Genomic DNA, 72,089 nt, shown 5'->3' with positions numbered 1-72,089 from the left:
CAGTTTAATATTGTTTGCGATTTGATTAATAACAATAGAGTAGTTATTCTCTGTTGTAACTGTCGTTTCACATATCCCACAATCTTTTCATGAAACCAGTAATACAATGATAAAGTATGGTAAGTATTTCGAGATTGTCATAACCACACAACGAAGAGTATGAAGATTCGTTAGAATAAAGGTAAAACAAATATATGAAAAAAATGGGAAACAGCAGTCAACACAATGTTATAATCTTAATCACTTTTAAAACAAACAACTATGTCAACAAAGAAAACATATTGCATATAGACACTCTATCGACAAAGCACATAAGCAAAAAAAGAAAATTAAATTAAAGCAAATCTCAAATCTCAAATTTGTTTTTTTATGTCAAAAATAATAATATGTTGTACTTGTGAAATAAGGAAGAAATTCAACAAAAGTAGAGGAAATGAAAGTAAACGTCATATCCAAGACCTGGTACATTATGTTAACGGACACAAGTGTTTCTCATGAAAATTGTATTTGTGCTTTTTTTTATGACAGTGTTATTTGAAAGGGTTTGTCGAAAGCGGTTTGACTTGATTTTACTTTAAATTTTTCATTATCATATTTTGTAATAGTATATTTTCACTGTGCTTTAACATCTGTGGGTAACTTAAGTTACACACAGCCCAAGATGGAGCCGCCCAGCGTCGGTAAGAAACTTCTCTCCTATATGATAACAATACCATAAATACAACACAAACGTTCAGTAATTAAACAGTTGTATCAATCTTTTAGGGAAACTCCTAAACGTAAAAGGGAATTGAATACTACAAAATAAACGATCACAGCACGATTTGCGAAAACACTTAGGATGTCCGTAACTTGAAAACAACTTGTCCGTAACTTTTTTCATAATACCAATAGGGATGTCCGTAACTTTTGTCATTATACCAATAGGGATGTCCGTAACTTTAACATAATGTCCATAACCTGGGATAGTATAATAGTCCCAGCCGTAACTTTCAAATAATCGATATTCATGTATGTAATGTTTAAACATATTATAGAGATTGCATCGAATATATTATCAGAAATAAAGTAGATTTCTAGTATAATTATATTTATTGTGTGAATATTATGATTGCTGGTATTTTACCCAGCTAATAAAGTCGACTCTTTTTTCAGATTACATGTGTTATTATTCTCCCTACCATTTTACATCTAGCGACATAAATACAATTCTTTATCACTCAATCTACCAACACAATGGAACTTCAATGTTTAGCGTATTAAGGAAACGAATTTTGGACGAAAAATCAGGACATGCAGCTTATAAATCTCACCACTTCCCACTGCAGATATCACAAATTTCATATCAAATTACTAAAGGCTTTAAACCATACATTAAAAGTGAACATATGAAAATCACCTTATGAGAACAAGTTCAGATGTCAATCCTGAGTGAAAATACATGGACAAAGTTGTCCAGACCCCTGAAGAAGATATTTACGCTTTGATACCAGTTGTTATTGAATCCCCATGGTCACTAAAACGTTTAGAAGATTTTAAATCTACCTTAATTGCTGCAATAAACGGACACCTGTTCAATAATATAGCCTTCCATTTGCTCTTACATCTAGATGTTGACAATTTGTTTCACAGTCCACAATGCACGACACCAGGTATAGCGAAGAGACCATATTTTTTGGCTAACAATTCAGAAATTATTTAAAGGAAAGGGTATCACTTTTTACCGCGGCTACAAAGGCCAAAGACTCCAAAGTGAACAATCTATAAAGCCAGAAGAATGAAAGATAAATTTCGTCGTACCATCAGATCCCATTTTATGTAAACGCTCTGCAAAGTACACTTTGGATGCTGCTAACCAGGTTTACTGGATTTATCTATCAACATAGTATCCGAAAATCGGAAATGATTGGTAAATCCATAAAACTCGGGTTTGGTTTTTTAAAGCTATGTTCTCTTTTCTCTTGGTTATTTTGACGCATATCGTATTTTCATAAAACTAGGTGATTAATTTTAATTGTTGAAATTATCAATCTTACAATTTTGAAAACAAAAGTTACCCACATCCGAAAATAAAGTTACGGATAGTCTGGTTAGTTTTGACCAAAAAGTTACGGACATCTTATGCATTTTTAAAAGTTGGCCTTGCGCTAAAGTGAACTCAAGTTTAACAAATTTATGGTAATGGTAAGTGATTTCTCTATTCAAGAATCTTATAAATATTTTCATAGTGCATGAAAAACGTCGCAAAAAGTAAATTTTGTATTAGTTATATATCAACGAGTTCAGAGTCCGCCATCTTGGGCTGTCCCACAGCCATTTAAGGACGGTGACTTTTTAATGTTTGTGTTTGCCCTTTTGTCTTGGTAATGATGCTGTCTGTTTTTGTCGATTGTTTTAATTTCCTCTTGGCAATTATGATTTGCATCAAAAACCTCACACATTTAACTATTCTGAAAAAGTATTATCGTCTTCTTGTTCCCGTTCTTCTCATGCATCATATGACATAATCCACGACTTTTTGGAAACACATCGCTTCGAGAGAGTTATTGATAAAGTAAGACAATTAAAATGCATCATGGATGAAAGATTTAGCACAAGGTTTTAATTTACATTGTTGTTTAAAGTACAAACCATAAATATTGATGTAGTAGTGAAGTATTTTTTTATTGTCTCAACTAGACAACAACGAATATGAAAATTTGTTAGACTAAAAGGAATAATCAAAGCACTGTAAGCGATGAAGGCAGTTAACCAGAATCCAAGGCAAACGTAATTATGAAAACTGTGGCAGTGTTGCTTCAATTTTTTTTAAAGATTTTAAAGAACAAACGTTAAACATTCGTATATTGTACATTTATGTTCATTAAATGAATTGATTATTAAAGCAAATTAATTAATATTTCATCAAGGTTTTCAAAAGCAACTCATATATCAATGTAAATGACCCCCATCTTCACTACCACGTGCATGATGTTACTCCATACCAAGTTTGGAATAAAATGACAGGTGATTATAAAACAGTTGGTCAAACATTCTCAGACTTTACACTGCTTGAAAGATTTATAGGTTTTCTTTAAAATGAGCCATAAATGAAATTATTATAGGCCCAAAAATAATTTAATAAATAATTAAAGTAAATTCAATTAACGTAGACTTATTTTTTTGCATCAATAAAACTTTATAATAAACAAGAAATGATTGTAACAGGATGCCGTTACGAAGTCTCTCAAACAAAGCCCCCATATGGCCATAATATGTCATTCCAATGGTCTCCTGACATTGGGCAAAGTCCAGTTCATATTGGTTTGGCCTAGTAAAGTGATATGCATATGTGACACCTAGGAGATTGACCATGTATGTCATTCAAATCTTTTTGAAATGATGAACAGGAATAAATATGGTTTAGGTGTGGGTATATTGACCGTTTACAAGTTCTCAAACAGGAGGGGGTGGGGTGGCCCCAGGGACTCCCCTATATTTTATTTGTTTTGTTATATTGTCCCATACATGAATACATATGGTTTAGGGGTGTGGATCTCGACTATTTCCAAGTTCTCAAACAGGAGGGGGTGGGGTGACCCCAGGGACCCCCCCAAATATTTCATTTGATTTGTTATTTTGTCCCATACATGAATATATATGGCTTAGGGGTGGGGATCTTGACTGTTTACAAGTTCTCAAACAAGAGGGGGTGGGGTGACCCCATGGACTCTCCCTATATTTCATTTGATATATTTTATTGTCCCCTACATGAATATATATGGTTTAGGGGTGGGGATCTTGACCATTTCCAAGTTCTCAAACAGGAGGGGGTGGGGTGACCCGAGGAACTCCCCATATATTTCATTTGATTTGTTATATTGTCCCATACATGAATATATATGGTTTAGGGGTGAGGATCTCGACCGTTTACAAGTTCTCAAACAGGAGGGGGTGGGGTGACCCCAGGGACTCCCCCTATATTTCATTTGATTTGTTTTATTGTCCCATACATGAATATATATGGTTTAGGGGTGGGGATCTCGACCATTTCCAAGTTCTCAAACAGGAGGGGGTGGGACGACACCGCTGATTCCCTCAAATTATTTTCATTTGATTTCTTTTATTGTCCCATATAAGTATTTATATTGTTTAGGGGTGGGGATCGCGACGGTTTACAAGATAAAAGTACATTTTCAAATTGAAGGGGGTTGGGATGACCACCAGGGACTCACCCTATATTTTGGTTGATTTTTTTTTATTGTCCTGTTTTCATTACTGAAGACTGCATGTGTCTATCATTTACTGTTTTCGAGAAACAGTCATTTGAAAATTTTAAAAAATAAAATCCCATAGGGTTCTATAGTTAACCCCTCCCTTCTTCAGGCCCCTCAAAATACCCCTAAATAGACCCCAATGCACAAACAAAAGATTAATGGCTCCGCTAGACATGTTAGTCTAATATTTTATGAAACCCTAGGTAAATCTGACAAACGGTTAAAGTTGTCTTCTTAGACGGTTTGAGTGGATTCGGTCTGACTTGTCTCGGGGACGAGTTGTCCACATTACATAAAACATCCCATCAATCGATTTCCGCATCTGTTTCATGACATCGTTTCATTCATAAAATAACAACAACCTTATTTGGCAAGACAAGTTAAAAATTACCGCCTACTTATATAACTTTATTTCCTCTATCATAGAGATTTGTTGTACATGAACAATATTCCTGCGCATTTTGCAATTTGGGAAATATTAACGACTTGTAATTACCGATTTTCGGCGATGAAATATTTCATACAATTGTTCTTTGACATCGTAGCCAAAAGCACAGGGGATAATAAACTACGTACGGATTTCTATTGAGCACTACTTCCTATGTGCAACTTCAAAAGTTTTGGGTAGTACGACGATCATTTAAGGTTTTTCTGTTCATATTTTTTGTATTCCAGAAATAGAAGTATTAAAAAAATGTCCAATTAGTTATAAATAACATAATAGCCAGCTAGATAATAACAATGGCACGTATTTCAGCATTTATTGGGTAGAACACAAATCTAGGGTGCTCGCATAACGCAGCTTAACTGCCTAAAAATATAGACTAGTATCTCAGTTGTTTCTAAAACAATTGAAAGGTCTTTCCCTTTAAGGTCTGATATTTGTAATGCACTCTTTACGACCTATCATTTGATATGCTACGTGCCTACCCCTTAAACTTTTCACTTTTCGTACTTAATGACCCTATCTAACTAAATTTTCGAGATAGGAAATATGATATTTGTAAAGTAGACTTGATGAACTTTCATTTGATATGCGACAACACAATCTTCTAGAAAGTTTGATTTTTGCACTTAATAACCCCATCCAACTCATTTTTGGAAAACAGGAATTTGTTATTTGAAATGTACTCATTACCACCTTCTTTTGATATACAACAACCTTACTTTAGAAGACAATTCTTTTTTTCTTCTCAATGACCCCACCCAACCCATTTTTGGGGGACGTTAATTTGATATTTGAAATGTACGTTTTATGGACTTTCATTTGATATGCGACAACCTAACCATGTTATAAGTTTTAATTTTTGCACTAAATGACCCTACACTTCTCACTGGGATGAAAAGGGGTTTAAAATTTTCATTTTTGAGTATTGTTAATTAAGACGATCAATTTGATATACCAAATAATCCCATTTAGCAAAGTCCCAAAAATGATGCCATACCAATTGTATAGATAGAACGTATGAAACTTACAAAGTCAATGCAAAACATGAAATTCTAATTTGCTTTTTCTTTTTCATTGAATGTTTTTGGTAATTAGTCAAACATATAACCAAGTTAAACTCTTCAATTTCTGAAAATTTCACGTGGCTAGCTGTTGTTGATTGAGAAATTGCCCCCCCCTCAAAAAATTTCAAACTCCAATATCTCAAAAACGACAACAGATATCTCAAATCTGCTTAGTGAAAAAATTTCTGCAGATGAACATTGGACTTAAAATTCATTAAGGTCACAATCAATAATCAAATATATGATGCAATAACAAACATGAGAACCGGAAGTCGTAGAGACATGGGACTTTCACCATTCAACTCAGGACCACTTGACCTTTCAAATGTCACAAGGTCAAGGTCATAGTACACTTTGAAGGTCAAGGTAAAATTTCATCATGACCTTGACATTGACCTCAAATCAAAGGTCTTGAAATACTGATCATTTTTGCAATTTATAGTAGGTTGATATCTATTACCTTATCAAAGATACACACAAAATACTATACTTTTAAGAATTATCTCGTCGTAACTTTTGAACGGATGGTCGGACAGTTTGAGCCTAATGTATAAAATGTAGAGCTCTTCGAAAGGAACAATTTATACACTGTATGTATGCAGCAATCTCTTATCGTTTCCTTAATATGTAAGCTTGAAATTTCAGCGTAAAAACTGTTTTGCACTCGGTGACCTTTGACTTAATTGCAAATCAAAAGTCACATGAGCTAAAGATTATTGGTAAAGATTATAGTGTCTCCACGACTTCCGGTTCTCGAAATAAATATTTTTAAAAAGTTGTGTATAATAATTCAAGGGAAATGACCCATATAAGGGTTGATAACAAAATAATTGTTTATGTTTATTAACATTGCCATCTGTTCCTGTACATGTTGCCATTTTCAAATCGATTCTATCTGTAATACAATGTAATTTTAAAGAAAAATGCAAATAAAAGAAATTGCTTCAAGGGGATATAACTCTCAAAGGAGATGATGAAATCCTACGCAGCCTCATCTGGTAATACTTCATGATGAGATCTACCTATTATCCAAATAAGGTCATGATACCTTCAAAAACAAAGAGGGGCAGGGATGTAAAAAAAAACAATAAAAGAGATATAACTTCTAAAGGGGATGATGAAATCCTACACAGGGTCATCTGGTAATACTTCATGATGAGGTCTATATATAGATGGTCCATATTTGGTCATGATAACTTCAATAGAAACGGTGGGGGGGGGGGGGGGGGGGGGGGGGGGGAGGGGGGGGGGAGGCCATGCCAAAAAAATGTTGGAAGAAAAAAAAAGAAAAAAAATTAGAAACACAAGGTCTTTCCTCACGTAGGGGAAAGACCTTAATAATTGCAAGCCATAAAAGATTTAAATGTGAAGGATCATAATCTATTGTACTTGTTAAATATGGAATAACTTCCAAATGCATACAAAATGGAGGAACTCATATCCCTAATATGGTATAAAGTTCAAAGGTCAACATTTTTTCACTCCACAATAACATATTCTGTATATATTGAACAATGTGTTCTTTTAAATGTTTTTTAATAAAAGGAATCTTGTTGCTTTTCTGTTTTTTTTTCAGTTTTGTATTTTGTTGTTTATGTATGTAGGACTCTGTACCGTGATGGTACTCAGAACCGCGATGGCCACGCTGAGGTGCGATGGTTTGACGCTGAAGTGTGTTTTTGATCACACTGAAGTGCGACGGTGGCATTGTGACGCTATCTAGTTGATAGCTACGCCAAAGTGCGATGGTGGTAACGCTGAAGTGCGATGGTACATACACAAAACTACATGCTTTTCATGTCGATGTAGAAGTCACTTTGTATGTTAAAAGCAGTTTTCCAGGTTTTTAAGTTGATAAAGGGCTTATAAACTTTAAATACTACGAGAAACTGGGAGGATCGGTAGATAGGGAAAGTTAACCTTCTGTAGCGATGTTTTTTTTTCGAAATCTACAAAAGATTCCTTTTTACGTTCGACGGAGCGTGACATTCCCTAAATACATACCGGTCCGCAGACACTCTCCATATTATAATATTACGGAAAACGAGAAACTCACAAGAGGAACAAAGTAAAGATAAAATATTAATGCAGAATTATGTCCACACGTAGAAAATCGTAGGACGATCTCTCATTTAGTATGCAACTGTAATTAAGGAGAGACATGAATGTAAATTTATAAACTAACTATTAAACAAGTCTACATGTACTACTCTTAAAAATTGCACATCTGTAGATTTTAAACTAGCCATCATGCGTCAAATAGACCATCGCACATCAGCGAACGGACCATCGAACATCGGCGTAGACCATCACACTTCAGCGTGACCATCGCACTTCAGCGTCCCCATCGCACCTTCGAGTCCTACATGTATAAGTGGTTTTTTTTTGCTATTGTCTTCTTCATCCTTAGTGGTCAAACACTGCATGGTTTTCATTTCTAAATTTCATATTTGGTCCTGTATAGGGGTAAGATAATTCACTTGTAGAAATTGTATATGAATTTGATAATGGCTTATGGTTAGACAATAGACAATCCGTAATTGTACGATAGTTGACGTATCAACCCATGCTATTTACTACTTGTTACATATTAAAAATCCGTCAAAAAAACAAAAGTTTTGATATCCCAAGGCCTATTTAACAAGCTGTCAGTAACTGCGACTACTCTCAAATCTGTACTTAGTGTCTTTTTTGTTGTGGGGATGTATAAGTACTCTGCCACGTCCGGTCTGTGTTTTTATTAGTTGAATTTCTGCTTTGTATCGATTTGATGAGTTAAGCCCTTTTCAACTCATTTTTATAGTTTGTTCTTATGTTGTACTGTTACACCACTGTCCCAGATTAGAGGGAGGGTTGGCGCTTTCAAACTAGTTTCACCCCGCCACATTCTGTATGTGCCTGTCCCAAGTCAGGAGCCTGTAATTCAGCGGATGTCGTTTGTTGCTGTATATCATATTTGTTTTTTGTTCATTATTTTGTACATAAATCAGACCGTTAGTTTTCTCGTGTGAGTTGTTTAACATTTGTCATTTAGGAGGTTTTATAGCTGAGTATGCGGTATAGGTTTTGCCCATTGTGGAAGACCGTATGATGACCTATAGCTGTTAACTTCTATGTCTTTTTGTCTCTGGTGGAGAGTTGTCTCACTGGCAATTTTACCACATCTTCTTATCTTTATATTATATAACCTTTGCCAGATTTAGCACAACTTTTTGGATTTATTGATTTGTATTGCTCTTCAACTACGTGTTTGATTTTTCCTTTCAAATGTTTTGATCCGAGCGTTAATTATGAACTTTGTATAAACGAAATTAATGTCGTGCATACTCAATCTTAAGCCGAGTATCTATCATTATTATATACAACCACTGGTTCAATATCAGTGATAGTACTAGACATTTCGTCTGCAAGGCTATCACAAGCGTCTGCAGACATGAAGATCATTAATTTGGTATTTTTTTTCAGTATATAAACTGTTAAAGAAATGTAAAAAATCATTTGAAACATTTAAAGTCTTTCTACCGTGAGGCATAGATAACCTTAGGCATGCTTTTGAAATTTTGGAAAGTTGATTTTAAAGGTCTCAAACTTTGTAATTGATTTGGCCTTCTATATTTTTTATTCGAGAGTCACTTGTGAGTTTTGTGTAGAAAATAGGTGCGTAATGGTTTTATGTTGTTTGTCTCTTTTACAACCTCACAACCTCACCACCTCAGCACCGCAGGTGACTATCTGACGCGTCATTTGACCATATGAACGTTGACCTCATTCAACCCATCTGGCATGATGTAAGGAGTCCCAAGAGGTGTATCTGATGCAAACTTTGACCTTATGAACGGTGACCTCATACATCCCATCTGACATAATGTAACAATGATATGAAATACACCGTGAAGCCTCTAGTGAACTATTTAATTAAAAGAAAACACAAACAAATAAGGATTCTTTTTACAAATTTTATTATTATTTTTTTTTGAAATTGTTACATAATAAATTTCTGATTACAACTAATTCATACAAAGGTGAAAAAATATACAAAGTATGACATTTCAAAGATAATAAAATTACATGTAATGAGAATTAAGTATTTTTCGTATGACCGTAAGCCCTGGTTGTTATTCCATCTTCTAAAATCCATCTTTTATCTTCAAACGGAACTAACCCTTTTTTCTTTACTTTTTGAGCTTTCAACACATGATCAACACTCCTAATAACATTCATTTGACAAAACTTTATTTCATGATTAAATAAACAATTTTTATACATTTCGTGTTTTAATTCTCTTGAAGATGATTTTGTAATACCCTTCGCTGTATGCTTTTCACCTCCTTCATACGTGTAAGAATACATTTTTGATCTCAACCCTACAAATTCGCTTATCGCTTCTCCATTTGATTCATCTTTAAATTTACCTAAAACCTTCTTATTATGTTCACTATGTAAAAAATGTTGTTTAGGGAAATCGCTAGTATCAAATAAATGTTCGTACTCTTTCATATCTTCATACACATCTTCTGTTTCAATTAGATATAAAAAACTATCAGTATCGGAGAAACATACACGTAATTTACCACCGTACAAGCTTTTCATATGATTATAATGAAAATCGTACATTAAAAGTTTCGATAAATCTAAGATGGAAAATCCCGAATATATAGGTTAGTTCATAAAAATGTTTGTGCGTTTATTTTCCACTGCAACTAAATCTTCGGTTTTGCGGTATATTTGAACAATTTTTTTTCTGTATGACAAAGTTTAATATCTACATGTTTTCTCGTATTAATTGACGATCTTCCGAAAATGCTGTTGTTTAAAAGTTTGTATAAGGATTTCTCAAATTCGTTCTTAGCCATCTTTCGTTTTGCAGTGTTGAAGTCTATATATTCTTTAAGCCAACATCGTTGATGGAATTTTATTACCCGGTGTATTTTTTTCAACTTCATTCCAAGACGTAAGTACAATTGTAAGTTTCTGTAATGAATCACGCATCTTTCTTTATCTAATAAATTAGGTATCAGTTTTTCACATTTCGGAATAGTTTTTTTCCCTGTTAATTTTTCTAACAAACTAATACAATAGGGGGATAAATCATCTGCAGTTACTGTCATTTTTTCAGGTGCCAAAGGAAAGTCACTATGAGAATCGCTGGCATGATGTAACAAAAATCAACAACAAGGTAACCTCCTTTGACCCTATGAACTGTGACCTCATACAACCCATCTGACATGATGTAACAATGATATGAAATACACCGTGAAGCCTCTAGTGAACTATTTCATTAAAAGAAAACACAAACAAATAATTTCTGTTGACAAATCATTATATTATCTTCAATAAATATACATATATAATATGAAGATACATTAAAATAAATCACTTAATACATTGAAATACATTTTAATCATAGTAACTTAATTAAACTTGTATAAAACTGAAGTTATCTTAAAAGAGAATAATTTGAAAAGAACAAAGTATTTCATTAGGAACTAAGAAGAAAGGAATGTAATACATTGAAATAAATCTTAAAACTTAAATAAAACTGTAGTTATCTTAAAAGAGAATAATTTGAAAAGAACAAAGTATTTGATTAGGAACTATGAAGAAAGGAATGTAATACATTGAAATAAATCTTAAAACATAAATAAAACTGTAGTATACAAAAACATGGAGGAGTCCCGGTTTAAAACAGTGGACCATATTTTTTAATAAACAGAGACAAGTTTGTAAGTAACTCTGTATGACATAGTAAAAAAGCATACCACACAATTTAGCTTCACGGGGATTATTCAAATAATGTTGTGGAATAAATCTTTTTTGGAGATCCATTATCGTGTCATTTTGACAAATAAAAAGTTAGTGGAACTCGTCTCCAACTAAATCATCTGCGCATTTTTCACATATACGATTATTTTGGGGAATATTTTTCCAACAGTCAGTTTCGATAGCAAATTTGAGATTTAATAAACTTAATTGGTGATATGCGTTCTTTGATACGAGTTAAGTCGTAATAAATGTGGTTCTATAATAAAATATGTTTTGAATGACGAAAAGAAACGACCTCTAGAAGTGTTTGTCAAATCTGCATTCCACTTCTGAATAAACTGATCACGTAGTATCTGTTTTACATATAACTTTAACCAATCAGTGCTTACATGTTACTGGTCTGAGAAAAATAAAACTGAGCCTTATTTCGTCAAAAGTGGACTTGATAAAATATATCCACTTATTTCCATGTGTATCGTCCGAAAATAATCTAAATAATATAGTGACAAATTTTGACGATAGTTTGTTGGAGGATGAAAGACTATTCCAATATGTTAATATTCTACATTTTATATTAATTGTCAAAGGAAAACGACCCAATTCTCCATAAACTAAATAATTTGGTGTGGTGGTTCGTACTTTAAGTATTCTCTATAAAAATTGTAAGTGCACTTTTTCAATATTATCATTTTTTTCAAAACTAATAACTTCACAAGAATAAGGCAAAATAGGTGAGACAAGCGTGTCATATATCTTCAATGGTAAATCTATAGGAATATTTGTGTATCTTATCTTGTAATATACAGAATATAATGCCTTCTGTTCTTGCTCTACTAACGTTTTCTTTGAATTAACGAAATTGCTGTTGAAATTGAACAAAATCCTAAAATAATTATATGATTCACAAACATTTATGTAATTGCCGTTCAACATGAATTTAACATTCTGTGTATCTTTTTTTTGGAAAAAATAACCACCTTTGTTGTGTCTATATTAACTTGTAACTTCTAGATTTTCCATTCTTCAGAAAAAATGTCTAACATTCTTTGCATATACCTTCAGCAGTTTCAGATATTAAGACAGTATCGTCAGCATACAATAACATAAACATTCTCATGTATCTAAAACATCATTTGTAATATCATCAATCATATCAAGCGATTCAATATCGTTATTTTCAAAATATTCTTCAATGTCATTTATAAACAATAAAAAAAGAAAAGGTGATAGGTTTTCACCTTGTCTAACACCTTAGTTACAGGCCAATAAAAAAATCAAGCCTTTACACCGTTCTTTGTCACACAAGACTTTACATTTTGATTAAGATTATTTAGAGTAATGATAAAACATTTCCCATTTATTTTATTATTTAATAATTATTTCCATAACCCCACTCGCCAAACAGTATCGAACGCTCTACTGAAATCCACAAAGGTACAAAATAATTTTTCTTCTTTGAGAGATATAAATTAACAAGTGTATCATAGTAAAAAAAATATTATCAATAGTCGAGTGTGATTTTCTGAAGCCAGTTTGTGCCTTGGAAAATTTAAAAATCATTTTCCCCTGCAAATAGTGTCAGTCTATTATTCAAAATGCCTGTGAAAACTTTTCCTAAACAACTCATTAGTGTAATTTGCATTCCCTTAGTTTTTAAAAACAGGATTAATAATACCAACAGACCAAATTTCAGGGACAATACCTCTGTCAAAAATAAAATTAAACAATTTTACATACAATGGAATCATAATATGCATAGTATATCTAATATATTCATTTGTCAAATTGTCTATACCATTATCCTTTTCATTATGCAAATTCAAAATAACTTTTTCTATTTCAGTTTGAGATATAAGAGCATTTAATGTTTCGTTATAATCCTCAAGATTTACGTCGGTTTCGATATTTTCGTCCTCCACTTCATTCATCTCCTTGAATAAAATTGAGAATGGAAATGGGGAATATGTCAAAGACACAACAACCCGACCAAAGAGCAGACAACAGCCGAAGGCCACCAATGAAGTATTTATACAACTCCGCTTTCGACGCTTTAATAGTTTGACCACTTTTTTTCGGTACAACGATTCAAAATATTCCAAAATTTCTTCAGGTCTGATTTTAATTATGTTCTTAAATCGCTCGTAATTTTATCTTGATACTGTTTGAAACTAGTATCCATAGAAGATTTATAGTTGCGACTAGCAAGTGATAGACAAGTCCTATTAGCTTCATTTTTGAAACGATTATAGCTCTTTCGTGCTTTATGAAAAAGACGTCTTTTCTCTTCGCATGTTTTATCGAACCACGGTCTTTGAACATTACTATTATTGTATTTTTAATTTGGTCTTATGATACCAAAAGTGCTTTTTGCCGTTTTGTTAAAGAGCAAACAAATCTTATCAACAACTGAATTAATATTAGCCGTATCGATTTCTGTATTTGGACTGCTTTGACTTTGCAATTCTTCAATCGTAAATTTCAGTTCAGAAAACATGTCATTCTCAAGAAAATTATTAACAAACTCATCTCAATTTTCTGCATTCCATCCTCTGGAGCTATTATTGTCATTTTTCGCTAGTAAATTGACTTCATCAGTAGATTAAGACGCCTCCCGGCAGTTCAGCGTTAAGTGTAGCTGTCTATGAACGTCAGAGAATATTTGGGAATACTCCTTTATCTCAAACTCTGACACACTAGATATTAAATAAGAGAAACATAAACAATAATCAATAGTGGTTAAATCTTTACAAGTACGCTCGCCAAGTAATCGATCTTTACCAGCTCTTCCGTTAATTATATAAACATTGTTTTTTTTCTGCAAAAATCTAATAATTTGTGACCATATGCATTTTGTTTATTTGTACATGTACTTTTCCTATTCAATGGTAGTTTTAACCTAAGTAAATTTTCATAATCATACATATACTTTATTAAGTCAGGATCATCATATAAGTAAAAAAAATCAAGTATTGACTGACCAGGCTGCCCAAAATCTTGCAAAGTACCTGTTTTGGCATTGAAATCACCAAGAAGGCAAATACATGTATCAAATAAATAAGGAACCAGTTTTTCACATTTCGAAATATGTTTTTTTTTCCTGTTAATTTTTCTTACAAACTAAAACAATAGGGTGATAGATCATCTGCAGTAACTCCCATTTGTTAAGGTGCCAAAGGAAAGTCGCTATGAGAATCGTGAAGAGTTTCCGGATATTTCAAATCAACTTCTAATATGTAACCACCGTGAGCGTGCGTAGATAGAGACTCAATGTTTAAGTTGTAAATTTCTTGCTCACCTAACCAGTGAAAGTTTGCATACGGGAGGGGTTCACTCATCGCCCATCCATATAAATTGTTAACATCCAGATATGAAAGATATGTTGTTTTGCGGGATGGGTCATAACTTTCATGTAAATATGTGATGTTCGCTTCTGCATACCTATGAAAAAATGCTAGACACACCACCTCTTACTCCCTTCTCTAGAAAAAGTAACATGTCGACATCGTGTATTAAATCTAATACAATTCCAGCTTTCTAAGGCATAGCGAACCAACTGAATCTCGGAGATGTAAAATAATGACACGGGTAAAGCTCATAGTCTTGTAAGCATGTTGTTCTAAATCTCTCAAAAACGTCTGCTGATAAAGTAACATCTGTTTTTTAAATAAACATCGGAATACTCTCCTAAGTTTTTAATATTTAGTTTTTCCCATACGTCTTTTGCGAAATTATAGTCTTCATCTGATATGTTTGGTTGAGTCAATTGACTAAAAAATACTTTTTGGTGGTATCATTGTGTCTTCTAATTTATCCTCCGTATCTACATAATCGTACGGGAACACGCTCTTTCCTAAAAACAAAGAAAAAATATCGGGGTTTGAAAAACTTTTCGATAAATACTTAAAATGTTTTTCCGCTTCACTAGCTTAATTTTTGGTAAATGTTTCTAATGAGCTGTTGAGAAATGTAATGAATCTATAAACCGTAATTTGGATAAGGAAAAGGAGAGATATTTTTCCGAGTTTTGAGGAATAACTTTTATATAAAGGTCTTTGAATTTACCAATTTAACTCATTATCAAGGAAGCATCGAAACCTTTCAACTTGTGAAAAACAACGGGATTAAAATTTCGGTATCTTTATCTGTAAATTGCAGTTATTACAACTTATGCCTCTAACTTTATGTTTTTTTTTACTGAAAGGTTTTTGACAAACGTAACATGTTTTAGCCTCTTCGTATTCTAACTTAACAAAATCATTGACAATCATTGGCTCGATTTTAGATAGATACTTTTGATTTCCCTTTCGTCCACAAGTAGATCGTTAAAAAAAGTTTCAACAACATTGGGTCCACTATAAATAACACGAGGTTTGTCATACCGTTTATCAATAGACACCCAATGATATCCGAAGCTATATGCTTCCATCTGTTTATAATAGGTAGTCAATGAAACATTTGCTTTCTGTTCACATGTGTCTACTTAAGTTCTTAAACATTCAAATCTGCATATATAACGAAAGGAATTCTAGCTGTCTTAGCAACGTCTTTAAATTCTAAAACATTCCCCTCTTTTGGAAGTGATTTAATTTTTGAAAAGTGAAATGGTTACAGTCTTGTCGTGCTCTTCTATTTTCCTTTGCTCGTGAATGCATGATAAAAACCTATAGAAATTAGATGTACATACAGAATGAGCTTTGGTTTCAATAATACAATAAATTCACATGACGATAAGTTTATTTTCGTTTTATACAAGAGAAATATTTCCCCCTCTTCATAAACATATACATTTATAGAACTCATTTTTATTTTAACGTTCAAATCTACCTTGTTGTGATGTAGGTGCATTTAAAATAAAGAATTACATTATATTTGTTTATTAAATTAGAATAATGTCCTACCTTTTCTGGATCTTTTCTTTCTTTGTCGTAATGCAGACTCGACAAAACGGACCACATCAGACACCTATCATCAGTATTGTTCACATTCAACGAACTGTGTGATTTTGCTAGAGATACAGGTAGTACCATATAACTTCCTCATCCTAATAGTGGCTTATATTTAGTAATGGTCACATGTTAACTGTAAAACCTCCTCGAGTTGCCACTCACTTCGGTTTCTGATGAATTGTTCCATGGCGGAGAATATTTTCTGGAAACTTTCATTTAATTCATGTTCAAAGTTTTTACGTGTTGATAAAAGTGTTTTCATTCTGCTTCTGAAATGTGGAAGAGCTTGTTCGTACGTGCCATCCGCAAGATGCTTGATCATCCGTACTTGCACGTTGAAAAAAATATTTAATGTTATTCGTTCCATTTAAATCTAATAATTATAACTTGGTAATTCGATCTTTTTTCTTTCAATGAAGTGTATGCAATCATATCTCTTTTCGTTAGTGCCAGGAACAATTTCTATTTTCTCCACGTTTTCATTAATAATTGCTGTAGTCTTCTGCAATGGTTCCGATCGACATGTGTAATGTAAATATTGACATTATTGACATGTAATTTTGCATATGTGTTTACCTTATCGACATGCGTAATGTAAATAATTACAATATCGACATGTGTTTTGCATATGTTTTTACGTTGTCGACATGTGTTTTGCATTTTACATTGTACATGAATAATTAACGGATGACTCATTTTAAATGAGTGCATTATGACTCATATGAGTGATCTAATAATTAAATTATTTACCCACATACGGTATTCATTTAGTATTTCCTCAATATATACCAACATGAAATCTTCACAATGAAAGAAAAGGAAAAACAGGAAAATATCAGAATGGAAATTGACTTTTCAATGGAGGAACAATAAATTATTTATATATCAGAATATAAAAATAAAATTTGTAATTTGAAATGTTTGTTTATTTCTGCTGTAAATAATATCACGAGTGTGTGTAAAAGGTATACAATTTTCTTCCTAATGGTTATGCATAGGTATGAATACCAATGAGAGAGCAAATGATGAAGATGTTAGAAACTATTATTTTAAGTAAACTTGTGAGGTTATCAGTTAGGGTACTTATAGAGTACGGTCTTCATAGTGGAACTTTAGCTCACACCGCATGATAAACTATTTAAGGGAAGACAAGGTTTTATGATCACCAATGAGACGATTCATGTTGTTTATTATTTGTGTATATTTATGTTACAAATAGTTCACACGTGATTAGGACGAATCGTACATAGAACACGAACACACACACACATATATCAAAGCATGTTTTTCTCCTAAAGGTTTGCGTTATAACTGATGCATATAGGGATACTTATTTAATTGTAATAAAATTTACTCTAAAGTTTGTCCCCTTGATCATCCATGATTGTATTTTTTTACATTCGTCATTCACCTTCGACTATTGTAGAAAAACCAATATACATTTGAGAAAACCATTATTTTATGTGTGTGTGTATGTTCTATATTAGATTCATCCTAAAATACGTGAAATATTCACCACTGGACATTAACCAACCATCAATTAATAATTATTTTAGGAGAAAAACATGCTTTGATATATGTGTGTGTGTGTTCGTGTTCTATATACGATTCGTCCTAATCACGTGTGAACTATTTGTAACATAAATATACACAAATAATAAACAACATGAATCGTCTCATTGGTGATCATAAAACCTTGTCTTCCCTTAAATAGTTTATCATGCGGTGTGAGCTAAAGTTCCACTATGAAGACCGTACTCTATAAGTACCCTAACTGATAACCTCACAAGTTTACTAAAAATAATAGTTTCTAACATCTTCATCATTTGCTCTCTCATTGGTATTCATACCTATGCATAACCATTAGGAAGAAAATTGTATACCTTTTACACACACTCGTGATATTATTTACAGCAGAAATAAACAAACATTTCAAATTACAAATTTTATTTTTATATTCTGATATATAAATAATTTATTGTTCCTCCATTGAAAAGTCAATTTCCATTCTGATATTTTCCTGTTTTTCCTTTTCTTTCATTTTGAAGATTTCATGTTGGTATATATTGAGGAAATACTAAATGAATACCGTATGTGGGTAAATAATTTAATTATTAGATCACTCATATGAGTCATAATGCACTCATTTAAAATGAGTCATCCGTTAATTATTCATGTGCAATGTAAAATGCAAAACACATGTCGACAACGTAAAAACATATGCAAAACACATGTCGATATTGTAATTATTTACATTACGCATGTCGATAAGGTAAACACATATGCAAAATTACATGTCAATAATGTCAATATTTACATTACACATGTCGATCGGAACCATTGCAGAAGACTACAGCAATTATTAATAAAAACGTGGAGTAAATAGAAATTGTTCCTGGCACTAACGAAAAGAGATATGATTGCATACACTTCATTGAAAGAAAAAAGATCGAATTACCAAGTTATAATTATTAGATTTAAATGGAACGATAAATATTTTTTTCAACGTGCAAGTACGGATGATCAAGCATCTTGCGGATGGCACGTACGAACAAGCTCTTCCACATTTCAGAAGCAGAATGAAAACACTTTTATCAACACGTAAAAACTTTGAACATGAATTAAATGAAAGTTTCCAGAAAATATTCTCCGCCATGGAACAATTCATCAGAAACCGAAGTGAGTGGCAACTCGAGGAGGTTTTACAGTTAACATGTGACCATTACTAAATATAAGCCACTATTAGGATGAGGAAGTTATATGGTACTACCTGTATCTCTAGCAAAATCACACAGTTCGTTGAATGTGAACAATACTGATGATAGGTGTCTGATGTGGTCCGTTTTGTCGAGTCTGCATTACGACAAAGAAAGAAAAGATCCAGAAAAGGTAGGACATTATTCTAATTTAATAAACAAATATAATGTAATTCTTTATTTTAAACGCACCTACATCACAACAAGGTAGATTTGAACGTTAAAATAAAAATGAGTTCTATAAATGTATATGTTTATGAAGAGGGGGAAATATTTCTCTTGTATAAAACGAAAATAAACTTATCGTCATGTGAATTTATTGTATTATTGAAACCAAAGCTCATTCTGTATGTACATCTAATTTCTATAGGTTTTTATCATGCATTCACGAGCAAAGGAAAATAGAAGAGCACGACAAGACTGTAACCATTTCACTTTTCAAAAATTAAATCACTTCCAAAAGAGGGGAATGTTTTAGAATTTAAAGACGTTGCTAAGACAGCTAGAATTCCTTTCGTTATATATGCAGATTTGAATGTTTAAGAACTTAAGTAGACACATGTGAACAGAAAGCAAATGTTTCATTGACTACCTATTATAAACAGATGGAAGCATATAGCTTCGGATATCATTGGGTGTCTATTGATAAACGGTATGACAAACCTCGTGTTATTTATAGTGGACCCAATGTTGTTGAAACTTTTTTTAACGATCTACTTGTGGACGAAAGGGAAATCAAAAGTATCTATCTAAAATCGAGCCAATGATTGTCAATGATTTTGTTAAGTTAGAATACGAAGAGGCTAAAACATGTTACGTTTGTCAAAAACCTTTCAGTAAAAAAAAACATAAAGTTAGAGGCATAAGTTGTAATAACTGCAATTTACAGATAAAGATACCGAAATTTTAATCCCGTTGTTTTTCACAAGTTGAAAGGTTTCGATGCTTCCTTGATAATGAGTTAAATTGGTAAATTCAAAGACCTTTATATAAAAGTTATTCCTCAAAACTCGGAAAAATATCTCTCCTTTTCCTTATCCAAATTACGGTTTATAGATTCATTACATTTCTCAACAGCTCATTAGAAACATTTACCAAAAATTAAGCTAGTGAAGCGGAAAAACATTTTAAGTATTTATCGAAAAGTTTTTCAAACCCCGATATTTTTTCTTTGTTTTTAGGAAAGAGCGTGTTCCCGTACGATTATGTAGATACGGAGGATAAATTAGAAGACACAATGATACCACCAAAAAGTATTTTTTAGTCAATTGACTCAACCAAACATATCAGATGAAGACTATAATTTCGCAAAAGACGTATGGGAAAAACTAAATATTAAAAACTTAGGAGAGTATTCCGATGTTTATTTAAAAAACAGATGTTACTTTATCAGCAGACGTTTTTGAGAGATTTAGAACAACATGCTTACAAGACTATGAGCTTGACCCGTGTCATTATTTTACATCTCCGAGATTCAGTTGGTTCGCTATGCCTTAGAAAGCTGGAATTGTATTAGATTTAATACACGATGTCGACATGTTACTTTTTCTAGAAAAGGGAGTAAGAGGTGGTGTGTCTAGCATTTTTTCATAGGTATGCAGAAGCGAACATCACATATTTACATGAAAGTTATGACCCATCCCGCAAAACAACATATCTTTCATATCTGGATGTTAACAATTTATATGGATGGGCGATGAGTGAACCCCTCCCGTATGCAAACTTTCACTGGTTAGGTGAGCAAGAAATTGACAACTTAAACATTGAGTCTCTATCTACGCACGCTCACGGTGGTTACATATTAGAAGTTGATTTGAAATATCCGGAAACTCTTCACGATTCTCATAGCGACTTTCCTTTGGCACCTTAACAAATGGGAGTTACTGCAGATGATATATCACCCTATTGTTTTAGTTTGTAAGAAAAATTAACAGGAAAAAAAAACATATTTCGAAATGTGAAAAACTGGTTCCTTATTTATTTGATACATGTATTTGCCTTCTTGGTGATTTCAATGCCAAAACAGGTACTTTGCAAGATTTTGGGCAGCCTGGTCAGTCAATACTTGATTTTTTTTACTTATATGATGATCCTGACTTAATAAAGTATATGTATGATTATGAAAATTTACTTAGGTTAAAACTACCATTGAATAGGAAAAGTACATGTACAAATAAGCAAAATGCATATGGTCACAAATTATTAGATTTTTGCAGAAAAAAAAACAATGTTCATATAATTAACGGAAGAGCTGGTAAAGATCGATTACTTGGCGAGCGTACTTGTAAAGATTTAACCACTATCGATTATTGTTTATGTTCCTCTTATTTAATATCTTGTGTGTCAGAGTTTGAGATAAATCAGTATTCCCAAATATTCTCTGACGTTCATAGACAGCTACACCTAACGCTGAACTGCCGGGAGGCGTCTTAATCTACTGATGAAGTCAATTTACTAGCGAAAAATGACAATAATATGGAGGATGGAATGCAGAAAATTGAGATGAGTTTGTTAATAATTTCCTTGAGAATGACATGTTTTCTGAACTGAAATTTACGATTGAAGAATTGGAAAGTCAAAGCAGTCCAAATACAGAAATCGATACGGCTAATATTAATTCAGTTGTTGATAAGATTTGTTTGCTCTTTAACAAAACGGCAAAAAGCACTTTTGGTATCATAAGACCAAATAAAAAATACAATAATAGTAATGTTCAAAGACCGTGGTTCGATAAAACATGCGAAGAGAAAAGACGTCTTTTTCATAAAGCACGAAAGAGCTATAATCGTTTCAAAAATGAAGCTAATAGGACTTGTCTATCACTTGCTAGTCGCAACTATAAATCTTCTATGGATACTAGTTTCAAACAGTATCAAGATAAAATTACGAGCGATTTAAGAACATAATTAAAATCAGACCTGAAGAAATTTTGGAATATTTTGAATCGTTGTACCGAAAAAAAGTGGTCAAACTATTAAAGCGTCGAAAGCGGAGTTGTATAATTACTTAATTGGTGGCCTTCGGCTGTTGTCTGCTCTTTGGTCGGGTTGTTGTCTCTTTGACATATTTCCCATTTCCATTCTCAATTTTATTCAAGGAGATGAATGAAGTGGAGGACGAAAATATCGAAACCGATGTAAATCTTGAGGATTATAACGAAACATTAAATGCTCTTATATCTCAAACTGAAATAGAAAAAGTTATTTTGAATTTGCATAATGAAAAGGATAATGGTATAGACAATTTGACAAATGAATATATTAGATATACTATGCATATTATGATTCCATTGTATGTAAAATTGTTTAATTTTATTTTTGACAGAGGTATTGTCCCTGAAATTTGGTCCGTTGGTATTATTAATCCTGTTTTTACATCGCGATGACCTTGAGGTCATCCCGATGTATTGCTATCGCCTAGATTTCCATTATGTAAATTAGTTTTGGGTTTGTAACCGATCTATAAACATGATAAATACGCGCACATAAACGAGTGCAAAATAACATTCCTTATCGTTTGATATAAATACACCTCTTCAATGAATACTGATAAAAATATTTTTGTTTACAACATAAATTAATAATATGAAAATGTTTTGTAGTTAGATATATATATATAAGTAAAAAATCATTGATAATATCAATGCACACGTACCGAAAAATTGTGTTAAAGCATGCGGAAGAATATCTCAAAGAACGTTTTGTGAAAATACCGTCAAGGACCGGTAACTCTGTAATTGATTTTGCGGGAAAATATGAATGCCTACTCGTATCCAATCTTAGAAAAATCGAATTTTTACAGAAAAGTGTCCACCATGCACTTGCATTGCACTATTTTTAGACTAGTAGAATAGAATGATATACAAATGGATTCAAATCATATATATATGTAACTGTTATTTTAATATAATATAAACAACAACTCAGTGTATACTGATTTGTATCACTACAATATAATAGTTATTACGGTGAAGTTGAATTTCCTGTCATTTATTCATCATCCACGCACGAACTTGTCTCAGGAAAAAATATATCTCTGTACATTAACCTCAGTTTTAGGTAAAGAGATATGTTGTTTTTTTCTGAGACAAGTGCTTTTGACCATCCTCAAGAACTTGTGGTCATCCGATGTTCAGTACTTCAGTACTTTGATTAAAAACTAAGGGAATGCAAATTACACTAATGAGTTGTTTAGGAAAAGTTTTCACAGGCATTTTGAATAATAGACTGACACTATTTGCAGGGGAAAATGATTTTTAAATTTTCCAAGGCACAAACTGGCTTCAGAAAATCTCACTCGACTATTGATAATATTTTTTATACTATGATACACTTGTTAATTTATATCTCTCAAAGAAGAAAAATTATGTTGTACCTTTGTGGATTTCAGTAGAGCGTTCGATACTGTTTGGCGAGTGGGGTTATGGAAATAATTATTAAATAATAAAATAAATGGGAAATGTTTTATCATTACTCTAAATAATCTTAATCAAATAAATGTAAAGTCTTGTGTGACAAAGAACGGTGTAAAGGCTTGATTTTTTTATTGGCCTGTAACTAAGGTGTTAGACAAGTTGAAAACCTATCACCTTTTCTTTTTTTATTGTTTATAAATGACATTGAAGAATATTTTGAAAATAACGATATTGAATCGCTTGATATGATTGATGATATTACAAATGATGTTTTAGATACATGAGAATGTTTATGTTATTGTATGCTGACGATACTGTCTTAATATCTGAAACTGCTGAAGGTAGATGCAAAGAATGTTAGACATTTTTCTGAAGAATGGAAAATCTAGAAGTTACAAGTTAATATAGACACAACAAAGGTGGTTATTTTTTCCAAAAAAAAAGATACACAGAATGTTAAATTCATGTTGAACGGCAATTACATAAATGTTTGTGAATCATATAATTATTTTGGGATTTTGTTCAATTTCAACAGCAGTTTCGTTAATTCAAAGAAAACGTTAGTAGAGCAAGAACAGAAGGCATTATATTCTGTATATTACAAGATAATTTACACAAATATTCCTATAGATTTACCATTGAAGATATATGACACGCTTGTCTCACCTATTTTGCCTTATTCATGTGAAGTTATTAGTTTTGAAAAAAATGATAATATTGAAAAAGTGCACTTACAATTTTTATAGAGAATACTTAAAGTACGAACCACCACACCAAATTATTTAGTTTATGGAGAATTGGGTCGTTTTCCTTTGACAATTAATATAAAATGTAGAATATTAACATATTGGAATAGTCTTTCATCCTCCAACAAACTATCGTCAAAATTTGTCACTATATTATTTAGATTGTTTTCGGACGATACACATGGAAATAAGTGGATATATTTTATCAAGTCCACCTTTGAAGAAATAAGGCTCAGTTTTATTTTTCTCAGACCAGTAACATGTAAGCACTGATTGGTTAAAGTTATATGTAAAACAGATACTACGTGATCAGTTTATTCAGAAGTGGAATGCAGATTTGACAAACACTTCTAGAGGTCGTTTCTTTTCGTCATTCAAAACATATTCTATTATAGAACCACATTTATTACGACTTAACTCGTATCAAAGAACGCATATCACCAATTAAGATTATTAAATCTCAAATTTGCTATCGAAACTGACAGTTGGAGAAATATTCCCCAAAATAATCGTATATGTGAAAAATGAGCAGATGATTTAGTTGGAGACGAGTTCCACTAACTTTTTATTTGTCAAAATGACACGATAATGGATCTCCAAAAAAGATTTATTACACAACATTATTTGAATAATCCCTGTGAAGCTAAATTGTGTGGTATGCTTATACTATGGCATACAGAGTTACTTACAAACTTGTCTCTGTTTATTAAAAAATATGGTCCACTGTTTTAAACCGGGACTCCTCCATGTTTTTGTATACTACGGTTTTATTTATGTTTTAAGATTTATTTCAATGTATTACATTCCTTTCGACATAGTTCCTAATCAAATACTTTGTTCTTTTCAAATTATTCTCTTTTAAGATAACTACAGTTTTATTTAAGTTTTAAGATTTATTTCAATGTATTACATTCTTTTCTTCTTAGTTCCTAATGAAATACTTTGTTCTTTTCAAATTATTCTCTTTTAAGATAACTTCAGTTTTATTTATGTTTAATTAAGTTACTATGATTAAAATGTATTTCAATGTATTAAGTGTATCTTCATATTATATATGTATATTTATTGAAGATAATATAATGAATTGTCAACAGAAATTATTTGTTTGTGTTTTCTTTTAATGAAATAGTTCACTAGAGGCTTCACGGTGTATTTCATATCATTGTTACATCATGTCAGATGGGTTGTATGAGGTCACAGTTCATAGGGTCAAAGGAGGTTACCTTGTTGTTGATTTTTGTTACATCATGCCAGCGATTCTCATAGCGACTTTCCTTTGGCACCTGAAAAAATGACAGTTACTGCAGATGATTTATTCCCCTATTGTATTAGTTTGTTAGAAAAATTAACAGGGAAAAAAACTATTCCGAAATGTGAAAAACTGATACCTAATTTATTAGATAAAGAAAGATGTGTGATTCATTACAGAAACTTACAATTGTACTTACGTCTTGGAATGAAGTTGAAAAAAAATACACCGAGTAATAAAATTCCATCAACGATGTTGGCTTAAAGAATATATAGACTTCAACACTGCAAAACGAAAGATGGCTAAGAACGAATTTGAGAAATCCTTATACAAACTTTTAAACAACAGCATTTTCGGAAGATCGTTAATTAATACGAGAAAACATGTAGATATTAAACTTTGTCATACAGAAAAAAAATTGTTCAAATATACCGCAAAACCGAAGATTTAGTTGCAGTGGAAAATAAACGCACAAACATTTTTATGAACTAACCTATATATGCGGGATTTTCCATCTTAGATTTATCGAAACTTTTAATGTACGATTTTCATTATAATCATATGAAAAGCTTGTACGGTGGTAAATTACGTGTATGTTTCTCCGATACTGATAGTTTTTTTTATATCTAATTGAAACAGAAGATGTGTATGAAGATATGAAAGAGTACGAACATTTATTTGATACTAGCGATTTCCCTAAACAACATTGTTTACATAGTGAACATAATAAGAAGGTTTTAGATAAATTTAAAGATGAATCAAATGGAGAAGCGATAAGCGAATTTGTAGGGTTGAGATCAAAAATGTATTCTTACACGTATGAAGGAGGTGAAAAGCATACATCGAAGGGTATTACAAAATCATCTTCAAGAGAATTAAAACACGAAATGTATAAAATTTATTTATTTAATCATGAAATAAAGTTTTGTCAAATGAATGTTATTAGGAGTGTTGATCATGTGTTGAAAGCTCAAAAAGTAAAGAAAAAAGGGTTAGTTCCGTTTGATGATAAAAGATGGATTTTAGAAGATGGAATAACAACCAGGGCTTACGGTCATACGAAAAATACTTAATTCTCATTACATGTAATTTTATTATCTTTGAAATGTCATACTTTGTATATTTTTTCACCTTTGTATGAATTAATTGTAATCAGAAATTTATTATGTAACAATTTCAAAAAAAAAATAATAATAAAATTTGTAAAAAGAATCCTTATTTGTTTGTGTTTTCTTTTAATGAAATAGTTCACTAGAGGCTTCACGGTGTATTTCATATCATTGTTACATCATGTCAGATGGGTTGTATGAGGTCACCGTTCATAAGGTCAAATAAAATTGAGAATGGAAATGGGGAATGTGTCAAAGAGACAACAACCCGACCATAGAACAGACAACAGCAGAAGGTCACCAACAGGTCTTCAATGCAGCGAGAAATTCCCGCACCCGGAGGCGTCCTTCAGCTGGCCCCTAAACAAATATATATACTAGTTCAGTGATAATGAACGCCATACTAAACTTCAAATTGTACACAAGAAACAAAAATTAAAAATAATACAAGACTAACAAAGGCTAGAGGCTCCTGACTTGGGACAGGCGCAAAAATGCGGCGGGGTTAAACATGTTTATGAGATCTCAACCCTCCCCCTATACCTCTAGCCAATGTAGAAAAGTAAACGCATAACAATACGCACATTAAAATTCAGTTCAAGAGAAGTCCGAGTCTGATGTCAGAAGATGTAACCAAAGAAAATAAACAAAATGACAATAATACATAAATAACAACAGACTACTAGCAGTTAACTGACATGCCAGCTCCAGACTTCAATTAAACTGATTGAAAGATTATGTCTTCATCATATGAATATCAGGCACAATCCTTCCCGTTAGGGGTTTAGTATCATACCATCATAACATATATGAGAAGAACATAAAGTTTGCATCAGATACACCTCTTGGGACTCCTTACATCATGCCAGATGGGTTGTATGAGGTCACCGTTCATATGGTCAAATGACGCGTCAGATAGTCACCTGCGGTGCTGAGGTGGTGAGGTTGTGAGGCTGTGTGAGGACTTTTGACTGCCCTTTTTCCCCTACTTCTTTTGACCAAAGAGCTTTTAAATGTTTCTTAGACTGTTGTTTTTATTGGCCCATGGTCAGATATTCTGTTTTTTTCTCACCTTTTTTATTCTAACTTAAAGTCTTATACAATATATATCGACAAGGTAATTTGAATTATAGGCGAGCCAAGATTGAGCGGCATATCTTAGTTTAAAATTTTCGACAACTACGTCAAAATTTAGATACAAGAACTCATTTTTAAATACAACTAATTTAAGATTACACAGTTACTGTGATAAAGTCATAATTTACTGACACAGCGATTAAAATTTCTCAAGCAACCAATGCATAGATCGTGAAGTGTGTCAGTCCTTGAGAGTATCTTTTGCTTACTAGCCAACGCTTCGGTACATCTAGGAGATGACGGACCATTTGATTGTAGTTCATAAAAACATAATTATACTAAAATGTATTTGGCAAATACTGTATTCGAAATTGTCGACTTGTCTGCTAAAATCCGTTTAGGTTTTACGTATATTATTTTCAATACTTAGGAGGTCAATATTTATTTATAATATGACTTGAAGAGTATAAACTAAAGGTGTAAAACAAGGTGTTATTAAATGTTTGAAAAGAACTAAATTTCCAGATAACTTTTTGTGTGAATATAGGGATGCTGTACCTCGACACCCCGCATCACAAAGGGGTTTTCGGGGATACACAAAATTACGAAAAAAATCTCACTTCATATTTTGAAAGTTTAACCACATATGTGAAAAGTATATGCTTCTATGAAGACATCATACATATCTATGTTTTCGATATGGGATAAGGAATCGAAAAAAAAGGCTACAATTACCAACCACCTGAATTTTTTGTTCATGTTGACCCAGTTATTCATAACCATGCGTAGTCACATCCGATAATATTGATCGTCCGATTATATATGATATCTTCAATTTTGGTGAATATATATGTATGTTTTTTGTTTTTGTCTCAGTTACGTTAATCCCATCTTTTTACGATAAATTAACAAAACATTTAAAAACTAAGGTTCAAACTCCATGAAGTTCCTTAGGCAAAGTTGACCTTAGATGATAGAGATATTTTTATTAAGGTTAATCAAGAAAAGCGCTTCGGACGCACGAAAATATATAAAGTGTTTTCATTATCTTATTTTATATTTATCACATAGGTAGTGTACTGGTATAGAGTTGAAGTGAAATTTACTTGCAGTTTGTATCAACGATGTCATCATTTTAAGTTTGAGATCAACTCCATAGTTTACAATAATTATCTTAAATTGTTGTCCGTAAGCTTTTTCATTTTAACTTTTGGCACAATTTATGATGTACTACCATGTTTTCTTCAAAGTTTATTTTTCACTTTTGTTTTGATTTATTTATTGCCGGTATACGTATTTGTATTTTTTTCATGTTAGTATTTGTAAAATGGATCAATTTACCGGACGTTGTTATTTTCTTTGTTTTTATTTCGGAGGACACAAATTGTATTCTGTCTTTATCTTGCTTTTAACTGATATAATGATTGAGTTGATAAATATATTTTAATCTTCTCCATTAGTTATATTCACGTCGCTGATTAAGTAGAAAAAAAACTTAGCAGAAAGGATCGTAGGTTTTTATAAGAGTAAACATTTTTTTTTTTTAATTTAGAAGGGGTCCGACAAGACACAACACATATAATTTTATATTTGTATAAATTGTTCTCCCGTATGACATTATATAAATAAGAAGATGTGGTATGAGTGCCAATGAGACAACTTTCAATTAAGTCACAATGTGTAAAAAGTAAACAATTATAGGTTAAAGAACGGCATTCAACACGGAGCCATAACCCTTTTTCAGTTATTTGAATAATAGAAAACATATAAGTCCGGCTTCATTGAAATTTGATTGAAAAAGGGAATGCGTTCATGAATTTTTAAATTTTGCCCTTTACCATGCACTTGCATATTTTAAGAAATCAAATAGTTTATCACATGTTTTGAACAAAATCAAGAAATATTCTATTGACGTATTGTGACAATCATTATATACTTAGCGCCATTTTATTAAGGTATCATACAAAAGCAAAACGTTTCATTTAAGGAAAATTTTGATGATAAATTAAAAACTTAGAAGTAATCCTTACTTTCTTTATTTCTCGAATTCAGCTGCTTGCTCGTATGAAGTGAGGTATTCTAGATTTTCGAATGAATTTACGTTGCTCACTTTTTATTTTCCTTAAAGATTTTTTGGGTCGTTGTTTGCTCTTTCTTCTTTTTACATTTTGGTTTTAGTGTTGACTGTTTATCTTTGACTCATAGCTCTTCGTTGTCGATTTTATATTTTTTAAGATGCACATGAGTACGTTTTACAAAATATATATATATATTATTATATAATTCCTCTAAATAACAGCCCAACAATGTTAAATCTGTAAATTTGCGGAAGCAAAGTTTTTGTTCTTCCCTGGCCGGGATTCGAACTCATGCTACTGAGATGGTAGCAAGTCATTTCGTACCTTGACCATTTCGTACCCAAAATTACCATTTCGTACCCAACATTTACCATTTTGTACCCACGATAAAAACCATTTCGTACCCTATGGGCCAAATGCATCTACCATTTCGTACCCCATGGACTAAATACATGTTTACTATTTCGTATCATATATTTGTAAAAGTCCTCATTTTTTTAAGATATGTAATATTTTGAGATGATTTTAACCTTTTTTAAAATATAACATAAATAAAATGCATCCAACCATAGAAATTTTATAAAGACCCATGATAAGCAGCACTTGGAAATTTTAATAGTTTTAATTATACTTTTTGTGTTTGCCGGATTTATCGTTAATTAATTTGTCAACTCTAAAAATATGAGGATAATTAACCAACAAAGGAATAATTATCTGCAACTGCTTTTATGGTTATTAACAGTTGTTTTTGTCATGAATGCAGTGAATAGGGACACAAGCTGATATTCACCAACGAAGGAAGCCATGAATAAAAATGTTTGCACAAGAATTTGCACTTTCTGTGACCAATCAATGAACTTGCTATGGTTTTTCAATTTGAGCAATTACAAGTTAATTTATTTTGTATCCTTATATCTAATCATCTACTTTTCAAAAACGTTTGGTAAATATCTATGTTTAGTGTGTATTGCATATTTTCTAAAAGTATCATTTTAAAAAAATCCATGCATATGATATATACATTAAGGTTCAACTACACCTTACGATAATCAATTGAATATTATTAGTTACATAGTGTGCTAGTGACCTAATACGATATATATGGGGTCGAGCGAACCCCATATGGAATTTACTGACCCCATATATATCGTATTAGGTCAATAGCACACTAGCACACTGTGTAACGAATTTATCTTACCATGGAAGTATTATATTGAATAAGATACCGTGATCTTATAGACTATCTTAACATGTGGCATTTAGACTAGTGGCCTATCAAAGTGATCAAGTCTTCAATATTAAGAACCTACTTCCATTGGTCTATACAAAAACAAATGTCAACAAAAACAACTTGTTAGCTTTTAATGTATTTTCTGCATTTATTTCAGTTACTTTTATTTATTTACTTTAGTTACAAGTTTATACCAAAGTAACAAAATCAATGGTATCGGCAGAAATGTGAACTGTTACTAAAGCCCTAGCTAATATTTGAAATAAATATCACAAAAACAAGGTTTTACAGACTTCAAAATTTTTCGTTTATTGACTTTATTCCTATATAATATCTCATAGGTGCTTTAATTTTAAATATTAGGCATTTCTCGTGATCTCTACCGCCTTACAGTAAAAGGTAAATGAGACTATTTAACCAAGAAATGAAACACATGTAAATCTTACACGAGGTACGAAATGGTATACATACAAATCTTACACGAGGTACGAAATGGTATACTTACAAATCTTCCATGAGGTACGAAATGGTATACATACAAATCTTCCATGATGTATGAAATGGTATACGTACAAATCCTCCATGAGGTACGAAATGGTATACGTCCAAATCTTCCATGAGGTACGAAATGGTATACATATAAATCTTCCATGAGGTACGAAATGGTTTTTGCTAGGGTACGAAATGGTTAGGGTACGAAATGACTATAATTCGCTGAGATATCGTGACACCAAATCGTCTTGCACTATGCCCGGTGCGCTAGACCACTCGACCACCTAGGCTCGATAAAAATAAAGCTTTCGGTGGCCGGGTGTTACCTTTCCTCGTCAGTTTTTATCTAGCGTCGTAACACAGTACTTGATATATAAGGCATGAAAATGGAATATTACAGATCAGCTGAATTATCTATCATAGAGGATCTTACAAATTAATGTAGGATACAGTCACAGAAATAATTATATTATAAGTATGTCTGAACCAGTGACAACTCTACGATAGATTTTATCCAGTGATGGTGATACAAGGCTGAAAATACATTCTGTATATATAATTTGTCTAAATAACAGCCCAACAATGTTAGATCTGTAAATTTGCGGAAGCAACGTTTTTGTTCTTCCCTGGCCGGGATTCGAACTCATGCTACTGAGATATCGTGGCACCAAATATATATATATTTATATAATTACTCTAAATATCAGCACAACAATGTTAAATCTGCAAATTTGCGGAAACAAATTTGTGTTCTTCCCTCGCCGGGATTCGAACTCATGCTATATTATATATTTCAATGCATGTACATTGTATTTATTAGTTCAAACTCTACGTTTTACCAGGCATCAGCAACTATTGACAGGCGCTACTAGTTAAGCAGAAAATGTGTCTTCGAGATCACACTAGGTTTTCCCCGAATTGGGTTGTGTAGCTTTTCTTCGACTATCGTTCTTCAAATTCCCACATTATAAGTTCCTGTCTTCAGTAAACCCTTCATTTCAAATCGATGCATATGAAATTAATCTTCGTATCGCTACTGGTGAACTATCTGTCTCTAATGATGAGATCCTCCATGATGCTTTTGCTTTAATACTGACAGGATTTAAATCAAACATTAAATTTGGTTTTCCTTTGTTAAAAAATTATGTAATACATAACGATTGTGGTCGTTCTGTCTGTTAACAAAACTACAGTTTACGCTCTCAAATGTTTGGTTCTGAACGTGTCTGATAATGGCCATTCTAAAGACACGTGTATTTTGTCACACTTTCTCCAAATCTAGGGTACTATTCTCAAATTTCCAGAAAATCAATTTTAAATTTTGAAAATCAACTGATCTTAATGTCAGTGTTTTTCATCAATATAGATATGTCATGTACATAGTTGTCCTTAGATATTAAGGAGTTTCTACTCTTTACACTAATATTCCCCATGCTCATTTGAAAGATCGACTACATCGTCTCATTAAAGGAATAACACCTTTGATTCATAGCCCCTTGCTTTCTATGTTAAATTCTGCAACCTCAAGCATTCATACCTATATTATTTTATTATCCGAAAGTATCTTTTAACAAGGGTTCTACAGTGATCTTAAGTCCTTAAGGTTTCATTTGAAACAAAAATTACCCAAATATTTTACTAAATTACAGGTATGCATAGGGCTATTTTGTTTAAAATATTTACTACTTTCTTGTATTTTCTTTTTGACCGTGCCGAATTAGTGGTTCTATAACTATAACTATAACAGCACCAAACTTGCTATACTGACTTCTACCTTTCTAAATCTATTTCTAGCAAAGAAAAACACATAAAGCTTTTGTCCAAACACTATTTCAATGAATTCAAGCTCAAATTGGACTGGTAGTAACATATGCGTTACATAATGAATACTGCATAGGGATGATAATAGCGACATGAGACTTCCATTATCACCAGTTCTAATGAGTTAATTACGGAAGCCGATAAGGGCCATTCAAAAAAAAAAAAATATGTCGTAATTACGACATAGCATGTCGTAATTTCGACATAACATGTCGTTATAACGACATCGCTATGTCGTAATTTCGACATAACATGTCGTTATTACAACATGTCTATGTCGTAATTACGACATATCTATGTCGTAATAACGACATCGCTATATATATATAAGAATAGGTATTATGATTGCCAAGAGAATTAATGACACAGAAATTAACAACTATAGGTCATCATAATGCCCTCAATAATGAGAAAAGCCCCCGCATAGTCAGCTATAAAAGAGGGACGAAAGATACCAGAGGGAGAGTCCCTGACATGACAGCTGTTTAATAATTCAATTCAAACGAGTGAAAATAACGGTTTTAAAAATGTACAAACAAAGACCGAAAAACGAATATGTAACACAGCAACAAATGACAACCACTGAATTACAGACTCCTGACCGCTATGTGATAATAACTGCAACCTTATAGTTTAACTTTTCACTTTTTGATGCGATAGGCATTTCAAAATGTCGTAATTTCAACATATCATGTCGTTATTACGACATCGCTATGTCGTAATTTTGACATGACATGTCGTTATAACGACATCGCTATGTCGTAATTTCGACATAACAAGTCGTAATTACGACATCGCTATGTCGTAATTACGTAGCTATGTCGTAATTACGACATAGCTATGTCGTAATAACGACATCGCTATATATATAAAAGAATATGTATTATGATTGCCAAGAGACTAAATGACACAGAAATAAACAACTATAGGTCATCATAATGCCCTCAATAATGAGAAAAGCCCCCGCATAGTCAGCTATAAAAGAGGGACAAAAGATACCAGAGGGAGAGTTCCCGAAATGACAGCTGTTTAGCAATTTAATTCAAACGAGTGAAAATAACGGTTTTAATAATGTACAAACAAAGACCTAAACACGAATATGTAACACAGCAACAAATGACAACCAATGAATAACAGAATCCTGACCGCTATCTGATAATAACGACAACCTTATAGTTTAACTTTTCACTTTTTGAAGCGATAGGAATTTCAAAATGGTCGCCAGTAAAGGCAAAGTTTGTATCGTAAACAAATTCATCTTTTTTTTTTGAGAATATTGAACACTTTATGCAATCAAGCTTAATTAAAGTTATTCACTGGCACCTCAGACTTGCACATACTAGAACTTTATTTATAATCAAGTCAAGTGAGACCCAGTTGAATAGGGGAGCAATTCAAGCTCCCTGGAGACTCTAATTATGTTTAGCATTGCAGGTTGTGAATAAGATGAATTTTAAGCTTTTCCCAATAAAGACTATGTTAAACTTAGGACTCATAGTGCTCAGACCCACGGATCTCTGTACCTTCATTTGTACACACTTGAATCTTAATGTACTACTGAGGCTTGATGCAAATTATAACTGCATTGTTATTGTTGGTTCTTAATGAGATTCTTCAAGCGTCCACCCCATTGAAGTCCTATTAAAACTTTGTACCCCAAGTTCTTTTAACCACTGTTCCCCAGGACAACTACCGTATTCCTACAAACTCAGAGGGAGGGTTGGGATCCCGCTAACATGTTTAACCCCGCCACATTCTTAATGTATGTGTCTGTCCCAAGTCTTTAAGTTACATATTTGTTTTTCGTTGATTTTTGTACATAAAATAGGCCGCTAGTTTTTCTCGTTTGAATTGTATTACATTTGTCATTTCGGGGCCTTTTATAGCTGACTATGCGGCATGAGCTGTGATCATTGTTGAAGGCCGTACGGTGACCTATAATTGTTAATTTCTGTGTCATTTGGTTTCTTGTGGAGAGTTTCGTTTTTGAACAAACCAGCGTATCCCAAAGCCTTGATAACCTCTGTAGGCCCCAAATAAGACGAAAAAACATAAAAATTGGAGAGAAAACTGAAAATAAATGGTTTCTAACCTCAGGGATATTAACCCTTGGCATGCTGAATTGTTATCAGAAATTGTCTAAATTTCGAGTATTTGTAAAAATATGCAAATGATATGCAAATGAGCTGTACCCTGATGCTGATGCATACTGATTGCATTAAATCTAAGATAGCCAAAGGTTATTATCCCTGAGGTTAGAAACCATTTTTTTCAGTTTTCTCTCCAATTTTGATGTTTTTTTCGTCTTATTTGGGGCCTACAGAGGTTATCAAGGCCTTGGGATACGCTGGTTTGTTCAAAAACGCAACTCTCAACAAGAAACCAAATGACACAGAAATTTACAATTAAAGTCACCGTACGGCCTTCGACAATTATCACAGCCAATACCGCATAGTCAGCTATAAAAGGCCCCGAAATGACAAATGTAATACAATTCAAAGAGAAAAACTAGCAGCCTATTTAATGTACAAAAATAAACGAAAAACAAATATGTAAATTAAAGACTTGGGACATACACATACATATAGAATGTGGCGGGGTTAAACATGTTAGCGGCATCCTAACCCTCCCTTTAAGTTTGTAGGAATAGTTGCCCTGGGGAACAGTGGTTAAAAGAACTTGGGGTACAAAGTTTTAATAGGGCTTCAATGGGGTGGACGCTTGAAGAATCTCATTAAGAACCAACACTAGCAATGCAGTAATAATTTGCATCAAGCCTCAGTAGTTACTGTACATTAAGATTCAAGTGTTGTGTACAAATGAAGGTACAGAGATCCGTGGGTCTGAGCACTATGAGTCCAAAGTTTAACATAGTCTTTATTGGGAAAAGCTTAAAATTCATCTTATTCAGAACCTGCAATGAAAATGCAGGACTTCATAATTTACACAAATCTGTACATGCCAAACATAATTAGAGGCTCCAAGGAGCTTGAATTGCTCCCCTATTCAACTGGGTCTCACTTGACTTGATTATAAATAAAGTTCTAGTACGTGCAAGTCTGAGGTGCTAGTGAATAACTTTAATTAAGCTTGATTGCATATAGTGTTCATTATTCTAAAAAAAAAAGATGAATTTGTTTCCGCTACAAACTTTGCCTTTAATGACAACCATTTTGAAATGCCTATCGCATCAAAAAGTGAAACGTTAAACTATAAGGTTGCCGTTATTATCACATAGCGGTCAGGAGTCTGTAATTCAGTGGTTGTCATTTGTTGCTGTGTTACATATTCGTTTTTCGGTCTTTGTTTGTACATTATTAAAACCGTTATTTTCACTCGTTTGAATTGAATTATTAAACAGCTGTCATGTCGGGGACTCTCCCTCTGGTATCTTTCGTCCCTCTTTTATAGCTGACTATGCGGGGGCTTTTCTCATTATTGAGGGCATTATGATGACCTATAATTGTTTATTTCTGTGTCATTTAGTCTCTTGGCAATCATAATACATATTCTTTTATATATATAGCGATGTCGTTATTACGACATAGCTATGTCGTAATTACGACAAAGTGATGTCGTAATTACGACTTGTTATGTCGAAATTACGACATAGCGATGTCGTTATAACGACATGTCATGTCGAAATTACGACATAGCGATGTCGTAATAACAACATGTTATGTCGAAATTATGACATAGTGATGTCGTAATTACGACTTGCTATGTCGAAATTACGACATAGCGATGTCGTTATAACGACATGTCATGTCGAAATTACGACATAGAGATGTCGTAATAACGACATGTTATGTCGAAATTACGACATAGTGATGTCGTTATTACGACATGTTATGTCGTAATTACGACATAAAATTTTTTTTTTGAATGACCCTTATCGGCTTCCGTAGTTAATAGCTACTCAAATAACAATTTTCTTACCTATATGTCTTATTTTTATCAGAAAATATTCATTGAATTTAAATATTGCAGTCCAAACATAAAATATAATTGAGAATTTTGTCATCCCTTTTTTCTGCAAGTTGAAAAAGGAGTATTTTATTAAAAAAAAAATACTTATAATTTAAAACATGGATCAACAATTCATGTATGTCCTAGCTAGACAACCTACTATACTGGCTTTAAATTGCTTTTCAAATGAGATTTTCGAATTCTTTATCAGTATATACCAATTTTCTATCATGCAATATGGGATGCGTGGTTGATTTGTGTTTTATAATACAAAAAGTCAATGCTCCGCCGGTCAATGTATTAATACATCTGTTGAGAATCATTTTAGAAAGCAATGTATTTGAATTTGATGGGAAAATTTATAAACAAATAATAGGTACGACAATTGGTGCATTCCCTTCACCGGAAATCTGTGACATACTTATATTTGAAATAATGAATCAAATAACTTCTGCATTTCAACATAAAGACAAAATATTCTATCATGGCAGATATAGGGACGATGGATTCATAATATATGATGGAACATCAGTTGAAATTATAGATTTGTTTCATCTAGCAAATAATTATAATCCCTTATTGAAGTTCACCTATGAAATCTCAAACGACAAAATATCGTTCTAACATGTTGATGTAGTTAAAGGTCAAAGATTTACAACACATGGCATTCTTGACCTTAAAATACATTTTAAAGAAACAAATTCTTATCTCTATCTGCACCGAAATAGCTGTCACTCACAGCATGTATTCCGAGGATTTATAAAAAGCGAAGCAATACGACAGATAAGAAACACGAGTGACCAAAACAAGTTAATAAACAATCTAACTAATTTCAACTTTTAAAGACTTTAACATAAAATTGACAGTTGGACCCCTGATGATGGCAGATCTGTCATAATATCTAGATCTATTGATGAAGAATTTGATCAAAAAGTAAAATAACAAAAATACGGAACTCCAAAGAAAATTCAAATCGGAAAGTCCCTTATCAAATGGCAAAATCAAAAGCACAAACACATCAAATGAATGGAACACAACTGTCATATTCCTGACTTGGTACAGGCATTTCCTCATCTAGAAAATGGTGGATGAAAGCAACCTGTTTACTATAATTTCAGTCTGAAATAATCAAAGTATTAAAAATTCAGCTTAAGTCTTAACTGTACTCATGCTAAATGACCAAAAAAGGCTAAAATACCATATTGTAGCAGTTTGAGGGCTGTATGTTGACACCAACATAATTTTTCATTAAAAAAAGTTGATGAAACATAATTACAATAACAACAAATGTGACCAATTTTCATTGTGAATGGTTTAATTTCTAAAAATAGAATTTCACATGCTGCATAGCCCCCTTGCTTTCTATGTTTAATTCTCAAGCATTCATACCTATATTGTCTTAAGTTTAGATAAAGTGATAGTCATTTCATGTCAAAACTATACCTTATCCTGATTTGTGCTGAAAAAATTTCAACATATCTTTAATTGCATATAAGAGCGCACTAGTTCCCAGAAAAATGCGCAACTTTCCTTAAGTTTGTTACTAAAATGAAATACCTTTACACTTGTTGTTTTGTTCTTCATAATGTGTACAACAAAACTTTTTCTGTGAAGTGTCAGTACCATTTGTGGTCCTCAAACTACAACATAAAAACAGACATCTATGATACTAGCTTAATAATATACAGGCACAAAATGTATTATCACAGATAAAAATGCAATTTTACATAGCTTACGTTTCTATCAGTATTGCCGTCATGGACGATTGCTGATTTCAAGGATGATATTGGTTCAAGTTTACAAATGAACATACCTGTTGTTATCTGTAAAGCAGGTTTTCCATTTGTTTTCACATAATAATGAATGTCATTTCCTTGTTTATGACTATCACCAAATGCAAATAATCTTCGGATTGATACACGACATAAGAAATTGATATGTGAACATTTTCGTACCATACAAAGGTTTTCACTTACGTTATATTTTCTTTTGTGCAATATCCGTCTTTGCCTATTCCTTTGATAATATGTATATAATGTATTCCAAATATTAAAAAAATAATTTTTGAAAAAGGCATGTCATATTCTTTATTGGAAATTGGCTAAATGAACTTAACACCAACATGCATGCATTGTAGAAACAAGGAAATACTTCAATTTCCTACTCCGGATAATGATACTAGGAAATAATTATTAGATTAATTTTATCAAACTAGAATATATATATATATATATATATAAAACGTCTGAATAATAGTCAACGAGTTTTCCCACGAGGGCGCTGGATCGTTACGAGTAACGATACATGTACACTATAACAATTATAGTTTAATCTATAAGTAGACTGATATATGATTCATTCAACATCACAATCATATTTACTGATGAAGGATATCTGTTATCCGAAATATTTATAAATAATTACATATTAGTTCATTTTTTTGTTATTGGTGTTGTTGTGTACACTTTTTAGGCGTTTATATATATATATATATATATATATATATATATATATACAAGTCTAAATTGAAAACAACGTTCAAACCTATGATTGCGTTGGATAAAAACCGCAATTTTTATACGTGTGCATGCAAAACAAATTTCTTGTAAGAGGGGTCTAAATACAGCACAAACAACACTTTCCAAAAGACCAAAAAAGTGAAAAAGTATATTTAAACAAAACGCATTTGACTAACAGGTCGAACAACAAATGTTCTTAAACCCTGCTGACTGCCATTGGCGATTGCCAAATAAACGGATCACCGATGTAATAAATGGATCTTAAATATAAATTAAATACTAAACAGAAAACAATAAACTTGCGGAAAAGATGTTATACCGCAAACAAAAGGTGCAAAGGTTTTTGTACACCATATCCGGATTTCGACAATTAATGTCTCTTCAGTGATGTTAGGAATCGAAACGGTATTTGGAAAGCCATATAATTTACCTCAATTTAGGATAGACTCCTGAATTTATATATATTAAATGTCTGAATAATAGCCAACGATATATATATCATATAGAACACCCCTTGTACTCACTTACCATCCTGATTTTAAAAATGTGTCTTCCATTGTTCAGAAGCATAGGAAAATTATAGAAAATGATTCAAATCTTAAAAAAGTATTTTCCTCACCACCAGTCATGGCCTTCAGAAGACCTAAAACATCCGTGACAAATTAGTGACATCTGTATTAGCAAAGCAGCCTACTCCATCTCCCGGTTGCTACAAACAATGTGGTCGAAGGAACTGCTTGTGTTGTAAAGCTGCCAATACAAGCAGTTCTTTCATCAGCTCCGTTACTAAACAAAATTATACCATCTACCCAAATTCCAACTGTAAAACGGAGAACTCAATTTATATATTAACATGTGACACTTGTGGCATTCAGTATGTGGGAGAAACAATGGACAAATTTAATATTCGGCTCAATAACCATCGTTCATGGTACAAAACCAACAAAAACTGTCCTCTCACAAGACATCTTCGTTCAACGAAACATTCTTTTGATAATGTTACTTTCCAAATCATAGAAGTCAACACCGAGTGGGACACCACGGCGAGAAGGAGAAGAGAAAATTTTTGGATCCACCAACTCCACACTTTAGAACCTGATGGTCTTAATGAAAAAGATGAGAAAAGATACAGGAAAGATAAAGAATAATTTAGTACACAGCATCGTCCTTTTTATCCTGTAATATTGGCCAATGGACGTTGCTAACTTCAACTACCAATTTTGTAAAAATCTTGAACTTCATCCAAATTATGTATTATTTTCAAGGCAGCTAAATTCAAGTGCAACATATACATAGAGCTGCAAAAGTTTCTTATCATCTACATCCGATTTCACCTGGATAGATGCACGCTTGATAAAGCTAGTTAGTCTAGAGAAATATTGCGTTTATTTTCATCATTTTGTGAATATTTTAAACATTCTTATATTTACATACTAAATAGTGTGTTAAAATTACATTGTTAGGCAATCTATAATTTTATTTGTGTAATTGAATTAATCTCTGTACTGATTAATCCACACTCCCATAGATTTGTATGTCATGTGCTGCTATTTATAGGCACTTATAATATATATATATATATATATATATATATATTAAATGTCTGAATAATAGCCAACGATATAATATATATATATATACATATTAATTGTCTGAATAATAGCCTACGATAAATCTTACGAGGCGATGGATCATATTTATGATACAGTACACTACAAAATATAATAAGCAAGTCTAAAAGGGTACAACATCACCAAAAAATAGTAAAATCGTGAACAAATATTAAATATTTCGGATAACTAATATCCTTCATCAGTAAGATGTCAAATAATTCTTATCTTGACATGTGGTAGTCGAACTGAAATAATGATCTTGAACATCATACAAATTATCACGAATTAATACGCTGTATAATTCTAGAATTTTAGAATTTTTTTGTCAACTCTAAAATTCTAGAATTATACCAGTTTAAATCTCAGGTTACTATACATTTTGGATGTACGCCGCCACGTTCAATTACTTAACCGTTGTCAAAATCAAATTTTTTAATCATTATCAAACTGCTATTAATTTGGGATGTGTAAATACGCAGCCTCTGTTGTGATTACTTTACCGTCGTCAAATTTGAAAAATTATACCAACTCAAATTGGTCAGTGCTGCTCATTGGGAAAGTATTTCTACGAAGTCTTTGTTGTAATATCTTAACTTTCGTCACCTGTGAAATTTTAGAAATGTACCAGTTCATATCGCACATTACTATTTTTGTAAGAAGCATATCTATGCAGTCTGTTGTAAACACCTAACCTACGTCATTTTTGAAATTTTAGAATTGTACAAGCGTTTTTGTGTTCGGTTTTAATTGTATAGATTTAAAGATTAGTATAGTTAAAGGGGCACTAGCTACAAAATATATAAAAAATCTAAAGTATGATTTTTATTTGCTCAATCATTAATGAAAGGGAAATAGTGAAATAATAATTCGCTTTTAGCAGCCAGTATGGTTCAATTTTGTCAAAATAAGCTTAGAAACATTGATGATGAATTATTCACTTGCAAGTGAATAATTCGACCTCATTGAATCCGTATTCATGTGAAATTAATTTAACCCCTTAGCTAGAGATGGATAACGCATGCATAGTGCGTGTTAAGTTATTTAAAGAAAAAGAATGTCAACATTGAAAGGGAAACAAAGGTAAATCATTTAAATTACTGATTCGATCCACAAAAAATCATTCTTATACAAGTAAAAACGATGATTAACATATATTTTTAATCTATAATATGAAATTAAACAGACTTAGAAAAATCCAACTACACTAGTTCACTTTCTATTTATATCTATATTAATGTGTATATCGCTTATATGACCATCGGAGGTATTCGGAGGTCAACTCGATAGTTAATTAGATGGCGTCAAGCCTAAAATACACACGAAACGAAGCTACATTTTATCGAGCCCATGCCCTGTAAATAGTTCATTTTAGACTTTTTATAATTTGGATAAATGTTTTACATGGTTATAAATCAATTATGAGAATTTGAGTCAAATCGGTGAACATGAATTTGACAGCTAGTGCCCCTTTAAGGGCATACGATACAGTTTTGATCCCATAGTGAAAATTTGATGAAAATTTGCAAATAGGCTATTTTTTACCTGATTAAATCAAATATGTAATAAAAAATATACCGTCATATGCTACTTTTTGAGTAAAATGAGTTCGAAATTTCAGATATTTGCTCAAAATTCGGATTTGTGGACGTATTTTTCCTTCCGACAGAAATGCATAACTTTTTTGTTTTAAAAGATAAACACAAGCTGTTTTTTGTTAAATTATTTCTAATTTCTGTTTCATATAAGTATCCTTTAAATTTATGAAATCTTTTGTTTAGAAATAACTCAAATTTATCAATTGTTCGTGAATGTAGAAAAAAAAAACGTAATGTTTTGCTGTATATTTTTCAAATTTAAAAAAATTGCATTATTGACTTTTTCATGAAAATTGGTACAAATAATCTTCATACGTAATCAAACCGAATGTCATTTTAAAAAAGAGGGGTCCATGAACTCGTTTTCAAGTTAAATCAGTTTGAATGATAAAAATCAGTCGACAAATACATCTTTTCCCGATATGTCACAGTTTGACGTCGCCAAATAACATTTTACGTTAGCAACGTCATTACCTCCCCTGTAACTGTATCGTATGCCCTTAAATCAGAATAGATTGATATGATTAATTTTACATCATAATCCACCCGATCCTATTATATAAGCTGCTACTATAAGGATTCTATTAGTGATGTTAGTCTGCTAGTAGCACTAACAACGGCCGACTTTGATACTGTACAGTACAGATGTTACCACTGGTAGCGCTAACAAAAGACAGAGACCAGTTCCGGAGATGCAAAACTCTCACGTAGCCGTCTCAAAACTTACTCTTACACGTGTTTCAACGTTCGACCTAATTCGTTACAGCCGCCATACTTCTATTTTAGTCACCAACTTTTAACTTCTATTTTCGCTATGGTTTTGATTCGTAAAAGAAAAGTGTTTGTGTCTGATAGATTGCATTCGGCTGGGAAACGTTCTAGAAAGGTTGTCTTTTCTCGCCAATTTCGTGGTGTGAAAGCTGATGATGGAGAAGTTTCTGACCTTCAGCATTATGCAAAGTCATTGCCGTTTGGTAAAACTTCCACTTTTGATTCCTCTCTAACCCTGCCTTGCTCTTCGGCAATGGAAGAAACTAAGAATGAAATCAAACCTGATGCTGAATCCGGTAAGTAAAAAGTCAAAAGGGTAATCATAATTTGGTTTATTTAAAACTGTTTTCATTATAATGGCGGATTCAAGGGTATTCGGTTGAAAGGTCTTGCGGTTTCGAACACCCTATTTTGTTTGACAACTCATACTTTTGTATTGAGACATAGGTTTGGAACACCCTTTGTATGTTGATTTTAAAATGTATGACCGCCCCCTTTTTTTTAAAATGGCTGAATTCGCCCTTAGACTTTTGCCCATTATAATGCCTTTCCTGTCCCTTTATCTTAATCATTTAGGCCTAGTTTCAAAGCTATCCCTGGGATTTATTTTTTTATCAGAACCACATTTGTCTTGATTCATGTGAAATTTCCCATTTAACAATTATATTTTTGGGGGGGGGGGGCAGTATGCCCTCCAAATGCATGACAGTGTAACCAGTTCTTCAAATCGTTGAATGTGGCTATTATCTGGCAGATGCAGCAGCAACAGAGACAACTCTCCATCCAAGTCACAATATGTAAAAAGTAAACAATTATCATGATTATAGGTCAAAGTATCGCCTTTTACCATGTTTACACAGAGTCCTGGCTCACACGGCAAGCTATAAGTTTATTAAAGGGCCCAAAAACTAATGACTAGTCTAAACTAGGAAAACTACCGGTTTAATCTATATAAACAAAAAAAGAAACACTTGTGAACCACATTAATAAACAACAAAAATATACCACCGAACAAGTCGACTTTCACATGTTCTTTTCGTCTTCAGAAAACTAAAAATCCATGAATTTACCAACCCAGGAACATGTTCATTTGTAACTTTTGCTCTAACCATGAAAATAGATACCCATGAATAAAAGTACTTTTTGACACAGTTTAAAAAAAATTGAATGGGTTTGGTCTGTTCAATGGTGTTTCTTTCCTACATTTGTACAGGTATTTTTACAGTTTGATAAACTGATAAACATAATTTGAATCCTAATTTACTTGATTATGTAAAGTATTCATGTGCAATACCATGATAACACCTCTTAAACTGATTTTTTCTACAGGAAAGCGTACATATGTTTCATTAAAGGATCAACGCTTACAGGATTGGAGTGACATTAGAGATGAAATGAATGAGGCTTTTATCAGTTCAGAGGCTCCATCAACTGATACCTGCCATGAATGTCAAAAAAAGTCCCAGCTCTTCAAATGCATTGATTGCACACCATGGGAAATGGTATGTGAAGACTGTTTAGGTAGGAGACACCAGTATCCTCATCTGCACATGTTTGAAGCATGGAGGGTAAGCAAACGGCAATTCTTATTGTTAGAAAAACTTATGAAATTACTTGTTAAAATTCAATGAAGTGTGGAACATATTAATTGTTCTATAAGTTCTGATTAGACATAAAATGTGCGCACGTTTTATGTCCCATTATGAAATTACTTGTTAAATTTCAATGAACATGATGAAGTGTGGAACATATTGTTCTATAACATCTGATAGTACCCAAGATGTGCACATTTTATTTCCAATAGAACAATAACTTATAGTTTTGTCTTGAAATGAGTATGTTTATTGTTATGTTATTGTCAATGTGATATCTTATATTGAAAACAAAATTTTATGCCCAACCTACTATACTTTTCAGGTTAAATTAATTGTTCAATGAAAATGAAAACACATCAACTTGAAACTTAGTTCACATGTTCCTTATGATTTTATCTTTTTAAATTGTACATGTATGCCATATTAGGGTTTTGACTAAATTTCACTGAACATGATATATTTGTATTAAGCTTAATTTTTTATGATTTCAGAATGAAGCATTTGTTGGGGCCCTCTTGAAAACACCGTCATGGATCTTGTCGTCACATAGTGATTGTGACACAAATTATTTCAAGAATATTGTTATCATTGATGTGAAAGGTATGTTAAATGAATGTAGACAAGGATTAATAATACAGAAGTTTTCAGTTTCTGCTTCTACCATATAATGGCCACAATCAACAAACTTATAATACTGCCATGGATTTGTTTACGGGACGTATTATGGTATACCGTTGTCTGTCCGTAGTCAACATGTTAGACATTAATTCAAAAACGCTTTAACCAATTTGCATAAAACTTTGGTGAATTGTTTACATCTATTGACGTGAGCTCCCTTTTTTTTTTTATAAATTTTAGATTTTATGTTTCCGAGTTATGGGGTTTTATTCATTAAAAAAAGGGGGATTTTCCTATTTTCAGACAATAACTCAAGAATGCTTTCACCAACTTGCAAGAAATTGTGGTGAATTGTTTATATCTATCAACATGAGCTCCCTTTTGATTTTTATAAATTTTAGATTTTACGTTTCTGAGTAATTCATATTTATATTACTGAACATGGAAAATGATAGTGTGAACAGTGCATCAGTTCACCCGATCCTGCAATATTAGCCACTATTAGTGGGAATCTATTAGTAAAATTAGTCTGCTAGTAACACTAACAACAGTATACTTTTATACTGTACAGTATAGATGTTAAGTGCTGGTAGTTATAACAAAATATGTTCAATTCGGGGACAGCAAAAATCATGACAAGTGTTGTTTTAATTCAAAGAAAATGGCGTGTTGAATTGCACCAACATGGTATTCATAAAGAAAAGAAAAATTTCCAAATCAGTAACACAGTACACGAGTAGGGGTAAACGAAGGGCTTTGCTGTCGGATCCTTTTCGCATTAAAACTGACAAGCACTCAGTAGAAATATTGTCACCACTTGTAGTACCATCAACAAGTCGGGCACAGACAGCATTGCCATTGAAAGAAGAACAGAAATATCCACATGACATTGAGATTGATCATAGTGATGATATTGAAGGTAATGAAATCATTTTAGACAATGTTAAACGACGCTACTTTTTCCGATGTACTGTACCGTCGGTTTTATACAGTGCTGTTTGTAACGCCGTATCCTTCAATTTCATTAAAGAAATAAACTTGAACATAAGATTGAACGGTGTATGATATGCTTGCAAAAATGAGAAAATGCATATGATAAACAACATAAACGCCAACGTTAATACGTACGCGTATCAGAGATTTTATTTAAAAAACGGAATCGCTAAAATTACTCCGGAAGGATTCCGATTTTGATTCCGTTTTATATTTTATTTTAGCTCTCTACGTGTGAGGTAGAAAAGATATTCAAATAAAAAACAAAAACAAAGATGCCCACAAACAGCTGTTCTTTTTTTCTCTCTCTTTTGAAATACACTATACCAAAAATAAACAGGCAGATAATTTGCACCTATTGCAAGATTGTCATATTTTTTTTTAAATGTTTCATAAAAATTAGCTGCGCAAACGTAGCTTTATTGTCCTTTGATTTTTTTCTATGGTCCGCAAATATCAAAATCATCAAAAGGACCTTAAAAGAGATACGTATTCGCAGCTACATAAAAGTATAAGCAAATTTATTTCTTGAAATTTGTTTGGGTGTAGAAAAAAAACATTTACCAGGATTGCGGCTTGCCAGACTAAAAACGCCATGGACCTGCCAGAGCACTAGATCCTTCATTACGGAAGACGTTTAGAAATATATATCTTCTCTATAAAGCTAAGTATTTAGTGACAATATATATATATTTCCGTATTGGATTAATTATGTATCTGGTCTAAATTTCTTCGTCCCCTTATAATGGATTATTATACCCCACGCAACGAGTTGTGGAGGGTATAATGTTTTTGACCCGTCCGTCCGTCAGTCCTGTTTCTTGTCATCGCAACTCCTCTCAAACCACACAACAGAATTTCACAAAACCTTTTTAGATAATAAGGACATACTATGTAGTTGTGCATATCGACAGGAAATTACGACTCAACTTTTTTTTCTAGGAGTTACGCCCCTTTGAACTTATTTACTTTAATGTACTACTGCAACAGTTTGTCATCTCAACTCCTCTGAAACCACACAACAAAATTTCATGAAACTTTGTAGATAATAAGGACATACTAAGTAGATGTGCATATCGACAGGAAATTACGATTCAATTTTTTTTCTAGGAGTTACGCCCCTTTCAACTTATTTGCCCAATATACTACTGCAACCTTTTTGGTTTCATTTTATCAGTTATATTTCAAGATTATGAAATCTGGCAATTGAGAGGATTTTTATTGTTTGTTAGTGTTAAGTGCCTCTTATAGTACTCTTGGAAACATGTGTCATTTTCAACTTGAAATTGCATCAATAGAATACCAATTTGCCAATAAAGATCAACAATTGTGTTATTTTCAGGCATCCAGGAAAAAAAAAAGAAGTTTTGAAATGTTTTTCAAACACCTAATTTGTGATGGATTCTCTCTCATTGGAAAATGTTGTTTATAAGAAATGAAAGGTTTAAAAGTTTTACAAAGAATTCTATTTAAATATTCAAATATTTTTATATTCTGGTTATCATGGTTATATGATATATTTTTTTTTATTTCAGAGAGACACTGCCTCCTGGACAGCTTCAAGAAGATATAACATACAAAAGGCAAATTTTATATAGCATGCCTGTTAATTAATTTCATCAATGGGAAATTAGATCAGGAATTAGAGAGCATTACTATGAACTGTAACCAATTTTTTTTGTATAAAGTAGGGTCGCGGGAACATAATTTCAGCAAAAATTTAAACATTTTTTTTTCATTACACATTTTATTTATTACACTATTAATTGTTACTTTATGATATGGTACAGAAATCATAGAAAAATATCAATTCGTTTTGGCCCCAGATGACTTTTCAAATGTTTATATCATTAAAAAAAGCTCAAATTATCTACCTTTGGTGCAAAAATGTTTATGGCATTATAATTTGAATATCTTTTTTAACTCATTTGTGACCTGTATTATTTATTATTATTTTCAAATAAGCTGTACGTAAACTAAACCATTGTAAATTTAAGCGATATCTGTAATTTAGTTCTTTTTTTATTTCTATATTATCTCTATTTATCCTATTAGTTCAACCGAAAAAAAAGTACCTTAACAAAAATGCATGCTTCTTTCGAAGGCAAATGGTGAGCTTAAATGAACGGTGACCCCATTTTTTTATTTTATTTTTCTATTAATAATATGATAAAGTTCATTTATAGAAAAAAATAGGAAAATCCTACAATTAAAAAAAAATTGGATTTATACCCTCGAGCCCCCTTAACACTTATTTTTACCCCTTTATAGCTTGCTGATAGCATACTACATCTTCTTATATAAATTGACAATATGGAGCAATGTTAAAGACATGTTTAAAAGCATATTAATCAGACTTCTTTGTAAAAAATAATGAACTCACTTGTTATCAAATAGTTTCTTACTTGAAATAAAGGTTTATAAATTGAACACTTTTCTGAGAATGTGGAAGCACTTTCATCTCATTGGCAATCACACACCATATTTTATTTTGATCCCAGCTAATGATAGACAGCATTTTGTTTTTTCCATCTGTGAATTCGTTCTCTACATATTCTAGCATTTTTTTTTTATCCTTTTGACATAGACTTTTAAAAACTCAAGAGGATGTGGAGGGTATCATAAAATATGACCTTGACTTAGACATTCAAGGTTAAATAATTATTTGTTATTAGTTTTAGTTCACTACTAAAACAGTCATACAGTAAGTCATTACAGTAATGAAAACTTATGGGTATTATTTATTGGTAACAGATTATTTTATTGCTCATTCTTTTTATATTTCAGATTGAATAAGACCATTGAAAGAATTGAAAGCAGACTGAAAGTTAAATATACAAAGACCGACATATTGTTCACAAGTCATCTGTCAAGCGCAAAAGAAAAAAACAGACTTTTTATACTAACAAAACTGCAGAGGTCTACCAGTGAGAGGCACTTCCTGTTAGATCTGATAAAGAAATATGCCAGTATGTAAAGACATTTATTTTTATTTTGTAAGGCAGATATGTTTGAAAGTTGATTCAAGTTTTACCTAATTTTTGCAATTTTTCAACAAAATCATTTGGAGTTTCTAAAGCAAATGTGCAGCCATAGCAAACTTACAGTGTACAAGGGATGACAAGGTTGCTTTGATTTGATAAGCATTGAATATAGGAAAGTTGAGACTTATTTGAAAGTGTTTAAATCATATAGCAGCATTCCATTCCCTCTTCAGTTTTTTTTATGATTATAAATATATTTTATCCATGTTCTTAGGACTAAAAGAAGCAGGATTTTAATCAACCATTAATTTTCAGAAATTACTCTGAAATTTTTTTTATGTAATTGCATTTTTTCATTCAATTACATTTAATAGTTGACTTATTTTATGTAAATGACAAATACATTTGTGTAGAAAAAATGAATAAGGAATCAAATGGTATATGATTTATATACTTTGAAAAATTGAAATGAATCTATACTGATTTCTAGATATTAGTGTGTAGCCTCCAGTCTTGGTTGGCATTTTGATAGTTGTCTCATTGAGAATCAGACATACCACATCTTTTTTATGCCCCACCTACCATAGTAGAGGGGCATTATGTTTTCTGGTCTGTGCGTCCGTCCGTTCGTTCTTTCGTTTGTCCTTCCGTTCGTCCGTCCGTCCGTCTGTCCCGCTTCAGGTTAAACTTTTTGGTCAAGGTAGTTTTTGATGAAGTTGAAGTCCAATCAACTTGAAACTTAGTACACATGTTTCTCATGATATGATCTTTCTAATTTTAATGCCAAATTAAAGTTTTGACCCCAATTTCACGGTCAACTGAACATAGAAAATGATAGTGCAAAGTTCAGGTTAAGTTTTTTGGTCAAGGTAGTTTTTGATGAAGTTGAAGTCCAATCAACTTGAAACTTAGTACACATGTTCCCTATGATATGATCTTTCTAATTTAAAGGCCTAATTAAAGTTTTGACCCCAATTTTATGGTCCACTGAACATGAAAAATGATAGTGCGATTGGGGCATCCGTGTACTGTGGACACATTCTTGTTTTAGATGCAATATAAAAAATCATTTTCTCTTTCCAGGAGGACAAGCTATTGCAATTCGCTTGTCAAAGCAAGTACAGAAGGTAGTGGCCAAGATCAAGCAGGCCTTGGCAGAGTACAATTTGGTTGGAGAGCCATCCACTTCTTTTCCACTTAAATTAAATTTTGATGATATTAAAAACCAGGATAATGAAATTTGGCAGAAACTTGAAGTGACAGACCGAGCTGATAGTTTATCAGCTGTGAAAAGACAGGCTATTCAGCTGAAGTCCATGATTGATAGAGCCAAGGAGGAGCAGTGTCTTGTAAAACAAGAAATGGTATCTACAATAAAATGGTACAAACATCAACATTCACTGCTAATTGCTTCAATGAATAATGCTACAAAAGGAAGAAAAGCGTGCCTAGTGAAGGAAGGATTATTCATTGAAGCAAAATTGTTGGAATTTATCAAATCGTTTGATGAACATATTGTAGAGGAAAGTGTGCAAACAATATTCTTTTCTATTGTTGGATTAGATAAAGATGTGGTTGAGGGAAACGATTTCGATTTACCTGACTTTGATGAAAATGTTCTTATAAATGTAGATTTTGTTGATGATGATGATGATGATGATGATGATAATGATGAAGATGATATAAATGTTTTAAACTTCAATGAAGAGAATTTAAATTATGAAGATTTTGAAGATGACAATGATGAAGATTTACATGATATTTAGACTATCAATTTTTATTCATTTAATTGATGAATTTCAGACAATAACAATAACAGTTGTAAGAAACTTCAAATTGTTGATTTACATGCAATACTGTTCAAGTGAATTATTTATTTTTTTTAATTCTGTGAAAAATTAAATTAAAAACATTTCAAGCCTATACTTTTATTGTATGACAAAAATAGAAATTGTAGCACATATGGCGAAATGTAAGGTAATTTTTTAATAGAATTTTTATTACTTGACGTAAAGGATGTATTCTTTTGAGGTTTCTGTCTCGTTAAAATCTCATTCTGGAATTATTTCAAAAACATGTGAAACAAGTGGAAAATAGCAATGAATTTAATAAATATCTAATCAAAGTTAACTCTGTGAAAAAATTGTGTATCTACAATTAGTAGTTTTTGAGTATTATACATTTTTCAAATTCTATTACCTATCAAATCAGTCTTTTTAGCCAAAATTTTGAGAAAATGGGTGAGGAGTACAAGAAATGATTTAACCAGAAACATGTACATCCCATATCACTTTTTTCTTTTCAAATTTCTTTGATATGTATTTTTTAATCATTTATAACAAAGAAGTTGAAATAATATGCATTTTGTTCTTAAAACAGAGAAAAATAACAAATTGACAAAATTGTAAGCAAGGTAAATTTAACATGAAAAAGCATCAAAATATGATAAAACTTTCTTATAGTTTTTTTCAAGTTAAATTCATTCAGATTGGTCCCCTTCATCTTTACTGAAAGTATGAAAAAATTTTAATTGTGGAACTGTGATTTTGTTCACGATAATAGCCCCAAAATGGGACAAAATTGAAGAAAAATTGGAAAATCGTCAAAATTGGGTACTTTCAAATAGCCGTAGCAAAAAAAAGAAGTGCACTACCATATGCTATTTTGTTCCCCAATTTTTTTTTTATAGTCATATAAACCCAAAAATCAGGTTTAGAAAAAAAGTTTAATTCTAGAAATTTTTGGCTCCTCAGAGGTGTACATCCTTAAGTCTTTTTTCTCTTACAAATTGTTTCAGCAAATAAGTATCATTTTTCATATGTCTGTTTTCAGAGAAAATGGAAAATTTAGCAAAGAACTCATAATTTGCCTAATGAACCACATTTTTTGGGGATAATTGCCCTTGAACAGATGTGTGTTATTTTTTTCTTGATTATGCACAGTGGAATACTATATTCTCAACAATGATTTTCTTATTTTTTTTGAAAATAGAAAACTTATGTATTTTGATTAAAATGATGAATGATAAAAAAAAATTGCATTCATGTATGTATGCCAGGGTTTTTGATATCACAAATAGTAAAAGCATTCACTACATTTTATCATCAGTATAAGGACATCATTCGTAAATATAAATCAACATGCAGACATCTTATAGGTTCAGGTATTTCACATCCAATCTTTTATGGTAATATTCTTTACAAAGCACAAAAATGTGGACATTTACCTCAAAAGCTAACAAACCTTATTTAGAAGGGATATAGTTACGATTCTGTTGTCAGGTCATTAAAGATGGCATATATAGGTATAAATATTGATTCATTTATAGGGTCCTAGCATCAAAAATAAACACATTTATTATAAAACCAGTTGTTGGCATGATACGGTTTATGTTCTTCTCATTTATTTTATGATGGTATAATACTAAACCCCTAATGGGAGGGATTGTGCTTGATTTCAGATGATGAAGACATAATTTTTCAATCAGTTAAATTGAGGTCTGAAACTGGCATGTCAGTAACTGCTAGTAGTTTTTAGTTAATTTATGTATCATTGTCATTTTGTTGAGTTACTTTTGTTATCTATTCTGACATCAAACTCAGACTTTTTTAAGTTTTACTTTTTGTCAAGCCTGCAACTTTTGTCGCAGAAAGCTCGACATAGGGATAGTGATCAGGCGGCGGCGGCGTTAGCTTACTTCTTAAAAGCTTTATATTTTAGAAGCTAGAAGACCTGGATGCTTCATACTTTGTATATATATGCCTTATGTTACGAAGTTTCCGTCTGTCATATGTTCATTGTCCTTGACCTCATTTTCATGGTTCAGTGACTACTTGAAAAAAAGTCAACATTTTTTGTAATGTTAATTTCTTTCTTGTTATGAGTAATAGGATAACTATATTTAGTATGTGCGTACCTTGCAAGGTCAAAGTCAGACAATTTTCATTTGACCTCCACCTCATTTCATGGATCAGTAAACAATTTTCGCATTTTTGCGCCTGTCCCAAGTCAGGAGCCTCTGGCCTTTGTTAGTCTTGTATCATTTTTAATTTTAGTTTCCTGTGTATGATTTGGAGTTTAGTATGACGTCCATTATCACTGAACTAGTATACTTATTTGTTTAGGGGCCAGCTGAAGGACACCTCTGGGTGCGGGAGTTTCTTGCTGCATTGAAGACCCATTGGTGGCCTTCAGCTGTTGTCTGCTCTATGGTCGGGTTGTTGTCTCTTTGACACATTCCCCATTTCCATTCTCAATTTTAAGGTTAAGTTTTCATGGTAAAGTCCATATATCAGATACTATAAGCAGTAGGTCTACTATATTTGGTATATGGAATGATTGTAAGCAGGGCTTCCAAAATTATTTTTAGCCAGCCGGACATTTTATATATAATCCCGATTTTAATCCCTTAAGACTAAATAAACAAAAGGCAATTATGGTATTCAGTTGCTGAGTTGGCCATCCCAATGATTGACATTAAAAAAAAACAGTATTAAAGTTTCTTTTAAATTTGTAAGGTGTACATGTCCAACTGGTAGGTGTCATCTGACATTGACCTCATTTTCATGGTTCAGTGGTCAAAGTTAAGTTTTTGAGTTTTGGTCTTTTTTTCTAATACTATATGCAATAGGTCAACTATATTTGGTGTATGGAAATATTTTATGATGTACATGTCAGTCTCACAGGTTTTATTTGACCTTGACCTCATTTTCACGGTTCATTTCTCAGTGTTAAGTTTTTGTATATTGGTCTGTTTTTCTTCAATTATAAGCAATAGATCAACTATATTTGTTGTATGGAAGGATTGTAAGGTGTATAAATCTGTCTGGCAGGAATCATCTGACCTTGACCTCATTTTCATGGTTCATTGGTCAATGTTAAGTTTTCTTGGTTAAGACTGTTTCTTAGAAACTATAAGCAATAGGTCAACTTTGTTTGTTTTATTGAATGATTGTAAGGTGTACATGTATTTCTCGTTTGGTTTAACTGACCTTGACCTCATTTTCTTGGATCATGTTAAGATTATGTGTTACTTGTAGTAAAGCTTTATATTTAGGACTATCAACATAAAATCAATGGTTAGTAAAGAAGGCGAGACATTTCAGCGTGTGCACTCTTGTTGTATTGCTGTGTGTTTGTTCAATCTACATTGGCTAGAGGTATAGGGGGAGGGTTGAGATCTCATGAAACATGTTTAACCAGCAACATTTTTCCGTATGTTCCAAGTCAGGAGCCTCTGATTTGAAGACCCATTGGTGGCCTTCAGCTGGTTTTTTTTACTCTTTGGTGTCAGGTAGTTGTCTCTTTGACACATTCCCCATTTTCAGTCTCTATTTTATGTACATATTATTTAACATTGTAACATTGTTAATAATGTATTTTTTTTTACTGTTCTTTGCTTGGATTGAAGCATAAAGTAATGCAGACAAGATAATTGTTAATGCTTTTATAAAATAATTCACATTTTCTAAATTTAATACTTGTGAAAATTTAAAAACAAGTATGGTAAAAATTCAGATTTATTAAACTCTTGTTATGTTGACAAATTTTGCAAATTAAAGATTTATTCATAGTGTCATATTTCTGGGGGTACAAAGAAACATTTGTTAAAAAAATCACAAATAGATTTGGAGACATCTATACAGTGATGAAGACAAGATGATTTTTTATGTTACAATAAATTTATTTGCATTGTCTAGAATTAATGTTTGTAATGATCTGGAAAAATCATGACAGAAACTTAGATTCATTAAACTATAGTTATCTGCATATTATGCTAAAAAAATATTTCTAGTGTCATATTACAGGGAAAAAACTTTCATTTTGTTCAAATCACAAATTATATTTGGTAAGAATGACATGAAAACCTAAAAGACAATTTTAGAATGAAATATCTATTGGTGCTTGTATTAAATAAAAGGATAAATGTGTGATATACTATTCCAAATTGAGTTCTTGGTTCTTTTGTATGATTTTTTTTTTTTTTTTGAAAATAAAAGAAAATTGAGAATCATCTTTTAGTGCTATTATAATAAACATTTATATCCAGGTACATGTTGTATTTTTATAATCCACAATGGATGCTTTTTTATCCATACCAGTCAATAGACTGCTGTTTGGCGCCTTATCCAACAATATATTTATTTGTTTAACATGTTTTATCAGTATATATATTATGACAAAAAGTAAAAAATCTATATGCCACCATGACTTTTCTTCTTATATGCCTTTGCCAAGGAAGCATTTATCTAGGATTTGAAAATCTGAATTAAACCTAGATATATTACTTGAGAGAAAATTCTGATAACAAAATTGAAATATGCATGGATAGCAAAACCAAGATACCAGTGAAACAAAGCCGATGCAGAAGTATAAACTTATCACAAGCTGCTACACACATTCCGGTACTACGATTGCAAAAAAAGACGATTAAGTCTGACGTCCATTATCACTGAACTAGTATACATTTTTGTTCAGGGCCCAGCTGAAGCACGCCTCCGGGTGCGGGATTTTCTCGCTGCATTGAAGACCCATTGGTGGCTCTTTGGTCGGGTTGTTGTCTCTTTGACACATTCCCCATTTCCATTCTCAATTTTAATTCTCCACCATTGACCAATTGGCATAGGTGCCAGCAAATAAAGATCAACATATGGATTTCAAGATGATCAAAACCCAAATATAGCAAGTTTTAACACCTCAACATTACATGTGAAATGATTTAAATAAAAAAACAAACATGACCTGTGTACAAACCAAATTACACATTATAAACAGCAACAAACGAAAACTACCTAATCACATACTCCTGAGTGGAACAGCACTACCAGAATGTTGCTTGCTCAGGCATGATTGATGACACTCCATCCTTACACGAACAAGAACAAGCGTTAGAATTCAACTTTGAAATGGTTGACTCATAAGATAGTGCACAAAAAACTAAAGACTGACACACGAATCTAGCAACGATAGCATTTGTATGTTAAGTAAAAAAGAGTAGTGTAACTTGTACAGTTGAAACAATGAACGAAACATAGCATAAGCTACTATACACTGTACATATTAACAACCAACAAAAAGCATACATGCAGTTGTTGTGTTTTGTATACATCACAAAGGTTAATGAGACTACCTCACAGAAATTTTTTAAAGCTTATAGGACTGATTCCCATACAATAAACAGTCTTAAAACAAAGGTTTAATAATCAAAAACAGCAGGACAAATAGCCCTTGTTACCGTTGCTATCTTTTTACTAGCTGCTAATCAAAAACTGGCAAGTATTATGAGTCATGGTTATGGCAAACAGTTATTTTTTTTATAACTTCTAGATATCTCGTATAATATATAACGTATCTCATATAACACAAGATTTCTCAAAAATATATCAGATATCTCATATCTCATATCACATGAAATATAGTAAAATGATATATAAGAGATCTTATATACTATTTAGAGTTAGAATAAAACGTAAAACAGTTTGCCCTACATCATGGTTATGAAGTGTTATACAAGATAAGAATATTAATCACAACTTGACACGGGCATAAAAACTAATCATTACCAATTTCTTGGTAGACACCGTTAAACAAAAGGAACACTAATTTACATTGCTGTTATTAAACAAATATATTTGACAATATGACATATTAAAAACAAAATTGATACACACAGTGACCAGCAATGTAGTTTACGCAAACACAATTTTCACATTAAAATAAAATCTCAACACCTAAAATAAGCACAAGAACTCAAAAGCAGAATACACTTACAGGAAGCTTGAGATTAAAAAAAAAACCAGAATAAACTAAACATATTGCTTCTATAGAGCTCGAATGTTCACGAAGGTGTGCAGAATATAAAAGTACCACTGTTACTTTTACCAGAGACATATAATACAATGTAAAAAAATGTAGGGCTTGTGATAATGATGAAATCTATTATCATGCCTTTAATATGTATGTGCCTTTCCCAAGTTAGGAGCCCGTAATTCACTTGTCGTTTGTTGCTGTATATCATATTTGTTTTTTTTTGTTATTATTTTGTACATCAATCAGGCCGTTAGTTTTCTTGTTTGAATTGTTAAACCTTTTTCATAAATGGACCTTGTATAGTTGACATTGCAGTATGGATTTTACTCATTGTTGAAAGCCTTATGGTTACCTATAGTTGTTAATTTCTGTGTCATTTGGTTTCTTGTGGAGAGTTAAATATTATATTGCATATACTGTACAGAAAAAAAAAATGTCATACACTCGCACATCAATATTAAAAATTATGAAATATTTGCCACTGGACGTTAGGCAACCATCAATTAAATCAGCCTGATCAACAACAAAGGTAGATACACCTTTTCGTGCAGTTTGTACAAAGTAAAAGAAAAAAGAAAAAAGGTTTTAACTCACAAATCAAGTCAAATGATTGTAAAAGTATATATACATGTGTATGTCTGTTTCAAAATTATAAGGTGATTTTAACTAGCCCAAAAGGAAAAAAAAAAAAGAAACGTGTAGGGTACATTTCGAAACATTTTAAGATCAAAATGACATTTAAACTGATGTATTCTTTGAAGTCAACTTGCCAAGTTAACAGTATTTTAACATAATAAAATGTTTTCTCATACAAAAATGTTACATGAAAAGGTGGCAATACCTGCTACTGTGGGTTTTTATCGTATATTTAGCAGTATCTACAATTAAAATATGGTTTAATCTCTTTATCTTTGAGGTCAAAAGTCTTCAACTGTCATAAAGTGTGATTGTTGGTTAATTGACGTCCAGTGGCAGATATTTCACGCATGGTCATGACGGGTTAATGGACAGAAAGTCACAGGACATAAAGTCACAAATTTGATAGGACAAAAAGTCACAAATAGTTTGTTGACAATTGTTCGAATATATAAGAGAAAGATCTTGAAATATTTTCTTTTTATAACATATATTCATGTTTAAGTTTAGAAAATTGTTCATAAGCCTTCATAAATGCAAATTTATTAAATTTTATTCGTGCAATGGATATGTTGCTTGACACCATGAAGCCATTTAAGGTTTAAGCCTCTTTGACATTTTGTTTTCACAAGTATGATTTGATCATTATTGATATTTATTGAATATATATTAATTCCAAAATTGCTTTATATTTTAAATAAATAGTTTAAGAAAAAAACCTAAAATATTTTTTTTTTAATGAGTGTTTTTGTAACAGCCACTATGTTCCGTCAGTTACTTTGTTCCGGCGGAACTTTTCAACTAGTTATTTCGTTCCGATGGAACTTTCCAACTAGTTGTTTTATTCCGAGTGCAGTCGAAAAGTTCTGGAAAAAAGTAGCTAGTTGAAAAGTCCCAGAACAATGTAGCTAGTTGAATAGTTAACCGTAACCCTAACCCTAACCCTAACCCTAACTCTAACCCTAACCCTAACCCTAACCCTAACCCTAACCTAACCCTAACCCTAACCCTAACCCTAACAAAGAGGAACTTTGTGACTAGTTGATAAGTTCCGTTTGACTTTTGTGGCTAGTATCTTTGTTCCCCTTTGAAAAGGTTCAAAGATAATATGTTGCGCTTTTACTTTGCAGCAATTCTCCAAATGGAACTTTGTGACTGGTTGATAAGTTCCGTTGGAACTTTTGGGCTAGTTTGTTAGTTCCGGTTTTGACTTATTTGCCAAAGAGGAACTTTGTGGCTAGTTGATAAGTTCCTTTTGACTTTTGTAATCAGTATCTTGGTTTCCCTTTGAAAGGTTCAAATATAATATGTTGCGCTTTTACTTTGCATCAATTGTCCAAATGGAACTTTCTGCCTGGTTGATAGTTCCGTTGGGACTTTTGGGCTAGTTTGTTAGTTCCGGTTTTGACTAATTTGGCAAAAAGGAACTTTCTAACTAGTTGATATGTTCCGTTGGAACTTTTCAACTAGTCACTTTGTTCCGGTGGAACTTTTAAACCAGAGGAAGAACAAAGTAACTAGTTAATAAGTTCCTCCGGAACTTTTCGGCTAGTTAGTTTTTCCGCCCGGAACTTTCCAACGTCGGAACAAAAGAGCATTTATATTTTCCTGTTGAAAGCTGAATTGTGACTTTCTGTCCTACATTCAGGACGAGGGCTATGAAAGTTATATTTATGATAATGCAAAGAAAAGTAAATACACTGTACCTTTTAAGTCGTGTCTTCCGTGTTGCTTCGATGTGTGACCACGGAACCCACTTAAAGTTTGTAGATTTTTGTTGCAAAGGGGACACACATATCCATGTACAGTTGCACTATTGTTCACTTTTTTTGGTTTTTGTTTTTTAGCTGGTATCTCATCTATAACTTCTTCACTATCGCTATCAACGAAAAGTTCGTTATCAGTGTATTCACCTAGGAGTATATCTAAGTCGTAACTATTGAGATCATCATCCCACGAAATAAAGTCGGACTTCGCCATATTGCGTGCACATGAATGTAGTTTATTCGACAATCCTAAATAAAAATAACTCAATACAAGCCCAATAAATAATGAACACAAAAAGTAATCAATTTTTAATGATCTGTACAATCATGAATATAAGACAAAGTCGATCATGATTAACGATAAACAAACAAATTAAGTTTTTTTTTACACATTAATTAATTTTACATTTTGTAAATAGTAGTTTTGGAAAGATAGTGGACACCTGTGGTGTAACAACGTCTTGTTTACAAGGTGACATTTAAAATTAATTACAACAGATTGTAATTTACCTGACCATCGAATAATTCAAGCCTAATATACATGTCACATTGTGAAATTATGTCTCCGAGACAGGTGTATATTCAATAGAAATCCATTATGAAACTATCAAATAAAATGAACTCTGATACAATTTATCAAGTGTTAATTATTTAATATCAAATTTTTTGAATACAATATCAAATTATGTCTATCTAAAATTAAAATTACATTAGAATAAATGATTATATATGAACTCAAATTATTTAATTAATTATGATAAATTTAACACTGAAACTGTTTATGTTATGCTTAAACCTTCTTCCTTACTTCGAGTACTTTTAATTCTTTTATTAATGACTTTATTACCAAAGGAGATCTCGCGAGGTTTAACTAGTGGCCGCATGCTTAAACCTTCTTCCTTACTTCGAGTACTTTTAATTCTTTTATTAATGACTTTATTACCAAAGGAGATCTCGCGAGGTTTAACTAGTGGCCGCGTGTTTTACGGAATTTCGCCGAGTTGCCAATCTCTTGTGTATTTAAATGTCTCTGCTTTTACATATGCACTTGAAAAGCAATAGGGTTTAAGATTTTCTTTATGACTAATTTTCTACAACCCCATTTTGAATGATGTTGCTTATGAAAAAGAACGGTATTAGGTAAGGAAGGAATGAAGGACGGACAATATAGTGTTACGATTCGTAACTTTAATTATTGGCGAAGGGATAATAAATTGTTGACACGGATATATGTTTCGCCTGTATCCAATGGAACTGATTCACGCACATGCTAAAAACAATAGTATTAAAACTTAACATAATTGTTTATAAATTATATTTACTAAGATACTTCAATGAAGAAGTCTGTATATTGTGCGTTGTTTTGAAATACTGCATCAATTATGCATTGTACAATGTTCTGCGATCGATGCAAGTATGTATACGTAAGATATTGTCCATCTATTACATGCGTGGTTGTTCTTCGATTTTTCCCACATATTGTTTGCTTTTTTAACTTTCTGTCCATAGAGTTTTTTTCTCTTAAAGATACAGTATTATATTATAGGGGTTGTTTTATGCGGAGTGCCAACAATGATAAAGTTCAGTCGTTAATGGGTGTGTTGTTCTAAGATACAGTGCGTATAGTGTGTGTGGGTATTTTTTGTATACATGCAGTCCGTATAACGTTTTTTTTTCTAAATACTATCCATATAGAGTGTATAAGTTCGTAAATTGTTGTGTTGTTCTATTAAACAGTCCGTTTAGTGTGTATGGTTTTGAGATACAGTCCGTATATCTAATATTGTTCTAAATACTGTCCGCCTATAGTTTGCATTGTTCTTAAATATAGTCCGTACATGGGTGTATTGTTCTATGATACTGACAGTATAATATGTATTTTTGTGAGATACAGTCTGTTTAGTCCATATGGGTGTGTGGTGTGTGTGTTTGTGTCGATGTAGTTATTTCAGTATTAAATCTTGTTCTCATGTGTTATAAAAATCTAAACATTGTTTGAAATGAAAATTATTATGTTGTGTTTTGTTAAGTTTAGCTTGAGTATATGTTAAACTATTTTCCTGTGTTTAAAAAAAATAGTGTTTTATAATGCACGTTCATAAGGAAATCCTCAGAACAACAAAAATCCTTAAGATAATGATAATAATTTGAACTGTTTGTATTTTCTTTTATCTTACCTCCTATACATTTCTAGGAATATGATTGGTAAAAAGCGTCTGCGTGGAGACCGTGTATATTCCATATTAGGTTAGTAAGGAGGCTGGGCTCTATCACACTACTAGCCCTCGTTGACATTGATTACAAGTTCATATGGGTCAGTGATGGAAGTGCGTCTGACTCTTAAACCGAAACTATCTAATGCACTTTATCAAAATACCTGCAGGTTCAGTTAAGTGGCAAGAAACTATGATTTTGCTCGTCAGTGTTTTTATACAGCTACTTGCAGTTTTATCGTAAAACAGCTGATATAGTTATTTAAGTAAGACATCTTGTTCTCATGTGTTATAAAATTGTCAAGATTTGTTTTGAAATAAAGGTAATTATGCTTTGTTTTGTTTGAAATTGTATTAAAGCTTAAGTACAGTGGCAAGTTAAATAGATATTATAAGTTAATGTGGTATGAGTGCCAATGCGACGACTCTCCGTCCAAGTCACAATTTATCAAAGTAAACCATTATAGGTCAAAGTACGGTATTGGCTCACATCGAACAGCAATCTATAAAGGGCCACAAAAATTACCAGACGTGTAAAACCATTCAAACAGGAAATCAAACGGTCTAATCTATATAAACCAAACGAGAAACTCTTATGAACCACACCAACAAACGAAAACCACTGAACATCAGGTTCCTGACTTAGGACAGGTGTAAACAAATGCAGCGGGGTTAAGCGTTTTAATAGGTACCAACCTTCACCCTTACCTGAAACAAGAACGTAACATCGCAACATAGAAAGAGACACTATAAAATATCAAATGAAATGGCTTAACACACTCGTAAGACATATCAACACAAACAAGTGAATATACACTGAATGAATAAATTTGATCTGTGACATAATGTAAATACAAAATTAATGAAATAAGGAGTGAGATGTTAAACGATATCAGAGAGACAACCATAACCTTGGACACCATGCCGCCAAATTAAATAATGTGTACAAGTAAATGGAAATAATTTTGTTGTACTGGAATACGGAAATATTTTTTTACAAAATAAATAATTTTGTTGTTCATAGTACGAGAACAGCATGATTAAAAAGTAAAAATTGACCCTATTTTCAACGACACCAGCAGACTAAACCGGATGATTTTAAACGTGCGTATCTTATATTGTTTATAAAGTTCACAGGAAGACATGCTTCTCTACGCAGGCACAATATTCTGAAAAAGGGCCGACCATTCTTTGCTATGACTCGTAAATCCGCTGTCTTTGGGGGAGAAACAGCAAATACCAATTTCCAAATTTTTTGTTTGACTTGACCTGGGTCCAAGCCCACTTCACACGACAAACTCGCAGCACACTTTCTACCACGTGACCACCGAGGAGGTAAGTATAATTGGAAAAGAAAAAACAGGGAATAATATTATACAATTATTGACTTTTGATGAGGTTGATACAATTATGTATCAACCCCAGAGATATGATATTCACCGAGGCCGACGGCCGAGTGTGAATGTCATATCTCTGGCGTTGATAAATCATTGTATCAACTGGAATTAAAAGATAACAATTGTTTTATTATATGACTTTTTATCCTTCTCCAATTTTCTAGTATTTGCTCAAGTTACTTTTAAAACTGCTCCCTGATTTTATATTAAATATATCATATTGTAGTTACTAACTTAAAGTTAAAATATTTAATAAAGTAATCTAAAAACAAATACACCGAAAACAAGAAGAAAATAAAAAAAAAAAAAACGGGAATCTGCTTGACGTCCTGAATATACGTCATATTGACGTTGCCTTTGAATATCTATATTTAGGTACACGGACGCTGTTACAACTCTTTAATATATTAACCTCTTCGATTTTTGGCGCGGTGAATATAACGTTTTATCAATGAGGATTTTCTATGCTTTTAGCCAATGAGAAACCAGATTTTTTTTAGTCATATAATAAAACTTTTGATCAATAGACACACTTTACCACATAAGTCAGATGGAAGGATGGAATAAATGGGTCATGATTTTATCACACATGTTTTTCCGTCATGTGAATAAAAAAATATACCATAATATTCAACAACCAAAAATATAAACATATATAAACAAATAGAAATCAGACACTCAATAATAATTTTATTATTAAAGTTAATATACAGTTTTAGATATAATAATGTCTTTTTGTACATGGAAATATTGAGCTAAGAAATTTAGTTGTTTAAAACATCAGTAGTCAAGCTATTAACACAAATTTGAAGTATTAGTGTAAACAATTTATATAAAAATATAATGTGGAAAGATTACGAATGACGTAGCTGTTTGTCAATGAAATATAGAGATATATAAGAATTGTAAATATTCTATCTTCAAATTAGAGAAAGGCAAGTCAAAATAAAAATTCAGGAAATATTTATTTTTTTCTTTTAAGGGACTGTTTAATTAAATATATTAAGACGTTCACAAATCAATGTACAATGGATAAAAGAGAACATCAAGAAATGTCAGTAAGAAATACATTTTTACTTGATAAAATCAAAAAATATATTTGCAAAAGAAGCTTTTCATATGAACAAACTATTTTGCGTAAAAAGAGAACTTTACTTTGTGCCTTTAGAAAAGAAAATTTATTACTTGTTCGTTGCGCTTTTTTATATGTGATAATTAAGTCTGACAAGGCCTTTTCAGCTATCATTTATTTTTTGATACATCAAAACGCCTTGAGTGTGTAGATAAAGGTAGTATCTTTGGCTAGCTTGTTTGTTAACTGAAGCATGAAATCATTATAAGGTTAACTATACTCTGTCTGAATAGTCTACTCTTAAAAGGAGGATAGTATACCTTACCTTATAATGACTTCATGGTTCAGCTAGCAAGCAAGCTAATCAAGGATATTACCTTCACCTACACACTCAAGGCATTTTGATGTAAACGTTGTGATGTTATACCAGTTTCCCAGGTAGGTAAAGAGTAATGTGTGTAACTGTTGCGCAGCTTAATTTTAATTGTGTCTGTCCCAAGTCAGGATTGCAGTGTTTGTTGTGTTACTGTTGGCCCATTTTTTATTGTTGTTTACAAAGATATAGCTTTGTACATAAATCTTAATCTATTCCTTAATGCTTTTTATTTCTGTTTTATCAACCCATGATGGTTTTGAGTAGCCTTCCCATTTCACTAGTACTTCTGTCTTATTGTTTTTCTTCTTCCTTTCTCTGATTATCTTTTCAATGGTATAAAGTTCATCTAAGAATAAAAAAATAAAGAAATTAGTACAGACAAACAATAATTTCAAGGCAATACAGGATTTGAATAAGGAAATAACGTGTCCATGGCACACAGATGATGCCTCCGCTTGCATATATGTATTCATTAGAAAAAGATATAACTTGGAAACGGTGAAAGTGACACCACCCGCATTCGATCTTGATCTGTGTTGTGTAGTTATAAGCATTGTGTATAAGTGTCCTTACATTTAATCAAGGCAAACTTAAGTTATAGAACGAAAAAATAACTGATTCAGCAATTTTTCGTATATGTTGGAACCAGCAGACAAATTAAAGGAGAACGGAAACACAGCGGAAATATCATAACACACTTTCTATCGTAGGTGAGGCATAAAGTCGGACATCTTGTATATGTGTTCTGCAGGATGGAATCTGGTATGAGAGTGGGTATGAGAGTGTGTGCATGTTCCGGGACTGTCTGAGCGGTTGTATTAGTCTATCTGTTTATGTGATTGCGATGAGATGGTATGTAATTTTGTAAAACATGACAAGGCGTGCATCTGTTCTTCTGGGTGTGAGGTCTCTCCATTTTAAGTGATCTATCATGTCACTAACACTTGAGTAAACATCAACCAGTAAATAAATAAAAGAAAACAGGACTGTATTCAGATAGAGAATACTGATTTTAACAGGGAAGGTAAAGTACTTATACAACTTATTGATAAAAACCTTCTGTAGGGTCAAACAATTCCTGTTTTGAAGTATCCAATAGTAGTGGGCTCAGCAAAGCGATGTCCTCGGAAGATAAGTCTGTGCCTATATGAAAATGAAACTTCATTATAAATGTTTATGTTATACGCCAAATTGTATAGCTTTATATACATACCTAATAATTATAAGTATATATAAGTATGCAGATGTAAGAAAAGAAAAAAAAAGAAAGTTTAAGTATTCAATATTTAAACCAACACACATTATGTTAAGACATCTGCTGGTTATTCGTATTATTTCATTTAGGCGTTTAGAACCTTTGCCGACCCCACAGTTTAAATGTCTATAACACGAACGATATGGCAAGTGGGCGTAACAGACGAAGTTCAACGTTAATCTAATCTGACCTTATTAATTAATAACCTGAGCGCACTATGAAATAGTCTTGTCCACGCTGTTATGAAAATAATTCTAATAATTAAATTCAGCCTTCACGTTTAACTTTTGAGTCCACAAGCCAGAAGCTCAACTTTTTGAAAATTTTAGTTGGATTCTGTTGGCTCGAAGAATTTTTCAAGCCCAACAGAAATTTTACAAGCCAATGCAGTAGGACTTGTGGTTAAGCGTGAATTAAGACTGCAAATTCATTTTATGCTTTAGTAATTGCCACTCAAATTAATACAGCCATTAACAAAAATAATTACTAGAAAACAATCTTTATGACTTTAATGCTATACCTTCAGTACTCTCATTATTTTCCTGTTTTCTTTTAGCATCTGAAAAATAATAATCAAATTCATTTTATGTGTTAGTAATCCCACTTAATGTGAAAGATAATTTCTCCTATGGATGTGGCCTGTTATGTTAACCTGCGCGGAGTTTGATGCGGAAAAGTGATACGAAAATCTGCTTTATTTTGATCGACTAATCGAGTATCACAAGACGATATTACGGGATTTCCATTGGCTATCGTTAGATCATTGATTACTTTCAAAGGTTAAGACGATGTACATTTCGTTCATGGCAACATACATCTCTGTGATTTCTTCAATAATATACAAAATACTCACACAATTTAACTAGAAAACTTTTTTTGGTAAAATTTTATTACATTCTGTCTTAAAATGTCTGTTGTCACTGGAAAGGACAAATTACGTCATACTGGAATGTGCAAAAGACTAGATCAACATTTTAAGCGATATAGGTTAAAAAATTGTGAAAATTTGATATCACTTGAAATCAACTCTCTTTATTTAATTCAAATAGTAATAAGAAACTCACCAAAGTGATATCCGATTCTCACTTGTTATGAAACCGACAAATATACTAGTTAAGTGAAATGAAATACTTCAGTTTTCAAAAAACTAATCAAAGTCCTTTTATGTTTTAGTAACTACCACTCAATACGAAAAATACTATATACTGGTTATGCGAAATTCAATACTTCAGTTTTCAAAATAATAATAAGTTTGCGTTATGTTTTATTTACTCAAACTTAATACAGCCATTAACAAAAATAACAAGTAAAACCACGAGCTACTGCTCACTGATGATAACCCCGCTCAAATATTTTGATTAACATGAAGTTGTTGAGTGATGAATCTGAAAACGCATCACATGCCAGTATAGCTGACTTATATTAACCATGAAACTAAATTTCAGAAATCATTGTATTGTAGTTCTTTAGGAAAAATATGAGAAAAATTTTCAACTTGGCTATCATCTGTAAAATGATACAAGTGTTCGGTAAACAGGAAGTTGTTGAGTGATGAAACTGAAAACGCATCACACGGTACAGCTGACTTATATAAAACCTAAAACCAAATTTCATTAATCTTTGTAATGTAGTTCCTGGGAAAGATGCGACGAAAACATTCATGGCACGGATGGACTGACGGACAGACAGAGGTAACACAGTATACCCTACCTTTTTTTAAAGCGGGGGTATCATTACTAGAACAATATATTTATGACTTAGTGTTATACCTTCATTACACTCTTTCGTATCCTTTTTTCTGTTAGCATCTGAAAAATATCATAACCTAAGTTGACAGAATACTGTATTATAATAGACAAATAAAAACTTTTTGTAAGTTTCTATTCTAATAACGATAGACTGGTAATTTGTATTTAAAACTGACTATTAAAGAATATCAACTTTACAAAAAAAATCATCTTAGGACAATGACCCATATAAATTGTCAAAAGAATTTTTTCTATCTATTTCTTATATATATTGCTGATCATTTTTGCATCTTATAGTATGTTTTTATCTCCTGAAGTTTTCTCAAAAATGAAGAACGAATGGCTTATTTCATTATTTAAGGGGAACAACTTTGTTGACTGTAGATTTATAACCTTAGCCGTATTCGCCACAACTTTTTGGAATTTTGGGTTAGTAATGCTCTTCAACTTTGTATTTTGGCTTTCTTAACTATTTTGATCTGAGCGTCACTGATGAGTCTTATGTAGACGAAACGCGCGTCTGGCGTATCAAATTATACGCCTGGTACCTTTGATAAATATTTAAACCATGTTGACTCACATGAAATTTTTTCTAGTAGACCTTTTATAACGGTGAATAAGTTTCTCTATATTAGGACAGTAGATGTGTTAAGGAGACAACAACACGACCAAAGATATCAAAACAAACTAAGGCCTACAGCAGCTCTTTAACGCAGAGAGGAAATCCAGTACAAGGAGGCGGGCTATATTCGACCTAAAAATACGATGTACTAGTTCAGCGAAACGAATTATAATCAAATTCCTATTATGGTTAGGAATAGCCACTCAATTTTATACAGCCATTAACAAAACAAAATGAGACACAATTTCTTTATGACTTCTAAGAAATACCTTCATTACTAGCTTTGCTTTGCTGTGTTCTTTTAACAACTGAAAAATATCACGACCTTTAGTTGTCTGAACAACATTCAAATTACTCGTTATTAATTTGGAAAATGTTAAGTGGTAGCCCTGTAAACTTGAATGCAGTTGCATGCAGATTTTTTGTTTATATGCTGAATATTCTAGAAAATTAATTTATGGAACATTTTTTACATACATTTTGAATTGCTAAGAATGCCTTAAGTAAATGTGTTTACGTTATGGACACACAAGCACATTTGTGCATATTGATAATATGATAAGAAATTACCCTTTGAAAATAAGTAGATGGGTCAATTCCCGTATGCGAATTTAAAAACAATAGCCAGATATGGGTTTCAGAGATTTGGATCAGTAAATAAAAAAATTTTAAGACAAAGGAAAAAAGACGGTGGACACTAGATTAAGGTGATGATTATCAAAGGTACCAGGGTTATAATATAATACGTCAGATTGGTGCTAGGTAATTACTTTAGCTCTTATGGTCATGTTTGTTTAATTAGCCTAAAATATTTTTTGTCTACCTGTGCTCACAAACATACTGTTCCCAGCTGTGCTACATCTTGGTTTTTCCAAGGCAGTGCTGTTGCGAACTATTTCAAAGAAAAGGAAAATATACTTTTTTTTTAAAACGCTAATTCATGTTATAGTTACCAAGTTAAAAAATGTTGGGTATGTGTAGATACCGTCACACTTTTTCAATGGAAAATCCAACAAACTATGGTTTACATATGTACGTAGAAAACCGTTTATAGATTGTATCATTAAAAAACAAAAACAAAAAATGATATAAGCATCCCTGGGTTCAGTTAAAATGACACAGACTAAAATGTGTTCTTTGAATAACCTTTTTACTTGGGGTTAATTGTGTCAATGTGTTGGACGAAAAAAAAGGATGGTAAACCAACTCACCTATATTGTTTGTCTCAGCTGATGACAACATTTTGCAGGGGTTTGAATGGTGAACCCTTCTACCTTAGCTAAATCATATAGATGCTGTCAATTAAATACAGCCATTTACAAAATTAATAATGAAACTCAATTTTTTTATGACTTTAATGAAATACCTTCATTTCTCGCTTTGCTTTCCTGTGTTCTTTTAACAACTGAAAAATATCATGACCTTTAGTTGTCTGAAGAATATTCAACTTACTCGTCATTAATTTGGTAAATGTAAAGTGGTGACTAGCCCTATAAACTGGAATGCAGTTGCATGCAGATTTGTGTTTATATGCTGAATATTCTAGAAAATTAATTTATCGAACATTTTTTTACATACATTTTGAATTGCTAAGAATGCCTTAAGTAAATGTGTTTACGTTATGGACACACAAGCACATTTGTGCATATTGATAATATGATAAGAAATTACCCTTTGAAAATAAGTAGATGGGTCAATTCCCGTATGCGAATTTAAAAACAATAGCCAGATATGGGTTTCAGAGATTTGGATCAGTAAATAAAAAAGTTTTAAGACAAAGGAAAAAAGACGGTGGACACTAGATTAAGGTGATGATTATCAAAGGTACCAGGGTTATAATATAATACGTCAGATTGGTGCTAGGTAATTACTTTAGCTCTTATGGTCATGTTTGTTTAATTAGCCTACAATATTTTTTGTCTACCTGTGCTCACAAACATACTGTTCCCAGCTGTGCTACATCCTGGTTTTTCCAAGGCAGTGCTGTTGTGAACTATTTCAAAGAAAAGGAAAATATACTTTTTTTTAAAACGCTAATTCATGTTTTAGTTACCAAGTTAAAAAATGTTGGGTCTGTGTAGATACCGTGACACTTTTTCAATGGAAAATCCAACAAACTATGGTTTACATATGTACGTAGAAAACCGTTTATAGATTGTATCATTAAAAAACAAAAACAAAAAATAATATAAGCATCCCTGGGTTCAGTTAAAATGACACAGACTAAAATGTGTTCTTTGAATAACCTTTTTACTTGGGGTTAATTGTGTCAATGTGTTGGACGAAAAAAAAGGATGGTAAACCAACTCACCTATATTGTTTTTCTCAGCTGATGACAACATTTTGCAGGGGTTTGTATGGTGAACCCTTCTACCTTAGCTAAATCATATAGATGCTGTCAATTAAATACAGCCATTTACAAAATTAATAATGAAACTCAATTTTTTTATACCTTCATTTCTCGCTTTGCTTTCCTGTGTTCTTTTAACAACTGAAAAATATCATGACCTTTAGTTGTCTGAAGAATATTCAACTTACTCGTCATTAATTTGGTAAATGTAAAGTGGTGACTAGCCCTATAAACTGGAATGCAGTTGCATGCAGATTTGTGTTTATATGCTGAATATTCTAGAAAATTAATTTATCGAACATTTTTTTACATACATTTTCAATTGCTAAGAATGCCTTAAGTAAATGTGTTTACGTTATGGACACACAAGCACATTTGTGCATATTGATAATATGATAAGAAATTACCCTTTGAAAATAAGTAGATGGGTCAATTCCCGTATGCGAATTTAAAAACAATAGCCAGATATGGGTTTCAGAGATTTGGATCAGTAAATAAAAAAATTTTAAGACAAAGGAAAAAAGACGGTGGACACTAGATTAAGGTGATGATTATCAAAGGTACCAGGGTTATAATATAATACGTCAGATTGGTGCTAGGTAATTACTTTAGCTCTTATGGTCATGTTTGTTTAATTAGCCTAAAATATTTTTTGTCTACCTGTGCTCACAAACATACTGTTCCCAGCTGTGCTACATCCTGGTTTTTCCAAGGCAGTGCTGTTGTGAACTATTTCAA

The 72,089-nt window shown here is 32.2% G+C and overlaps 1 protein-coding gene across 1 annotated transcript; it reads left to right on the top strand.

Annotated features, from left to right (window-relative positions):
- The first annotated feature begins 45,273 nt into the window (after nt 1–45,273).
- On the top strand, nt 45,274–53,343 carry LOC127715794 (uncharacterized). Its single transcript, XM_052221934.1, has 6 exons — nt 45,274–45,485; nt 46,004–46,112; nt 46,954–47,049; nt 48,661–48,706; nt 49,911–50,092; nt 51,191–53,343. The coding sequence occupies exons 1-6, from the start codon at nt 45,312–45,314 to the stop codon at nt 51,871–51,873; spliced, it is 1,290 nt and encodes a 429-aa protein (XP_052077894.1). The 5' UTR covers nt 45,274–45,311; the 3' UTR covers nt 51,874–53,343.
- The last annotated feature ends 18,746 nt before the right edge of the window (nt 53,344–72,089 follow it).

Source organism: Mytilus californianus, unplaced genomic scaffold (assembly GCF_021869535.1).
Source record: "Mytilus californianus isolate M0D057914Y unplaced genomic scaffold, xbMytCali1.0.p SCAF_9, whole genome shotgun sequence".
NCBI lineage: Eukaryota > Metazoa > Mollusca > Bivalvia > Mytilida > Mytilidae > Mytilus > Mytilus californianus.
Note: the sequence above shows the minus strand (reverse complement) of the source record. Positions and strands in the feature narration are given on the sequence as shown.

Bases quoted from the DNA above. Each gene is read 5' to 3' on its own strand.
- LOC127715794 (XM_052221934.1), top strand. From the start codon at position 45,312: ATGAATGAGGCTTTTATCAGTTCAGAGGCTCCATCAACTGATACCTGC. The intron at 48,707-49,910 runs GCAAATTTTATA...TTTATATTTCAG, and splicing joins GAAGATATAACATACAAAAG to ATTGAATAAGACCATTGAAA. The intron at 50,093-51,190 runs GTATGTAAAGAC...TTCTCTTTCCAG, and splicing joins TCTGATAAAGAAATATGCCA to GAGGACAAGCTATTGCAATT.